This window comes from Antedon mediterranea, chromosome 3 (assembly GCF_964355755.1).
Source record: "Antedon mediterranea chromosome 3, ecAntMedi1.1, whole genome shotgun sequence".
NCBI classification, from domain to species: domain Eukaryota; kingdom Metazoa; phylum Echinodermata; class Crinoidea; order Comatulida; family Antedonidae; genus Antedon; species Antedon mediterranea.
Genome location: NC_092672.1, coordinates 22,346,558 through 22,399,660, shown reverse-complemented (window position 1 = coordinate 22,399,660; position 53,103 = coordinate 22,346,558). Strand labels below are relative to the sequence as shown.

Below are 53,103 nucleotides of genomic sequence, written 5' to 3'. Positions count from 1 at the left end.
TCCTAAAACAGTGCCAAGCTACAGTACCTACCTCAATGCAGTTGAAGGTGCATATAGCAACAAGTTCTTTAATGTATTATTCAAAACAGTGCCAAGCTACAATACCTACCTCAATGCCATTGAAGGTGCATATAGCAACAAGTTCTTTAATGTATTATTCAAAACAGTGCCAAGCTACCTACCTCAATGCCATTGAAGGTGCATATAGCAACAAGTTCTTTAATGTATTATTCAAAACAGTGTAAAGGTAACAGTACCTACCTCAATGCCATTGAAGGTGCATATAGCAACAAGTTCTTTAATGTATTATCCTAAAACAGTGTAAAGGTAACAGTACCTACCTCAATGCCATTGAAGGTGCATATAGCAACAAGTTCTTTTTTCAGTTGATCCATTGTACTGCAATTGATTTACAAAAAACAAAGCAAAAAAGGGTTAACAATGTAATAACATAAAAAAAGACAATTTCTCAATTTAAATAAAGGTTTGTAGAGTTTATAGAGTAAACATGATAGTGCATTAATAAATACATAAATACTACAAGTGCTAAACATGTTGGAATACAGTACATATACAATCCAATTTCTACTCTATCAACAATTTCTTTAAATAATGCTTCCTCTATCAAATAAAATTATAACATTATTTAGACCTACAAGTGCTATGTACGCTTACAGTGGTAATGCTAACATAAAAGAAATCCAAAAAATCTAATGCAACGTTTCCTCTTCAAAAGTTGAATGCAAGTGGTTGTTGTACAGAAGACCAAACACTTTTATATCATTATTTATATAGTGATAACAAGTACAATTCAATGGATTCTATACCAATTACAACATAGCATGACAATAGTGTTTCCTTTGTTTTTATCATTTAGTTGAACGACAAACCAACATGAATTACCATTTTAGGTAAAAAAGCAAACAAGGTTTGCAATATTATGTTCAAAATGACTTTATCAATGTAAAACTATACAATTTTATCAAAGAATTAAACAAACCATCTTATAATGCAAAATACTATTTTATCATTATTATACCGAATCTCAATTTTTTACTCGGGGTACCCGAGTCTAGGACTTACTCATTTTCTCCTCCTCCATCTGGACACTATTGAGTAAAAAGTGCGATTTTTAAAGTACTACTCCTCCATTATTAGTTGTAGTATTGAGCTGGGATTTGGCATGAATATACTACAGGGGGGACATGTCCTCAAAGCTATAGAGCCGGATTTTAAATTTTTTGTTAATTAATTTGTTTAATTAAGAAGCCAAAATGTGTGACACACACCACAGCGTTATGTAGTTATATGGTTATATGCGGCTTCTTGGCGTAGTGGTTATCACGTTTGCTTAACACGCAGAAGGTACCTGGTTCGAGCCCGGACGAAACCTTTTTTTTAAAACTTTATGGTGAAAAGTACTGTATACGCAATATGATAATTATACACAGTATATCTTATTTTTATTATTTTTTTTAATACTTATTTTGTGTAATCGGTAATTATCACTTTTACACATGTTTATTTTTCTTTGTGCTTATTACCATATTTATTTGTAATTTAAATGGATTAAAAAACTTTCTGTAACCCACATTTTTAGTGTAAGTGGGTTTCGTAGTGTAGTGATTGTCAAGTCTGCTTAACACGCAGAAGGTCCCGGTTAGAGCCCTGGTGAAACCTATTTTTCTTTAACTTTAACTGTATACGTCTGTATACAGCTTCTTTCTCTGTACCCCGAGTATTGCACATTCGTGCTTTTTTTTAATTAATTTGTTTAATTAGGAAGCCACAATGTGTGACACACACCACAGCGCTATGTAGTTATATGCGGCTTGTTGGCGTAGTGGTTAATCACGTTTACTTAAAAACACGCAGAAGGTACCTGGTTCGAGCCCGGGCGAAACCTTTTTTATTTAACTTTATGGTGAAAAGTAGTGTATAAGATAAGATAAGATAAGATAAGATAACTTTTATTGATCCTCAAAAAGGAAATTCATTGCTCATCATAATAACAAAGAACACACAATAAAAACAAATATAGCATAAAACCATTCTTATAAAAACATCTACAAAATTACAAGATAAAATTATCTTCTTGACTTCCTGTTGTACTAGATGATACCGGAGGGAATAAAGGATTTAGCAAATCGATTTGTTTTCACACTGAGGAGCCTCAATCTACCACTTGGATTAAGTTGGTCTATGATTACTTTGTGGAGAGGATGAGAGGCATCCAACTCAATGCATTCGAAATCTTTTTGGAGGTGTTCTAGGTGCACATCGGTAAAGGAAGGCAGTTCCAGACCAATCATTTTACCAGCCCGACGGATGAAAGTTTCAAGGCGTCCTTTACGCAATATGATAATTATACACAGTATATCTTATTTTTATTATTTTTTTAAATATTTATTTTGTGTAATCGGTAAATACTCCTCCCTTTCCTTGTAGTATTGAGCTCGGATTTAGCATGAATATACTACAGGGACATGTCCTCAAAGCTATAGAGCCGGATTTTTTAATTTCATACCGGATGCAGCCATATCACGTCTCGAAGATGGTACCGTATAGCCGTATTTGGTAGCGCGGTTATTGATGTGTATGTTACGTTACATCCGGTCTTATGACGTCATTACAGCTTCTTTTGCTGTACCCCGAGTATTGCACATTCGTGCTTGTTAATACTGAATATTAACTGAGTTAATCTTTATATCGTTTTAGCTCTGTAATATAAATTTTCTCTGTATACTTGTTTTATCATATTTAGATTTCAACACAATATCACAATATTTTCTATAATCTTTTAACCTCAGAATGTGTAATATAAATATCATATTGTTTATCATAATATGTGCAATAAAAGTGGGCTGCCCCACAAAAGAGAAAAAAAAAATTACTTTAGCATTGTAAAATTAATTAAATCTCGGTATCTTTTACATAGAATTGGTTGCCGTGCAAAAAAAAATTGTTTAATACAGTACAATGACTCATACTTTTCTGTCCATTTTTAGAATTTCTTTTCAGATTATAATTGGCTTATAATCTGTATGCATGGTGACTAGGTAAAACAACAATCAAGCCTAGAGATTGCCCAGAGTTTAGAGTTTCTGACATCCCTAATTAGGGGTGAAAGAACATGCCCCTCCCATACTCTTAACCCGCTTCCCACAATTGTGTAATTCTTACATTTACAAAAATTGTTTGCACTCTGATCCAAACAGTATTTCAGTGTTTATTTTCAAATCTACTCATTGCAGCCTTCAATACTAAACTGTAAACTAGAATTTAATTCGTCACTTTGACGAATTATAGGTGATCATTTTTATCATTTTAATGAAATTAATTTTTTTTTAAACATGTACGTACGTTAACATACGATAGGAAAATGTTGATGTATGCCATCCTATTATACGCTTATAGTGCTGAGTTATGCTTATTATATGCCATATACAATGTACAGTATATACTGTATATCTATATACAGTGTAGCATAGGTGAAATTATGGGACACACATCAAGTTCAAATTTTTTGGTATGATGGAATTATCAAAATAAACTCGAAGATGACAATTTCGAAAGATAATGAATTGAGCAAATAAATATAAGGATTGGAAGAGAATTTGACACGTAGAAGCGCAATGCGCGCTCTTTGAAATTTGTATAACTTCGACTAAAGAAATTTAAAAACTACTTTTTAACTTCAACTGGCCATATGATAACATCACAACATCCGATAGGCTTAATTTTGATATGAATTCATATCTACATTTCATCAGCTTTCATAATAAATTATAATCTTCAAGGTCACCTTTAATTCTGAGGAGCTATAAGATATTCAAATGTATGGTGTAGCTGAAATTACACGACCTAGGTTATTCAAGTTTTTACGCGTGATGACGTCATCACAATAAAAATGTTGACAACTCACAAGAAAGATAATTAATTGAGCAAGCACATACTAAAATATCTGCAAAAATCGGGCTCAAATAACGGAGATGCGCTCTATTGAATGTGATAACCCACACAAAAAGATAAAAATTACTAATTTTTAAATTCAAGTGGCCATTTCATGACGTCATACCATTTTGTACGTCTAATATGTATATATATTTATATCTACAACTTATTGGCTTCCATAATAAGTTAAAAAAATTGGGGGTCAACTGCCATTCTGAAGAGTTATATTCATTTTAAAAAGGCCTTATTTTTTACCATTTTTAGCACTTTTGTACAATTAATGTGCGCATTTTGTCATTTTTAACGTGCTCGTATAGCGTTATTTTAAGTCGGAATGGACTCAAAGTCGGAGAATGTACTAAGGATTGTGAGTAGAATATGATGTATACATCAAATTTTATTTTTTACCCTTTTCAAAAATCGCGTGCGCAAAAATGTGTTTTTGCGCAGTAATTTTTTGAAACACGCAAATGGCCTATTTCATGCTCTAAATTGATCAAAACTTAATTTTGAGCTTTTTAAAATTTTAATGCGCGATTTCACGCGCATGACCTTGAAACACGCAATTTTTTATTTGCTAATACTTTTACCTTTGACCTGAAGTTTACGTGTAGTGAATTTCATTAATATGTGATAATGAATTATGGAGATATGATTGACAATGTGATTTCACAAAATGGCGTATACGCGACGTCATGGATGAGTGATCACGCTGAAAAGCTTATTAGGACTAAGTTACAGTATTTGAAAGACATTGTAAAATTTTGGTAATCATTTACATTAAACTTTTTGAGATAATTGTTACACAAATTTGTACAGAGAGAAATAAATAATAAGAATAAGAAGAAGAATAAAGATTTCATACAATAACAATAGGTGATCATTTTATTCTAAATGATCACCTAATTACAAATTTGTAAATAAATTTATCTGATAATAGTTAGGGTAGTATTTCTTGCTTTAATATGAACTACAAACAATGCAAATTTACAAATTACAGACTCAACTTGAAATCTTGATAACTATACTGACTTTACCAATCAACTCAAAATTCAACCAATTTGTAGCACCAACTGCCTACCACTCCTTACAGTCTATTTTCATATTTAGTGTTCATTCACATAATATGCTTATTGACTTTAGCTATGATGTCACAACAACTTTTGCACGGTCTATGCGCTTTTTTCTGTTGATGTACAATTCACAATACTCTGTGGAATTTCCTTTAGAGTTATGTTATTAAATTTCTATAGAACCCCTAAAAAGTACTAGAGGGAAACAAGCTCAGCTCAGTTTTTATTAGCAAATAATTGCTATTTTAGCCAAAAATATTAAATAGTATTTTAATTTAATGTCTACACATATGAGGACAATTCTTAGTATGATAACTACAGGACTGAAAGTTAAGACAGAAAAAATAGTAAAACATTTAACACAACCTTAGATCTGATATACCAATAGATTTCTATAGGTCTGTCAGTCTTTTAAACATGTAACAGGTTAGATCTGATATACCAATTGATTCCTGTAGGTCTATTAGTCTTTTAAATATGTAACATGTTAGATCTGATATACCAATTGATTTCTGTAGGTATGTCAGTCTTTTAGACATTTAACAGGTTAGATCTGATATACCAATTGATTCCTGTAGGTCTATTAGTCTTTTAAACATGTAACATGTTAGATCTGATATACCAATTGATTTCTGTAGGTCTGTCAGTCTTTTAAACATGTAACAGGTTAGATCTGGTATACCAATTGATTTCTGTAGGTCTGTCAGTCTTTTAAACAGTTAGATCTGATATACCAATTGATTTCTGTAGGACTGTCAATCTTTTAAACATGTAACAGGTTAGATCTTATATACCAATTGATTCCTGTAGATCTGTCAGTCTTTTAAACAGGTAACAGGTTAGATCTGATATACCAATTTATTTCTGTAGGTCTGTCAGTCTTTTAGACATTTATCACATTAGATCTGATATACCAATTGATTCCTGTAGGTTGTACTGCTGTTGGTATACTAGATCTAACCTGTGACCTGTTTAAAAGACTGACAGACCTACAGGAATAAATTGGTATATAAGATCTAATGTGATAAATGTTTACAAGACTGAAAGACCTATAGAAATCAATTGATATATCAGATCTAATGTGATAAATGTTTACCAGACTGACAGACCTACAGGAATAAATTGGTATACTAGATCTAACCTGTAACATGTTTAAAAGACTGACAGACCTACAGAAATCAATTGGTATACTAGATCTAACCTGTTACCTGTTTAAAAGACTGACAGACCTACATAAATCAATTCAGTCAATAAATCAATAAAGAAGTCTACTAAACTTATCAGGCTATCAAACATGTTATGTTAAAGGAAATAGAGTTAAACTATATAAAAGTGTCCTCCTAAATCTACATACTGGTGACAAAAAAAATGACATATCCTGTTGTAATAACTCATTTAATTTTCTTCTCTTTTATCCAAACATTTCAATTCTCAACCAGCACGTTTTATTTTCAGTACAAACATTATACGTCTGTGTAGATTCAACAAAATCGACCTTTACTTTAATTTTGGCCATTCATAGCTAAAATGTATACAAAATCGTAAAATATGCATATTTTGATTTTTATCGATTTCAATATTATCAAAATACTACAATTTAGCGATAACAAACATTTCCTCTTATAATTATTTTTATTTGCATAAACTTGCCGTATAATTTGTTTTGTTTTATATTTTGATTTTAGTAACGCTGAGAAATTAATAAACAAAACCTTGTTTTATATAAATGTATACATCGACATTAACTAGTTTAATACAATGTATAATGAAACATAAATATATCAACTTACTTTAACGATAAACTATAATATTGATTGAATAATTGTTTCTTTTTTCTGTTTATTAGTTTGGATGATATGTTTTTATTTGTAGTTGAAAATGGCAATTCTTTTTTGTTTTCATTTATGATAATAAGATAAAAGCTAGCTGAGTGTTAAAAACTATTTTTATAAATGAATGTATTAATCCATGCATTTGTTGGCAGAGCTAGCTGCACTTCGATTATCATACACAAAACACTTTGGTGTAATTACCAGTAGTAGCGGCCCATTTCCACTCAGCTCTAAAGCTTAGTATTATTAGCTCCTAACCACCTTATACTCAGTAATAATATATTAGATTCAACAAAAAAGTTATAAAGTGATGGGCTTTATACAGCAGATAACAGCGTGTATTATTCGAGCGACATGGTAGCTGCCTATTGACTATTTTCACATAAGTCATAATATTTATGACATTATTAATTAGCAGTCATTAGGTCATAACATTTATGACAATTTAAAGGTACATGTTAAGTCTCGGAATACGCTAGTTATAGTGTATAGTACAGGAAGCACTAATTTCGGGGCTTCCTGGTACAGTATTGACTATTTTCACATAAGTCATAATATTTATGACATTAATTTAGCAGTCATTAGGTCATAAAATTTATGACAATTTAAAACTACATGTTATGTCTCGGAATACGCTGGTTATAGTACATGAGGCTGTGATTTCCGGGCTTCAAGGTATTGACTATTTTCACATAAGTCATAATATTTATGACATGATTGTGAAGCTGCCATTAGGTCATAAAATTTATGACTTCAGAAATACAAGAATTTCTCTGTAAAAATAATTAGTAGACAAAGTTTTAGTGTGCTATACAAGCTTTTTATTAATGACAAAACATGAATACACTCATAAGGTGTTTTTTCTCAGCCGTACATCAAAGAATTAAAGAACTGATAAATTTTAAAGATGCATTGTCCCTTGAAACACAAAAAAATGAAGGTCAAAATATTCTAAATTTAAATTGGCCATATCAAAGTAATATTAAAGTTATTCACTTTAAGTCGAAAATTCAAGCCAAAAGCAACAAGTTTACGTAATTAACAGGTAAATTAGTTTGATTACATTTGTCTAGAAAATCGTCGCGAGCGAAAGTAAACAAACATTTCAAACCACGAGTACGCATTATGCATGATGCTAATTAGGATTGTTTACAACTCGTCACGATTGAGAAGGTGTTTTCACACAGATCGCGAGGAAGTTTTATGATTATGCATACAGAGTAGCCAAACAAGCGCATTTCATTATGGGATATGTTTTGATCGAAAACTTTGACTGGAAGTCAAAGTTATTTTTTTAACAAAAAAACGTCTGTATTTCAGTTAAATTTTTTTTTTTTCGAAAAATGTTTGGTGATAGTTAATAATTATTATGATACTTCAAAATGACCCCCCTTTTTTCGAAATCTGTTATTTTTTATTTTTTTGGAATTAGTCAAAGGGACAATACATCTTTAACTATTTATTCACTAACACTGGTTATTAATTTAGAATGAATTAAACTCGGCTTCTAGTAAAATAAGTATTGTATGCATTACTAACTATTTATACGTGATTGTAGTAGAAAATATTTAAAAGATATATACATTTCACAGGCACAGAATAATTCTAAACCGCCCAGTGAAATTTAATTATTTAATTTTAAACGATAAAGATGAGGAAATCAGTGAGAATGCCCAATCCAAGGTCCGAACCCGGAACATTCTGCTTGATATGCAGATGACCATTAGACCACTGTCGTAGTACGGCGGAACAGTACTAGTCTCTCAATTGTATATACAGTATATATATAAACATCACAAGGCACAGAATAAATTTAATAAATTAATTTGAAAAGTTATATAAAATGTGACTGCAAGGCATGTGTCCAGTATCATGAATGCTATTTTCACCCCGGAAATGTGTAGTCGTCCTCCTCATTTGCCATCTCCGCATTATCTTCAACCTCCTCATCTGTACTGTCGTCCTCATCTGAAATGATGAATAAACCAAGGCCCTATTATTTAATAGACCTCTAAATAGTTGTATAATTTTTTTAGAAGCTCTGTGTAAACAAAATTTTAAAATAGAGAATCTCTTTTTTTAAATTTGTATTACTATATGTTTCAAATTGGGTCAGAAATTGATTATGGGTATTTTGAATATTGATTAAAAATTAAATGCATGGGCTGTGTTTATACAAGTTTACAATACAGATAGCATAGTATGCCGTCCAAGTTATGAGAATACAGCTTAATATGCCGTTTTAAAATTCCTGAACAAAAAGTAGCAGTATATTGCACTACAAACATCAAATCATCAGCATTGTATTGCGACTTGAATGTATACAATATCGCTTGTATATTGTTCTTCGTATTAGCATCCATGACAATAGATAAACAATAAAGTTAATTTAACTTAAACTTACCATCCGATTGGGCTCCATTTTCAAGCTGAATGCTGTTTTCAATTTCTTCTTTGAAACGAACTAATCTGGATCTTAATTCAGATTCCCCATCATTCTCGAGCAAGGTTATACAATTGCGCCGTTGCAAAATTATTTCCTTGAACACTGTAATTATAATAACAATAAAATAGATTTCAATTGAATATTAAAATATTTTGTTAGTTCATTAATGTCGTTTGTACAAACGACAATAGTAATGACTCAAAGAACAAGAATTTTTCCCATTTGATTGGATTTTAGCGACATGCCCAATTGTCACGCGGTATGTTTTTGGTTAACATCAATGAATGATTATTATGAGTTATGGTATAAATGTATTATTTACCATTCCATCCTAGGCAATTTACAACTAAGTGACCTTCTCTGCTATGCCTTGTCACTAGTTGCTTAATTAGCGGTTCTAGTGACTTAGCCTTAATGACGCCACCAATTCCATTCATCATGCGTTCGTGTTGAGGGCTTACTAATAACGTGCGAATGGTGTCTAAAAAAAATATGAATCATCATTAAACTGTAGGCCTACATACTTAAATTAACTTTCCTGTATATTTGAATATAATAATAATAATATCAATGGTACATTTCTTTTTTTTTTCTTTTATTAGAAACAAGAAGAAATAACCCCATTACCTCACCATCCACCTCATACCAAAAAGCAGTTAGTATTGCAAATTGGTGAACATTTTTTAGTAGACTGCCAATCAATGATTGACCTATATTTATAATTGAATAAAAATGACTGAACTATATTTGTAAATACAATAACAAACTGGGTATACCTTGTTCTTCGCAATACCAATACTGTACTTGCATGACTCTATCATTGTCTTTTAAAATAGTCATATTGTATAGCAGGTCCTCGTCATTGCAAACAACTACGATGACATCAGAAATCAGCATTTCTTTTTCACATTTCTACAAAAAAAAGCATAGAAAAAATAATATAATAAGAATAACAACAGTAACAAAACCAGTAACAAAACCAGTGCAGTCTCAATGTTACTGTGTTATGCAAAAATTGCATGTGTCAGGCTTCGGGGGGTCAGTTAGAATGGGTAGAATTATAAAATAATATATATAATCTCTAAAAACAGTTTGAATATTTGTTCTGTTGTTTATATAAATCTATTAAAATCTTTCTTAGTAAAGCCACATTGATAGGCCGTAAAAAAACAATTTAGTTTCAAATTTGAAAACCCCTCACTATAGAATGAATTACAAATATACAAAACAATATAAAATATTTAAAATATATCAAACCTCTGTCAGTACGAGCAGGCCACGATGTAACCCCATATTACTGGAATTGGCAATATCTGTCAATTTTCTGCCAATAAACGGCCCAGACATAACTTGACACTTTGATCTTGTTCCATCTTCTGTTAAAATATCAACTGTTGACGCTTGAGGCTTTGCCTTTGTTCCTCCCAAAACAGAGCATCTTGACAATGCATGAATAAACCTGGTGGAATTTCGCTTTTAGATAACTTCCCTTTCAAAAGAAATGTATTAAAATGTTTTTATTATTATTTATTCAATATTTTAATTTCTATAAGGGATAGTAGTTTTGTGTGAATAAAGTACCTTTGCATCGAACTGCATAATATTAAATTGTTTCAATTTTGTACGAATTTTTAAAATCTGACAGAGTGGGACTTGGTTTTAGAAATATAGCACAAATACAGCGACTGAATTCTATTAGTAACATAGTAACCTTACTTGTTGTTAAAAAAGGCCGAAGAGCAGAATCGGTCGTGTGCTCCGGAAATCTTTCGGTCGCTTCCTTCCATGTCAGTACTTTAATAGTTGTCAAAAATTTTCCTCTGATCACCTTTATCTGCTTAATCGACCGTGCTTTATTTTCAACCTCTTTAATGGACATTGTTCCGTCTGTTACAGATGACAGCAATTCAAACTTGTCTTCTTCCGACAGGCCTTGTAGTGTCATGAAGAACTATAGAATTGTAAAAAAATGTTTAGTCACAATACTGATAACAAATAATAAAGCGTTCCAATAAGGGTCCAAGAGGTTCAGTATAAACATTTCTCTCGTGTGGATAACAATTGAAGAAAACAAAACAATTGTTAATGCACGTCATATCATTTTTGAATAGGCCATTTTTTAGTTTTAACAAAGTTAATCACACTCCCCCCCCCCCCTTTAGAAAAAACAGGCCTATTTTAAAATGTTTTTTTTTATAATAAATTAGGCCTAATTTGAATACATTTTTATAGTTTGTTATGTTTAGATTTAACCTGTTAGTGGCGGTTTCATCGCTGTTGGTTGACAACTGTATAAAATAAATAAATTAATAAATAATAGATTGTTTTTTACAAAGTTATTAACCCTTTGAATGAAGACGCGTTGTTTCTACCGCAAGTGACTGAGACTAATAATTAACTGATTGTGTTTCTTGCTTGTTTGTTTTTGCCAAAAAAAAAGCATACACCAGTAATTGCTATTTATTGAGAGAATAAATGTGACAGAAAATAAATGTAAGAAACCTACCGACTGCTTCAATTGCTTTCCGGGTTTGGAATCCTTTACCGTTCCTGCATTATACTGGGCAAACAGCTTGGTAACCTTTGTGTAGCATCGGTCCGTATACAATGATACTTGGAACATCGGTTCCATGGACGATATTATCTGCAATACAACGTTATTATTTATTATTACTATCCTTATTTATTATTATCGTTATTATCTTTTTATTATTGTTAATATCCTTATTTATTATATATTATTATTAATTACAACATTATTATTAATTATATCACCATTACATTATTAATTACAACTTTATATATTAGAGTCCTAAATAACTTGTTTAAATAATATTAATAATACCTTTTTTTCGAACGATTGTTTGCCAATTGCCTCTGCACACTTTCTCCTCCATGTCGAAGTCGTTTTGGCATCTTTGTCATTGTAATCTTGCAAAAGGTTACGGCATACTGCAACGTTGTCTTCAAAAGTTGCTTGGTGAGTATTACCTGTGACGAAATTATGTCGAGATGCCACACGTAGTGATTCAGTTTTTGTTAGATCAAAATAGACTGCCACTTCTAATTGTTTAAATATATTCTCACTCATTGTTGATAGTGCTGTTCTTAAATGATTTCCGCCAAGTGAATAAAAAATACACTTCTCGTATTCTTGTTTGTTAAAGAAATCGTAATGTTCTTTATTAAGCAATACAGGTAGTATCGTGTTCACCAGACCGTCCTTTGTAAGCGTTTCTTGAATTTTTTTAACAAAATCTTGGTCGATCTTGCGAAGTAGTAAGTCCGATGGCAGCGCTACTATCGAACTTCTTGGCACAGCAACTAGACCTATAAAGGTAAAATGACAGTTTGTTAAATATTACATCTTATGATTATACAACAAGGAAGTATTCTCCCCAGGATTTAGATCAAGCATCGTAGTAATCTTATGTCCTGGCTAATCTGGGTGTCGGTGACTAATAATGTCAGCCTACTACTACAATTTAGTGAAATCATTTACCTGTATTTCACAATTCTAATATGAAACAACTTAATATAAATATGTCATTGTATTATTATTATGATAGGATTTTTATATTTAATAAACCAATTTTATTTTTTACTAAAATGGGGAATTCCACAGTAATTGCAAGTTGCGACATCAGTAAAAAACATTTTAAAAAATTGTTTTACATAAAAAGTTGGACATTTTCAGAAAAAGGATACATTATTAAATTATATGAATTACAAAAAATGATTGACATTATATTTTAATATTAGTTTTATTTTTTAAATAACAATATATATCCTAAAAATTTAACGTTGCCATACAGTATAGGCCATTTAGTCTAGGCCTAGGTAGTGTCAGGACATCATCACCCCCTGCTTGCTTAAGTGCATGGAGATCACCCTGCACATGTTATTTTTTATATTTTAGTTAATTTTGAATTTATATAGGTATTTTGCACAATATCTAGGAAGGTTAGGCCTAGTGTATGTTAGCATCCGGCCTAGGTCTGGGTTTGCAAGGCTAGTAGTAGTCATGTGAAAGAAAATTGTCCAATCGAATGACCGGAATCTATTTATGCGTTTTATAATAACTGTTTGAAACTTAAATAACAATAAAACAAATAGAAAATAGAGTAACTATAAGAAGTTAAAACCTGTGTTCAAAATATCTTTAGTTCGTTCATCTTCGAAAAATGTGTTCATCCGCTTTATATTTTAATAGGCCTAGTACGTATAATTACTTATCTAGCCAGATTATACTAATTTAACGTAACGAATTGTAGATACATTAAATCTAATCATGGTTAGGCCTATAGTTATTGTGAGTTATGTTTAAAATTACAGTTTTTGTTATCCAAGATCAAAGTGAATAACTATTATGTGACATATTCAACAAAACATTTGAAAAAATATAAAACAGTAACGTTTGTTTAATTGTAAACTACAGTAACAAAAGCAGATAATAATTATGCTTGTCCATGGGGCATGGTACAGTATGTAACTTCAATAACAAATGTTTCATATACTAACCAATGATCTTTTCTTTGATTGTTTCGTCGATTGTCTTTATGTTAATTCTTGTTCTCTTTGTGTTAAGTTTTCAGCATCTTGAGCTTTTCGCTTTCGTAATGTTTGCAATGTTTTGGTAAGGTCGTCAATTGTCTTGCATTTGCAAAATGGGCAATTTTCGTCCGGTTTGAATTTGCTCCACAATACTTTGGTTGCAGCAAGCGTACTACTACAGTCGCTTTCTTCTGTAACAATCTATAGTATTGCAAATTTGTTTTTAATTAAATAAATAACTAAACATAAAAATTTATATAGTTGGTAAGTCTACACACTACACCCTAATATTCAGTGTTGGTGCTCTTGATGAAAATGCATTTTTTAAATCATATATAAAACTTTCATGTTAAAAAAATGGTCAACAAAATTAGTATCAATGGTCCTATAGTAAAGATATATTACAATTTAGTTTTAGGCCTGAAACAACATTTCAATGAATTAGATGAAATAAATAATCGAATAAATCATAATATATATTATAATCAGAAAGCCTATAAAATCCAAATATAATAGGCCTATTAAACAGCTGAAGATTGTGCCCCTGGGAAAATACTAATAAAACTAATAATTGCGTGGCTTGAAACACTTTTTAAAACTGCAAAATGGAAAATAAAACATCTGTATAAAGTAATAAGACTGGTGAAGAATGGTTCCCTAAAAACATTAAAAGAAAATTATATTATTTAGAAGAACACAACAATCTTACCTTAAGCCAGTTTTTGCCTTTAGTTGTTTTGGTAAATTTTATAACCTTGCCTAACTGTTCACCATCAGAATGCTTTATTGCCCTAGTGTTATTAATTATTAGATAAGCAATGTTGTCTTCCTCTACACAAAACCTCCAGTCCATTTTTATCAAATGCGATAACGAAGTGATCACAAACAATGTTGGGCGACGAGTGACGCACTTTCACACTGTTACGATCTTTTATTTGGGCCAGGGAGTTATTAGTCAACTCCCTGTTTGGGCATTGTTCACATTGTTTATACTAAAGCTACAGATCAGCAGGAAGAAAAACTCAAGTGCAAATCGTATTTCATATCGATAACGAGTATTATTTGCACGATAGAGATCGATAAAATCTGCCAGTAATATATAATCATTTTCATAGATTAATTTATATATTTTAATCTACTTATACTGTAGTAAAATAATTTTTACCATTTCAAACTAATTCATATTGGGCTCCCGTAATTTCACCTATGCTACACTGCATAATATATATATATATATATATATCAACTATGTAAATACTTTATTTGCACATAACATAATAACATGATATAAAAAACATATGACCAAAAAATAAATAAATCATATATTCAAAAGTTTAGCGCCTCTAAAGGAAACATCAAATTGAAGTAAGAAATCCTGATATTTTAACTAAATTAAAATTCTTGAATTAAATTCCTTTTTTATAAGCAGTTGTATATTGTTTTGTATAATTGTAAATTTATATTATATTTATAAGACATTTCGGTTGCAAATATGCTTTTTTTTAAATACAGTATTACAGGGATCTTTTATTATTTGAAGTTTAGGTTGTTGGTGGGGTAGCCAATGAACATAAAATTATTGTATTTTGACTATTTCCATTTTGATTGGTCAATTTTGTCGTTAAAAACACGTCCGTATAAATTGTGCGTCTCTTTTGAATAACCTACTGTGTAATATTGAAGCTGTTTATAATTGTTTACCATGAATCATTAAAATATAAACATACGCCTATTTAAAATGAACTTAGAATAGTTATTAAATACATAAAAACAAGCTAGTGATCAATACTTTATTTTCTTGTAAAAAAATATGAATATATCGCGTATTATAAGATAAAAGCATTGATAGTATTCCAGATATCAACTTGAAAAATATAGCACAAAAAAAAAAACAATTTTAAGCATTCATTGATCTAAACCAAAATTGTCCACTTTTTATGTACAAAAAAACAAAGTCATATCGGATAGACCATCATCAAATGTTCACGTATCTCTGAAATATTGTGTCGAACGAAAAGATTATTTCAATTTCAAAGTTGGCCTGTCAAACTAGGCGTTAGAAAAATAAATTAAACTAATATATAAAATTATATTAGACAAATAAATGATATGCACATTTAATAATACAATTTTGTTTTTGCATGCACATGATATTATTATATAATGAATTTTTCAATTGTGTAGCCAAGTCACACCTGTGATACATTGGGTTAACTTTCACAATTCTTATTTGTTTTTTTTTTCTTTTTTTCCATAATAGTGTAAGGTTATAGTAGGTCACCCCATGAATAAAGGTGCAATAGTATGATATATAACATTGTTTTATCAAAGTGCCGTTAAAATGAATAATTATAAAATATTATTATAATATATAAAAGTAAAGCCACATTAAATCGTATTTAATTATAGGATAATATATGGATGCACCTTCCATTTGGTCGAGTGCCACTGTTGTAAAAGTGTAATCTCCAAATAAATTATTATTATTATTATTATGGGCAACACTAGCCCTATATCAGTGGAAGTGCTTTTACAAAATTGAGAATATGAATATTTTACATCCATTTCAAAAGCTTCATTATTATTGCGATCTTTTAGACATTATGTGAGTTAAAAAACAGAAAATTAAAAAAACATTAAATATAGATCCACTAGTCCTTTATAAGTGAAAGAACAAAATTGAGAATATGAAGCAAACAAGCACTGCCTGAGTGGACTGGAATAAAGAAATAAAAACAAAGGATCAAGGCACAAGCTGAAAACAATGAAGATAGCTTGGTAGATATAAACAATTAGGAATGTATCTAAAAAAAAACAACTCAAATGGTGGTTAATATTGAACCTTAAACTTAGGTAGTCGATGGAATAATTTTACCGATCTGGGAGTATGTTAATGTTAAGATCAAACAGTTTTGTGGCTTTAAGTAGTAATTCCAAGTTTTTTTTGTCTTTTGACAACCTAATATGTTCGTGTCATTGATATAAGATATTACACGAATGCGACATGTCTTTTGAATGCAATACATTGAACGTTCTTTGCGGTTTCTGCAAGTATCAGTATTATTCATTTAGGCCTATATCATTCAGATTAGATATAATATTCAGAACCGGCGCAACGTTTTTGAAATTTAGTGGTAATTTAAGGTTGTGTATATTTGGAAGTCCAAACCCACGTCAGCTCGACTATGATTGGGACTAATGTTTAGAGCATTTTTAGGAATTCGGAGTTCTGTGCTGTTTCTGCGATTATCCCTTTATATCACATTAATTAAAAAAAAAATCCAATGATATGTTATTGATATAAGGGTTTAGGCCTATCTCTGTCACGGAAATTAGGCATTAATAACGTCAAGGACATTACAATTTTGTCGCAATAATTGCCAACCCCAAAAACAACTATCACTCAAATCATGCTTAAAAAGGCACAACTTTATACACCCTTTATACTATAAAGTACTACTAATACTATAAAAAATGTACTACAATGATAGTTTTCAGTAATTACTTCTTATATGCATCATGCACACTAATTAATCAGTTTTGTCTTCTACATATAAATTTTGATAATGAAATTGTTTGCAACATCAATATAAACACTTCCAAAAGTGGCATACAGGGTCGGAGCCCCATGCCATTAGCTACCCATGATCATCATGTAGGCGTAGTGCCGTTAAAATGAATTATTATAAAATATTATTATTAAGCAAAGGTATAAATGTGTAATTTTATGAAAGCATTTTGTGTCTCACAGTGTAGATATATCGCTTAATTATGGATTATTTAACCCTTTTAACCCTGGTGTGTTTATTTCTTTCTAATAAAAAGTCTATCCTGAAGTTTAAATCAATGAATAAAGAGTAACAGTGACCGTACCACGCATATAGGCTCAATAGAATTATAAATTTCAAAGAGTTTTGTTAAATTCGTTTATAATATATCAAAGTATAGCCACATTAAATCTTTAAAACAAGTTAAATCTAAACTTTAAATTCTATCTTCAAACAATTTCCTGTATGATCAAATCATCTTTTATGTATATAATTTTCAGAAATGAATACTGTACCTTGTAATAATAATATAATAATATTTATTTGGAGCAACACATATTTAACAGTGGCACACATACAACATTTAAGCATATCAAAATATGTTTATACCTCCATGATTTAAGCAACACAATTACTTTAAAAAAAAAATATACAAAAACAATAGAAAATAAAAACTGAAACTACCTGTACAACTTGTCATATTTAATTAATAGGATAATATACTATATCAGTGGAAGTGCTTTTACAAAATTGAGAATATGAATATTTTACATCCATTTCAAAAGCTTCATTATTATTGCGATCTTTTAGACATTATGTGAATTAAAACAACAGAAATTTAAAAAAACATTAAATATAAATCCACTAGCCCTTTATAAGTGAAAGGACAAAATTGAGAATATGAAGCAAACAAGCACTGCCTGAGTGGACTGGAATAAAGAAATAAAAACAAAGGATCAAGGCACAAGCTGAAAACAATGAAGATAGCTTGGTAGATATAAACAATTAGGATTGTATCTTAAAAAAAGCAACTCAAATGGTGGTTAATATTGAACCTTAAACTTAGGTAGTCGATGGAATAATTTTACTGATCTGGGAGTATGTTAATGTTAAGATCAAACAGTTTTGTGGCTTTAAGTAGTAATTCCAAGTGTTTTTTTGTCTTTGCGAGTTTTGTCGCTCCATTTGACAACCTAATATGTTCGTGTCATTGATATAAGATATTAAACGATTGCGACATGACTTTTGAAAGCAACAGGACTACATTAAAAGTCCTGTGCGATTTCTGCAAGTAGGTTGAATTAACATTTCGGTTACAGAAAAACTTTAATGTTTTTTATAGCTGATCTCTGTGTCATTCTCATACGGAGAGTGTTTTGGTTTCTACCACTCACTACAAATATTACAGTGTATGAGATAAATGACATTTTTGGTTAGACAATTAATTGGTTATGGTTTTCTATGAAGCAACAATCAAAGCCAATTTAAGCACGTATTGGAAAAGTGTTGGCATTAAAATATAGGCTAATATAATAATTTGTTTTACACGTGCATGATTAATTATACTGTACTTTTTAATTCGAGTCTTTGTTATTAATTTCATTAAACCAATCACTTTATAATATAGGCCCACTAAATTTTGTAATAATAATTCGTTTAGGCCTTAAAACATTCTCAACTAAATTTGGGACAAATAAGTCACCTCTGTGATTGAAGTTCGCTTTTTGATAGCTCGGTTATGTCAGGTAGGCCTACTAATAGCTTAATGCGATATCTAGAAGCAAAACGAAGACAGCCGACCTGATACCGCTAAGATACGATTAGCCAGTTTTATAAAGATGTTGTCCGAGAGAGAGAATCAACATACGAGTTCATCATAATAAATTTGTTCGACCGACATAAAAGTCATTCGAGATTTTTGACTCCGAAAGCTAAGACAAATGTGACGATTTTTTTTTAAACAGATGCAAAGCACACAACGAGACACATTTAAAAGATGAACCTATAAAAACACGGTGCTCTATATTCTTAGCTTAATTGACTATTTAAAATACATGGAAAGTACTTAGTAAAGTATACAAAAAAACACTTCGAAGTTTGCATGGCGAAATTATTAATTATGTTGAATGATGAAGTACGGGCTTGTATTTAATAGGTAACATACATACAATATTGCCTTTAGTGACTGTATCTTAGTCCTACAGAAGAACTTTTAACTTCGATAGGGAATAGGCAATAACTTGTATTGTCATTATTCGAGTGATTTATATTAATATATACACTAGGCCTACAGTATATAATTACGAAATTATTTTGGTGCTAGATTGCCTGGTTTCCATCTAAGGGACAACACACAATAAGTTTTGATGCCTAAATAGGAGATGCAAATTAAAAGTTTTAAAAGTATTTTAATTTTCTAACGGATTAGGTCTATAAGAAACGTATGGTATATGGTTGCCATTTAAAAGAGCTTTATTTACAATCACCAGCATCACTTTTAATGTATGATACTTTGATGAAAATTCATGTCGCAATCGTGTAATATCAATGACACGAATATAGGTATTTACGATCAAATTAAAATAGTTTAAAGCGTGTAGACTAGATGGGATTCAAACAACTTCTAAAGTGTATTGTTCGTTACATTTTTCATAACTGTAATTCTATCCTATAGCACTCAACCCGAACAATTATTTACTTCTTGATTTTTAGCAATATATCCTAATATTACGTAATATATGATACGAATTCAATTAGATAAACAATCTCAGTATAACCAGACTATGTTCAGAAGGTTCAAAAGTACGGAAAGTAAAAAGGGATGTGTTCGTTAATATAGATAAATACTGCCAGTGTTAATATAAAACGTATTTATAGAATCGGACACAGCATCATAAAATCGAGAGACGACAAAACTTTTTTCAGGAATATAGACCAGGCAATGCACTCTTACTTTTAGCTAACATTATTTTTGAGAGGATTAAAAATCCGGAATGTCTGAATAAAAGTATAGGTATAGGTAAAATTAAGATTATCGAAGAAACGGTACATTAGACTACTTTACATCTTGTCTATAGTTTTCACTTTTATTTGCACCCCTAAACAAATAATATTGCTAAATTTAGTTTTCCTTGGCATTTAATGTATGAACTAAAAATTATTGTAAATGAAAAGATTTTTAAACGGAAACAAATCCAATACGTTTTTGGGATGGATTCCTATAGTTTTACCTAGTTTTACTCTAGAGGGCATGTCCAGTCCTATCTATTTATTGCTTGAAACTATAATCAGCGGTTTTTTAAAACTTTAAACTTATCTGTGATATTATCAAGAGTTAATAGTGGAATTGCTAGCAATCTAAGCTATGTCCCTATTTCTAAAAAATGCTCTAACCAACCCCATGGTCGGGCTGAGGTGGTATTAGACTAAAGTATCTGAACATTATATTAGTAATTTGAACGTTATTATTATTATTATTTTCCGTCCAAATGGGGTAGCTAATTACATTATAGTGACTCCGACCCTGCCAATTCGGAAGTAGACTTTTGTTTTATATTCAGATGAATATAAGGAATAATTGATAATTATAGGCCTAGAAACATTTTAATACAAATCAGGTAGGCCCCTATTTACAATCACATTAATTTAAAAAAAGTTCAAGCGTTAATTAAAATGTTTCATAGACTCATATTTCATAGTTTATATTTAACTTTGGTTATACTGTATATGATTTTTAGCAATAAATCCTAATATCACGTAAGAACAAGATATGAAAGTCACAGTCCAATTCAGTGGCAACAGGCATTGATATCGTCGTCCAAAACTCCGTTTAAAAGATGTTAGTAAGCGTGATCGGCTTTCTTTTAATATTCCCACTGGTTCTTGGGAAATGTAAACATTATACAGTAACGGATACATGATTCCACCCTGTCGCACTCCGTTTCTTACATAGAACCATCGGGAGATAGATCTTCCCCATTTAATACAAAACTGTTGCTGTGAGTACCAACACGATAACAATTTTACAATTGCGGTTGGCATCTTTCTGTTTAACAATTTTTAAAAAAGAGTTATTTAATCTGTCATATGCCTTAGAGGCATCAAGAAAGCAAGCATATACAGGGCTATTTTGCCGACTGTAAAATGCAACAACTTGTTTTAAGACTAATATACATGTATCTGTGGAGTGACCCGATTTAAACGCAAACTGATGGTCAGATGACTTAAGGCTATCTCCGGACAATTTAATTAATACAAATTCTAGTACCTTAGATACCACACTAGCTAAAGCTATAGGCCTAATTGCTTTTACTCGTAATATCACCTGATTTAGATTTTAAAATCGGAACAATTTATCACTAGATAAATCTTTAATAATGCCCGCTACCTGTTGGACATTTACCTCACAACCACAATCATCATTACAATTAACAAGTATACTGTGAACATAATCCTTATTACTATCATTATGAACACAATTAAACAGCTCCTCAAAATGAGCTGCCCAGTGGTTACTTATAATTATCATATTCACCATTAACATTATCCAAAGATTCTGTAAGTATTTCTTAAATTTCCAAGAAAGAAGAAGTAAGAACAGGAGTACATGATTTAGACTTATAAACCTTTTCCACAAATCAGCATAATCATTTTTTAATAAAGACTTAACCATAGAATCAGCCCTATGCTGTTCTTCTTCTGATTTACACTAGCATTTAAAACGCATCGCCTCAAATAATGAACCAGATTTAGGCTTTCCATTATTAACCCATAGAAGGAATGATTCTCTAGCCACATTATGGCATTCTGCGACATTTTCATTCCACCCTGGAATGTGGGTCCCATTTTTTATTTTCTTATTTTTAAAACACATTTTGGAGGCACTAGATAGAGCACAAACAATATCATTATACAAATCATCCATACCTTTCCTGATTTACTAACGTGCTGTACTTGCATCCTATAGCACTCATAAACCCTCGCGTGACTATACTTTTGCTAATTTTAGTTCTCCTTGGCATTTAAAAATTAAAGAACGAAAAATGTCATGAATCTCGAATGACTTTTATGTCGGCCCGAAAAAAACCCTTTATACATAATTTTCATTACAAAAGGGAACGTTAATAAGACATCGGTCCAAAAACCCATTATGATTGCGTCCAAATGATGCGGGTGCGCTTCGGTTGGCTCCCTTCGTTTAAAGTTATCGATAACATTGCAAAGTGAAAAAGCAAAGTGAGCGCACATAGGTGACTTAATTGTGTTTCGTTTAAATGAAAGTAATAAGGAAGACTCGCATAAAAAAAGATGTTTAATATTAACCATGCATTGTGCAAAACAAATTATTATTAGCCTACATTTCTGCCCCGTCATGAAATAACCTCTCAACTGCATACTGCATAATTTTCAGATAATCAACCAAACGTGTTTTTGTTATCATCCGGAATGAACAATAATTGCAAGTAATTGAAAATCCGAATGCACCACAAGGTGTATCATTCCCTAAATTGCCCAAAAAGCTTTTTTAAAATGTGTCAATTGAGACGTTCTTTCACGACAGGGCAGACCATGAAAACCACTTGGAATTACTACTTAAAACCACGAAATATTTTGACTTAACATTAGGAACGTATTCCCAGATCGGTAAAATTATTCCATCGACTACCTAAATTTAATGTTTCAATATTAACCACCATTTGAGTTGATTTTTAATTCAATTTCTAAATTGTTTATATATACCAAGCTATCTTTATTGTTTTCTAATCTCACTCTTTTCACCAGCATTATGCCTCTTTTGTTTTATTTCTTTTATTCCAGTCCACTCAGGCAGCGCTTGATTTCTACACACTGATGAAGGGCTAGTTTTGCCCGAAAGCTCTGCTAATTTTGTCAAGTTGTTTAAATTGTATCGTTTAGATTTAGCTTTTTGTTTATATTATTTTGTATCTTTATTAAGATCAAGCCACTGATACCCACAGCCACACTGATACCCACAACATTGTCTTTTTTTTAGTAATTTGGATTTATATTGAAAATGATCCATTTTTTTCAACCCACAAAGGCTGTCTCTCTCTCTCTCTAATTCTGTTAATATTATATATAAATGAACTTACAAAAGATTTCAAAGAGAAAGAGATTAATATTTTTTATTGATAAAAAGACTCATTCTTGGCCGACGATATAATTCTCATTGGAAATAGTGAAAATGATCTACAATCATTATTGAAAGCATCAATTTACAACAAAATTTAAAATGTTATAATTTTGAAAAATAATATGCAGGCCTGATTGTAACCAACCACCAACGCATTAACAATCAAAGGAAATAGCCAATCGGTAACAAATTCATAGACGAAGCCAACATGTATAGCATGCACACAGAAATTACAAAACACAAGCCATATAGATGAAGGAAAAGGATCGAACAGAATTATTTTATTAAATTTTCATGCAGTCAAACAACGCAACAAAGCAACCTGGGGATTTCCTTTCTTGAGTGCTAAGCACTATCGAATTGGTTATCTATACTGCATTTCAATCATAAAACTTAGTAAAACAATAAAAATACATAAGATATAATAAATTGTGTGAACAATCATTTAAATATACAGATAACATGGTTCGTGTGTACAGACAATTAAAGATGATATATGATAAAATTAGGAATATCTTGCCATACATGGGGACAATTTTTATACAAGGAATAATTAAAAGAATTGGTTCTTTAATATTATTAATTATTCTTTAACAATTGTGTTCTGTTTATGTAGTTATCTGTATGAAAAAAAGCGCCATCTATAGCGGACGTATAAGTAGCGATAATTTTGACCAATCAAATTGGGATTCTTTCAAACTCATTGTTTCCTAAAAAAATCCCAAGCTCTGAACTTACCACTCATCGTATTACTATAAGGATATTCATTTCTGAAAAATAGGCCAAGTTTACATGAAAGATGATTTGATCATAATAGGGGAAGTGTTTTGATGATAGAATCTAAAGTTTATATAAACTTTTTTTTCAAGATTTAATGTGGCGTACAGTTAATTATGTTATGAATTTTTTTGTATCTCTTTATCAGAGGCACAGTCTCAATGAGGGAGATGTGCAACAAGAGTAAATAAACATAATTATATTTTTAAAAAAATATACATAAAAACCATTAAAAAACATATTTAAAAAGTATAATTTGTCATGACAAACCACTGACAAATTTGATATCTTCAAATATAAAACAAAACGTAAAAAAACAAAGCATTATTAAAAGTAAACTGAGAAAGATTAAAAACTAGAAATGTTACTGTTACTCTATATTCATGTACTACGCATATTTTAGTTTACATTTCTATGGCTTTAGGTTAAATCAGTAAATCAGTTTCAGTAATGGAAAAGTGGACAATTTCAGTTTGTTTTAAAATGAATAAAGTACAGTATTGTAATTGCATTGGACGTTGACGACGTCCCATGAAATATAACGTTGATCAGCAGCCAATCAAATTCGTTCGCGCTTTTTCCAAAGATTAGATGCGAATGACGGTTAAATGAACATAAAACCGTATATTGTTCATTTCTTTTATCAATTTGTTAAATCATGAACATGATAAGCGACTCTGAGCTAATGCTTCAATACTCAAGCGAAGACGATGCATATTTCTACGATAATAACATTATGAATATCACATTTTCTGATGATGGCACGACAGAACACCCTGTTCCATTCCAACTGCTGAGCGTATGCTATACTATTCTTCAAGTGAAGACGATGAAGAAGGCCTAGGCCTAGGCCTAGTCCTAGGAGTAGATGATACAGAAGGGTCGCCTACTGGGATTTCGACTACCGAAGTTCTTCCGACTACCGAAGTTCTTCCAGCAGCAAAGAGAAAAGCATGGGAGGTTTCTTCAACATATTTCGATACTTCTGATGATGACATACAGACTTGAGACAGAGTCAGCAGCAGCAGGTGAGTATAACAATACAATAGGCCTAGCCTACAACAATGAATGTTCATACCTAGGTAGGCCTAGGCCTAGAGGCCTAGTTATTTACTACTACTAGGCCTAGTACTAGGCCCTAGGCCTGGGCCTAGTAAATATTACTTATTACTAAGCCTAGCTAGAGATAGGCTCTAGCCTAGGCCTATTCATATGGGAATTTTAGTATGTAGTACTGTACTGTGTTTGGGATAGAAAAAACTTAATAGGGGTAATCAACCATTTTCCAGGTAGGCCTACACTCAAAATGTGTGCCGGCCCCCTTAATAGGCCTATATCCACTTGTTTGTGGGAAAGGGTGTCCCAAAGAAGAGATCAAACATACACATTTTCAATTTAAATATTTTACGATGTGTGGCATATAATTAATTATTTAAAATAACGATAGTGAGGCATTTGATGAATAGGCGTCACGCTTGCCATATGATTGTTTGTTGCCTACATTCCTTGTTGTTTTATCATGCTAATTACTTCCTCATTTACATACAACCTGTCCTATTGGTATATAAGTACTCTAAGCCTAGGCGTTGTTTTCTGTTCTGGTGGAAGATGAGAATAGTTTCTCAAAACATGTCAATTTTTAGGCAGTTTGCCTATTCATATGCTTCACTATCGTTATTTTAACTCAAAATTTCGGTGGAATCATTCTTGATTTAATATCTAATTAATTATGTATGATAATAATTTAATCAAATTGCAAATTTTCTGATTACGATACAGAATCTGTTTGTCAAGTAACAACAACACACAGCACTGCTTATCCAACTGAGCGTATGCTTTACTATTCTTCAAGTGAAGATGATGAAGTAGGCCTAATTGTACGTGGGAACGGTTCAATTCAATCAATCAATAATGGATGTTCTGCTGTTGATGATACAGAAGGGTCACCTACTGGGATTTCGACTACCGAAGTTCCTCCAGCAGCAAAGAGAAAAGCATGGGAGGTTTCTACAACAGATGTCGATACTTCTGATGATGACATACCGACAGAGTCAGCAGGTCAGTAACTTTAACAATACAATGACATGTTATGTAGTTATTTACTAGGTTAGAGTAGAGGCCGCCTCTAGGCCTATCCCTATGTTTTTATGGGCCCGATCTGGGAGGTAGCAATGTCGTATTCGATTGGGACATTTATCGTTGAGTATAGTTTTTTTTTTGTTGATTTACCTTTCCGTACTTATAACACAATTGTGTGCGTTGAGATTGTTCTTAACAAAGAAGTTTGCATTGTTAACGTTTTCTATTTCACTGGACCACCTCTAGTTACGTTCAGTATAACCCCTATTAAGGCTTCAGGAACAAAATAATGTCCCCTTGGCAAGGGTTTTTTACTGGAAAAAAAAGAAATTATTTTGATATGTAAAATAAATAATTGATCTGGAATCATAAAATAAAAAATTGAAATTAGCAGTCCCTTTTAAACAATAAATGTATTTCTATGATAATAGTTTAAATTGCACATTTTCTGATTACAACATAGACTCTGTTTGTCTAGTAACAACTACCAAAGTTCCTCCAGCAGCAGAGAGAAAAGCATGGGAGGTTTCTACAACAGATGTCGATACTTCCGATGTCGATACTTCCGATGATGACATATCAGCAGGTCAGTAGCAATAACATTAACCATGAGCTTTTGCTAACCTTTCTTAGTAGGGCTCCTACCAACTTTATACAAAACTTCATCTAGGCTTGGGTAGGGAATTACCTTTTAAGCAGCCAGCCTAATAATACTACTACTACTACTACTACTACTACTACTACTACTACTACTAGCCAGTAGATATTAGTATCCTCTATAGAGGCTAGTTTATTTATTTAGATTTACTTCCCTACTACACCTTTAAATCATTAGCATACTTAATAATTACAAAGGTGCATTCTTCAGAAATAACAAAATACAACAAAAACCTCATTATTAATAACGATGAGAATAATGGTGAAAAAAAAAGGATAAATGGTAATAACCTCCCATAAAGCCTATAGCTCCTGGATCAAAATATTATCTTCCACTATCCAAAATTTGAAAATGTCTGCTATCAATCACCAGTTACCCCAAATGAAGAATTACTGTACATGTATGTTGCATAGGCTGCTATAAATATTAAACTACTATATTTTTATTTAGCCTGCAAGAGAAATACAGGAGGCCTAGAGACTGTAGAAACTAATTACCTTAATTCATCTGGATCAAGTGATGATGAGATTAAAATCTCTAATCACACAAGTAAGCGTAGTGGTAGGTTTGATATGTCATTAATTTTTAAAACTACTTTTATTAAATAGTGCTTGATGTTGATGGTTGTGCTGTACCTAAAAGATATGGAAATTGCTGGTTGTTTCCATTTGTGTCTGATTCTATGGTCAGGTTCTAATGTTATGTCTGTATGGTATGTAAATAGGTAGGACTGTCCAATGAACAAGGCACCTGCACAACCTGTAATTGAACACTCGAAAATTGAAATTGAATTATCTGAACCGAAAAAAAAATTGTTTGTCAAAGAATTAAAAGTATCTATATATTAATGCGAATTAGTCACCTAGTTTTACGTAACCTCCAAAACTTCTGAAACCGTATTGACTGATCACATTTTCCGCAATTGGTACCATATAATTGTTATTTTGTTTGTTTGTTTTTTTTGCCAATGGATAATGTAAGTTTATTCTTTCTGTAGAAAAAAGGAAAAGGAATCACCTACAGCCAATACACAACTTGTATTTGACCTGCTGTTGTGCATTAATGTGCATTGGTATGCTAAATTTTAGAGAAATAAAACAGACAAGGGAAGCATTTCAAGCAATGACCGAATATGAACAACGCTGTTGGATCCTTAAATATTTCAATGAACATCTCAGCACATCCGGAGGTGCCACCAAAATCTGTCTACTAGTTGGTGCTAACAAAGTTTGTGCAAAAGCATGGATGTTAGTAAATGGTATTGGCCGGTCAACTTTTTACAAAATAAGGAAGCAAGCTATTGGTAATTAATTGTTTAGTTTTACAGTACATTTTACATTATTTAATTTTACATGCTGTTAATATTACTTTTAATGTATGTGTTTTAATGTTGCTGAAACGGAAAGATTACTGTGACTGTGTGAAGATTACTTTCCATTATACTTATAGTCGTATTATACAGGGACATAGGCAGGATCTGACGAGGAGTGGAGAATAACTTTTTTTTAAATGAATAGATAGAATGCATTTGATTATTGTTTAATTATTTTTACACAATAAAATTAATATGCTTAACACTATGTTAGAAAGATAATGCAAAATGATCATAAGTCATTAATCAATGGATTAAACCAAACAATAATAAAATAGTACAGTATTTGAAATTCCTAATATTTGAAATTTACATTTTATTTCTTTTCAGAAGGATGCTGTTATCTTTTACCACCCAACTTCACCAGAAAGATGGTATATAGCAATTCAACTCAACAGTGTCGGGCTTGGTTTATTAAATTTTGTAATGAATACGGTGATCAAATGCCAACTAACGGACAAATCCATCTACCATCAACGCTTACCAAACATGATGTGTACATGCATATGAAAGATGAGTTTGAGCTAAGAAATGAAGATGTGTGTGCATTAGCGACATTCTACAAGTTTTGGTGTGTTGAATTCAAGCATATTGTAATACCTGAGGTATGTTTACGTTTTTACACTTATTATGGTTTGTACCAATGGACAAAATCCATGTCATCTTCATTGACTGAAGTATTTTTTAACGTATTTTTATAAATTCACTTCAATGTTATGCAGAAAGTCCTGTAGGTTCAATTTTCATTCATAATAAAATACTGGAAAAACATACTGTACAATCCAGATGCATGTATGATGGGCCTCACAACTCCTTCGAAGATGTGGAAACTAGCCACACATGTAACTGGTGTTCTGGTACATGGGCGACATGGGCACTGCTTCATTGACCTAAAGCAGTTTCCACATGACTCAAACCTAACCTGCAACATTATACTGACGGTGCTGTCAGAGATACAACCTCTACCACCAGTCTTATATCTGCAGTTGGACAATAGCGGAAAGGATAATAAAAACAGATTTGTTTTTGCCCTATGTGCTCTTCTTGTAGAGTTAAAGATTTTTCGAAAGGTAAATGACTATACATTTATAAATGGTATATAAATAATAAAACAGTATACACAGTGCACTTTAAAGAACCCAGTTCATCATTCATTTACCCTGTTCTCGTTCACCACAAAATATCCCCTGTGTTGGGTGATTTCCACCAGCCTAATAGGACAGTAATTAATTTACTATTGGTAATTATCTAAAGACATAAAATATTCAATAACATTCTAGTCTAACTAGATGAGGAAAAAATGGAAATATACTAAAAATGTATTTTTTTTTATTTTGCTTTGAAAAGTTTTAATTTTAAATCATTACTTCTTTTACTCTTTCAGATAAAGATTGGGTTTTTAATGGTGGGTCACACTCCCGAGGATATTGACCCAATTATTTTCATGTGTGGCCAAATACCTGAACAAATATAGAGCATCTACACTTGATCATCTTCGAAGTGCTGTTGAAAACTCGTACAAAAAGTTGCCGATTACATCAAGTATCATTTCCTATCTGCATGACATTAAGAACTGGTTAGTACCATACATGCAAGACATACGTTACCACAGCAAACCACACCAGTTTAAGTTTGTTTTGGCTCAAACCGGAAAATGCATCATGTCCTATAAGAACTGGTCAACGGATTGTACTTGGTGTGAATGTGCAAGAGAAATGGACACACTTCCATATTTGCTCAAGGAAAGCCCTGCTGATATACCAGTGTTGTGTACTCCTGATTTTAGTAATGCAGATATACCAAAGTTAAAAAAAAGTCTGGCGTCTGTTGCAAATTTTTTGCGAATAGAAGAACGTGACTGGTGGGAGGAATTTTTAAATAATATAGAAGAGATCACAGAAGGTATGTACTGTACTACATTGCATGTGTGATGTTTCACCATTTTACACATATATTTTTTGGTTAACAAGAGAAATTTGATTTTAGTATAGATTCAGCAGCTATAACAAAATTCAACTATTTACTCCACACAACTATGTTGGGTCACATTCACCAATGCATGCTTCCACTGATCATTTTATGTGAGAACCTAAAATTATCAAATAACATGACTGATATCTAGTGGAGTACACTGGAGAAACATGCCTCCTGATTAATTCATAAGATAAAATCAATCAATCCGCATCTGATTAGCATGGTGCGCAATGTATTGGCCCAGCTTTTATGCAACAAACACCTCAGCATAAATATATCATGATATTTTGTATGAATGTATATTATTTACTTTTTAAAACTAATACGTACTCTTTTTTTTTAGGAAATGAACAGCGATTTTTGCTCCATGACATCATTTTTAATGACAACAATGCAAGCCCTATGAGGGAGGAATCTGATGGAAACGAGACAGACATTAGTGACTCAGATAATGAAAATGAAATAAGACCGGTATGATAAAGATATTATAGATTTTCAAAATTTAATGTAATGCAACATAGTTTAAAGCAGTGCTTATATTTGGGATATGATCTCATAATCGCATCAAGCAAATGCATCAACGAAAATTCTATATTTTTAGGGTTGTAAGAAAAATGATTATGACTTTTCTATGCTTTCTCCCACACTACTAGGTACACATTGGTAAATTTTCGAAGCGTAAGCCACCACAGCAACTCGATGTTGGTGCTATGGTAGCAACAGCTTTAAGGAGATATCCCACAGAATGGCCTCAGATAGGCAAAATATTCAGCATAAATAACAATAAGGTAGAAGTAGTGTGGTACACTGGAACGTATACTTCCCGGTTTGTTCTGTGTGAAAAAGATGGACAAGAATGGCGAGAAATAATATCGAAGGAGGAGGTGATAAGTATATTTAATTTAACACCAACTAGTAGATTGCCTACCAATGTTATTGTTAAATTAAAAGAATTAAGAGATGACTTTTTAAATGAAAGTTAATGCAGGGAGTTTTACAACTCACTGGTTGTCACAATAGGGTGCACATTAATGGAATTTTACATGTATAATGAATCTAAAAAAAATTATTTAATTTTCAACCAATTTCATAATTGTATATAACAGTAGCTCAACCATATACTGTAGTCAAGTTTATGACCATGTAGTTTATATAACAATAGCTCAACCATATACTGTAGTCATAAAGTTTATGACCATCTAGTTTGTATAACAGTAGCTCAACAATATACTGTAGTCATAAAGTTTATGACCATGTAGTTTATATAACAATAGCTCAACCATATACTGTAGTCATAAAGTTTATGACCATGTAGTTTATATAACAATAGCTCAACCATATACTGTAGTCATAATGTTTATGACCATGTAGTTTGTATAACAATAGCTCAACCATATACTGTAGTCATAAAGTTTATGACCATGTAGTTTATATAACAATAGCTCAACAATATACTGTAGTCATAAAGTTTATGACCATGTAGTTTATATAACAATAGCTCAACCATATACTGTAGTCATAATGTTTATGACCGTGTAGTTTTTATAACAGTAGCTCAACCATATACTGTAGTCAAGTTTATGACCATGTAGTTTTTATAACAATAGCTCAACCATATACTGTAGTCATAATGTTTATGACCATGTAGATGAACTTTATAGTAAAGTTGTATTAAAACAATGAATGATTAAAAATTAAAAATATTCTGCAGTTATTAAAATTTGTTTTCTTTGCTTTGTGTGTACTTCGCGAAAAAAATGGACATTATAAAGATTTTTTTGGCCCATACCATTTATTTTTTTATTAAATAAAGCAGTTTCTGCACATTAAACCTAGTTTAAATAAGAAGCTCATAATCCGAACAAAACTCATTGTGTAATGTCTATTGTTGTTTTGGAAAACGGACAGTATATTTTAACCTAAAAAAGCTAGTATGTTTTTTTCTATAATTATAAAAATGATAGCGAATTATAAATTTATAGAATAAACAAGGATTTGCATATTGTCGATCTATTTTATTGATCTTTTTCTATCTCTAAAATATTTACCATAATGTACATTATGGCTGACATTATCAAACTGTATGCTTTCTCAATAATTAAACAAATCTTACAACCACATCTGTTTTTTCAAATAATATTTTTAATTCTAATGATAGCTTTTTTTTAGGAAAATTCTATAAATAATGCGGATTGTAGAAATCCGTTATGGCACAAAATCGTGTTGGTTATCACGTTTGCTTAACACGCAGAAGGTACCTGGTTCGAGCCCGGACGAAACCTTTTTTTTTTAACTTTATGGTGAAAAGTACTGTATACGCAATATGATAATTATACACAGTATATCTTATTTTTATTATTTTTTTAAATACTTATTTTGTGTAATCGGTAATTATCACTTTTACACATGTTTATTTTTCTTTGTGCTTATTACCATATTTATTTGTAATTTAAATGGATTAAAAAACTTTCTGTAACCCACATTTTTAGTGTAAGTGGGTTTCGTAGTGTAGTGATTGTCAAGTCTGCTTAACACGCAGAAGGTCCCGGTTAGAGCCCTGGTGAAACCTATTTTTCTTTAACTTTAACTGTATACGTCTGTATACAGCTTCTTTCTCTGTACCCCGAGTATTGCACATTCGTGCTTTTTTTTAATTAATTTGTTTAATTAGGAAGCCACAATGTGTGACACACACCACAGCGCTATGTAGTTATATGCGGCTTGTTGGCGTAGTGGTTATCACGTTTACTTAAAAACACGCAGAAGGTACCTGGTTCGAGCCCGGGCGAAACCTTTTTTATTTAACTTTATGGTGAAAAGTAGTGTATAAGATAAGATAAGATAAGATAAGATAACTTTTATTGATCCTCAAAAAGGAAATTCATTGCTCATCATAATAACAAAGAACACACAATAAAAACAAATATAGCATAAAACCATTCTTATAAAAACATCTACAAAATTACAAGATAAAATTATCTTCTTGACTTCCTGTTGTACTAGATGATACCGGAGGGAATAAAGGATTTAGCAAATCGATTTGTTTTCACACTGAGGAGCCTCAATCTACCACTTGGATTAAGTTGGTCTATGATTACTTTGTGGAGAGGATGAGAGGCATCCGACTCAATGCGTTCAAAATCTTTTTGGAGGTGTTCTAGGTGCACATCGGTAAAGGAAGGCAGTTCCAGACCAATCATTTTACCAGCCCGACGGATGAAAGTTTCAAGGCGTCCTTTACGCAATATGATAATTATACACAGTATATCTTATTTTTATTATTTTTTTAAATATTTATTTTGTGTAATCGGTAAATACTCCTCCCTTTCCTTGTAGTATTGAGCTCGGATTTAGCATGAATATACTACAGGGACATGTCCTCAAAGCTATAGAGCCGGATTTTTTAATTTCATACCGGATGCAGCCATATCACGTCTCGAAGATGGTACCGTATAGCCGTATTTGGTAGCGCGGTTATTGATGTGTATGTTACGTTACATCCGGTCTTATGACGTCATTACAGCTTCTTTTGCTGTACCCCGAGTATTGCACATTCGTGCTTGTTAATACTGAATATTAACTGAGTTAATCTTTATATCGTTTTAGCTCTGTAATATAAATTTTCTCTGTATACTTGTTTTATCATATTTAGATTTCAACACAATATCACAATATTTTCTATAATCTTTTAACCTCAGAATGTGTAATATAAATATCATATTGTTTATCATAATATGTGCAATAAAAGTGGGCTGCCCCACAAAAGAGAAAAAAAAAATTACTTTAGCATTGTAAAATTAATTAAATCTCGGTATCTTTTACATAGAATTGGTTGCCGTGCAAAAAATTGTTTAATACAGTACAATGACTCATACTTTTCTGTCCATTTTTAGAATTTCTTTTCAGATTATAATTGGCTTATAATCTGTATGCATGGTGACTAGGTAAAACAACAATCAAGCCTAGAGATTGCCCAGAGTTTAGAGTTTCTGACATCCCTAATTAGGGGTGAAAGAACATGCCCCTTCCATACTCTTAACCCGCTTCCCACAATTGTGTAATTCTTACATTTACAAAAATTGTTTGCACTCTGATCCAAACAGTATTTCAGTGTTTATTTTCAAATCTACTCATTGCAGCCTTCAATACTAAACTGTAAATTACAAATTTGTAAATAAATTTATCTGATAATAGTTAGGGTAGTATTTCTTGCTTTAATATGAACTACAAACAATGCAAACTTACAAATTACAGACTCAACTTGAAATCTTGATAACTATACTGACTTTACCAATCAACTCAAAATTCAACCAATTTACAGTCTATTTTCATATTTAGTGTTCATTCACATAATATGCTTATTGACTTTAGCTATGATGTCACAACAACTTTTGCACGGTCTATGCGCTTTTTTCTGTTGATGTACAATTCACAATACTCTGTGGAATTTCCTTTAGAGTTATGTTATTAAATTTCTATAGAACCCCTAAAAAGTACTAGAGGGAAACAAGCTCAATTGATTCCTGTAGGTCTATTAGTCTTTTAAACATGTAACATGTTAGATCTGATATACCAATTGATTTCTGTAGGTATGTCAGTCTTTTAGACATTTAACAGGTTAGATCTGATATACCAATTGATTTCTGTAGGTCTGTCAGTCTTTTAGACATTTAACAGGTTAGATCTGATATACCAATTGATTCCTGTAGGTCTATTAGTCTTTTAAACATGTAACATGTTAGATCTGATATACCAATTGATTTCTGTAGGTCTGTCAGTCTTTTAAACATGTAACAGGTTAGATCTGGTATACCAATTGATTTCTGTAGGTCTGTAAGTCTTTTAAACAGTTAGATCTGATATACCAATTGATTTCTGTAGGACTGTCAATCTTTTAAACATGTAACAGGTTAGATCTTATATACCAATTGATTCCTGTAGATCTGTCAGTCTTTTAAACAGGTAACAGGTTAGATCTGATATACCAATTTATTTCTGTAGGTCTGTCAGTCTTTTAGACATTTATCACATTAGATCTGATATACCAATTGATTCCTGTAGGTTTTACTGCTGTTGGTATACTAGATCTAACCTGTGACCTGTTTAAAAGACTGACAGACCTACAGGAATAAATTGGTATATAAGATCTAATGTGATAAATGTTTACAAGACTGAAAGACCTATAGAAATCAATTGATATATCAGATCTAATGTGATAAATGTTTACCAGACTGACAGACCTACAGGAATAAATTGGTATACTAGATCTAGCTTGTAACATGTTTAAAAGACTGACAGACCTACAGAAATCAATTGGTATACTAGATCTAACCTGTTACCTGTTTAAAAGACTGACAGACCTACATAAATCAATTCAGTCAATAAATCAATAAAGAAGTCTACTAAACTTATCAGGCTATCAAACATGTTATGTTAAAGGAAATAGAGTTAAACTATATAAAAGTGTCCTCCTAAATCTACATACTGGTGACAAAAAAAATGACATATCCTGTTGTAATAACTCATTTAATTTTCTTCTCTTTTATCCAAACATTTCAATTCTCAACCAGCTTATTTCAGCTTCCTTCTATTATAAAATAATATTTATCGAATTTATAAAATTGATCTAAAAAACCAGCAATATACTGTATTTCTTACTTTACTTACATAACGTCTACATTGCAAACTTACATATTATTGGCTAAACTGGAATAATCTGGTAATTCATAATAACTGGACTGACTTTCTAGTTGTCTGAATTCAATCAATTCATAGCACCAACTGTCTAACTCTTTAGAGTATATTTCTATTATAGTATTCACAATGAATAGTACCTAACTTTGATATCACAAAAACGTGTCCACGGTCTGTGCACTTATTAAATATAGAAGCACAATACACAAGTATTCTATTGAATTTCACTTTAAAATTCTATACAATTCATTTACAAAACTCCTACACATGATTTACAAAACACAAAAAGCTGTTAAGTGTAGTATATGGAAACTTAATACTAATAGACATAACATCAATCATACACATCTCATTAAAACAAGTTTCAATAGAAAATCATTGCTATACTGTAGGCCTATAGCAAAAACATACCGTATTATGTTGTCTGATATTTCCTGGCTGCAGCAATTTTATGAGCAGTCTTCTTCAAAGCTTTGCTATTTCTGCCTTTGTGGCAAGGTAACAACCACAAGAGGCACTGCTGCCCAGTTATGAACCTGCAAAATAAAATAGTTTACAGTATTGGCAGCTGTCTATGGAAATTAATGTTATTATGGCTTGGCACTTGGCATTAGTATGCAAATAATGAATGATTGAGTTGTGGTGAGAAAATGTCATGAATTGAAAGATTGACTATTGTTAAAAGAAGGTTGAACTGAGTTAAATAGAACAGCAAGTATTTCAACATGTTTTTTTAATCTTGAAAAACCATGAGGGCAAATGCAGGATCAAAAGAGGGGGATACAGGGACAATGGCCTTCCCTACTTCAGCCAAAAAGGAGAAAGACTATCTAGAACTATATAATTAATGGTTATTCTGAAAATTACACTTATTCTGCAGTGTGTGTCTGATAGATGTGTATGTGTTACATCACAGTGGATATATTCATACTTTTACATTTCTAATTTACAATATCCCTGTAGTTTTTCATAATTAATTATGATAGAAGTTACTAATTTATTATCTTATTAATCTTTACCTTAAATGAAAAAAGAGGCAAATGGTAAGACTTAGTACTCGTCTAGGCTGACTACGCTCATAGATTTTATGTGTCAGTCGTTTGTTAAATGGTGTGTGTTTGGCTTGGAACAGTTTGGTAACGTAGAGAATGTGTTCATGATACAAATACCTTCAAGAAACAAATGTAAAGAATGATGCTCTGCTAAAGGTATTAAACCAAGCTTTACAAAATTAAGATGACTGGAAAAATTGTGGAATTAAAAAAATTAGAGAAAAAAATATTTACAAAACCATGTAATCTTGTCGTATAGTGGGTCATACCAAAATACAAAATCTACAAAAATCTGATCAACATGGACTGAAGACTTTAATTAAGTCAGAGGTAACTGTAATACTTTTAGTAATCTTTTTAGTTAATATAAATGACGTCATGGTGTAGTGGTATTTTCACTGGTCCTCATTTTGCAAAACCATTTTATGAATACTGTTGCATCTTTACCACCACTCAAGGAGTATACAATAAAATCATGGGGGAAGTCTGTCTAAAGTCCCATTCCCTACGTGTTTTAGATTTAATTTAAGAAGGTCACAAATTACATTCATCTTATCCTATTGCGATAACTTGTTTTGGCTTTAAATGGTTAAAAATGTGAAAAATAATCGATTCTAATAAATTTAGTAGTGCATTGGTTTTTTTTTCTTTTATCATATTACCATAAAACGTACATTTAAGACACGGAATGACCTGGTTTCATGTTTTAAAATTTTTAACATAAAAAACATAGGCGACTTAAAGGATGGGATACCTTCCATCAGTGGTTAATTACTTCAAAACAATTTCGGCACACACTGTATAGTAACTAATGTATCATTTTTGCTACCAAGTTATTAAACAGATTTATTGCTTAAGTTGTAGGCATTCAATCTTAAAATTATCAAGTCTTGCATACCTCGCCAGTCGGAAAAGCTGTGATAGACTGCTGTTACAGTAAGAAAGACAGGTACCTAAATCTCAGCTAGCTAGGCCATAGTGAGGCCGGATCGGGGGCTTAACTTTAGCCTACATACAGTACTTACTACACAGCTTACTATAGTAGCCTAAGGCTAAAATCATTCTTGTCTTATTAGCTTAATAATTATTAGTAGGCTTAGGCACCTGTATTGTTGGAATGGCCTATTGTTATCCTTTACAAAAGTCACTGATAGCTTAACTTTACCATAAAATATGTAAAATATTACCGGGAACTAAAGTTCAAAATATGTCAACACTAACAGTCATGATTCCTGAAAACTTTTTTGTGCCACCACATGTAGGAATACCGTCGTGTTCGGCCGCCAACGAGTTCGGCCGGCGTAATTTTTTTTTCCAGGACGAACGTGGGCAGAAGTCATGAATAATTCATGATTAATTATGACATAATAGAGAACATTATAGAGGGCGCTGTATAAGAATGCAGAGAGATTAAATAATTAGTGTAAACAACGTTTGCCAACCGAAATGTTTGGTCTAGTGGTAAAGGCTTTAACCTATTACGCTGAAGCCCTCGGTTCGAGGTCTTTCATGAACATGTTTTTTTTTAATAGTTGAGAGAGATTATTTAGAGGGTTAGGTTTGCTTGCATTGTTTATATTAAATGCATTGTTTAGATTGGCGATCTCCGTGGCTTATTCCATTAAAAAAATAGGGGTGCATTGCTTTACCGATTTTTCTCTACATTTGTATTATTGTATATAATATTACGATTTCTTTTCAGATACAGTTAGATTCATCACAGATAGAGAAAAATGAAAATTATTCTATTATATACAATCTTAACACATTTATTATCAATTCCTCTATTTTTATTTAGACATGTTATAAGTTTGAGAATTTACGAACGAATTAACTTAACTACCATATTTTATAAATAAACATATAATATAACATTTATATTTATAATTGTTTTTTTCATATATGACCACTAGCATGCATTAAAATTGACTTTATTACTAGTAATAACATGTTATATTACAAAACTACTTAACTAATAAGTAATATAGTTTGCAAATAGTTTAAAATTATATTTAATGTTTATTACTAACATAAGATTTTTTACTAATTTTTTAACTAATTTAACTAACATACATACATTAGCACTATTCAACGCGAGCATCGCGAGTAATAAGTTTACTCGCGGCAAGCATTTGAGAACGTACACTGCGTTGGCCCTCGCGGTACTCGTCCCAAAATGTTTCAACTCCATTCTTCTCCAACACTGTTGCTTTGCACGTCACATTCTTGTTTCTGAGAAAACATCTCCATGTTGTATTTGCCCGTCTTTTATCAATCTTCTCTGTATATTGGTACACATGACTGTCTACAAGCGAGTCCTGAAACAACAGAAGGTTAAGTTGGTTTTCACAAGAAATGCGATAATAAAGAAAAAAATTACAAAGAATAGATTATAAATATTTTAAGAACTTACATTCCCACGTTTTGTTGTTCCTGCTAATCGCCGATAAGTAACGATGTCATCATCAACAGCAGGCATCACTGGTATTGGTTGTGGTTCAGAGTAAAGATTCAGTACCTCTTCTTCTATGAACTATTGGTTCCAAAAAGTCGCCAAGGTCGGCTGCAAAAATCTCCAGTTGCGGCACCGCTTGGACGTTGTTTTCTGGAGCACATTCTCTACAAGTAGAAGTAGTCCTACTTCAGACAGAAAATGACCTTGAGGTATTTCCTGATTACGTAATATCCGCCAGGTGTTTCTAATGTGAGGATACTGTTGTTGTTCCAGGCAGTGATATAGATGATCGTTACACGGATAGTCAGTCGTGGTTATAACAATGGTTAACAATGGGGATAGTATAAGACAATAGAGTATATCATTTCACTAGAATTGTTATATAGATTTGTTATATATTAATATACATTATAATATAAAATTAATAAATATTAAATAAAAATGATATGGTAATTTAGTTGCTTGTGATGAGAACAAAATGGTTTACAATGGTTGAAGTCAATAGGTGTTATGTTTCGGATTATAATACAATGGTTAACATAGGGTAAGGAAGTGAGACAATATAGTTTTTGTAAGATTTGAATTAGTCATAGATGCACCTGGTTAATTAAAACTAGTTAATTGAGGTTTTTGCTTGATGTATGCCGACATAATCCAAAGACATAAGTTATTTGATCCGGATATTATAACAATGACTAAAACAAAAAGATAAGAATGAATGAAGTTAAATAATAAGTATGTCTTGATTGAACTATACCGACAGGTAATTAACCATCTTCCGGATTTGTTAACAAAGGGGATAAATCGAAAGCAGTGACACGGGGTGTTTGACATACTAAAGTTTAATGTGTAACGTTATGATGTTAGTTTCACTATTTTTCATGATTTTTGTTTTCCAATGTTTAGTTTTATTTTCATTTAAATTGGTTACGTTTACGAAAAGATTTCTTTGTTTCCTTTTAAAATAAAACAAAAAGTGGGTAAAGAGGGACGCTACTGACATCATGCATACATTATTTTAGTGTGTATAAATATATGGGTAAATTTATAGTGAACTCATCAGTACCAGCTTACAACGCACTAAACTCACTTCCACATTCTTGATTAAGAGAATTTTAGTACAGTTTTCATCAGTATGAACTTCTACAAACCAACAGCTGATTACGCCGATTCTAAATTAGCTGATAAGAAACAGAGAGTAGAAGATGAACCAAATACAAGCGCTTCTTTTCAACAAGATTGTCGACCTGTGGTAAAGAATCACTTTTTTAAGAATGATAGTCGAATTACAGTTACAGCTACTAAACGTATTAAACTTAATGAAACGAGGCACGTCGTTGCTCAACGTTGGGGTGATGATATGTACGTATGTATCCGAGAATACTATCAATCAGAACCAGATGGTAAATTTAAACCTGGGAAGAAAGGTATTAATTTAACAATGATGCAGTGGAGAGATCTAATGGAACAAAAGGACATGGTCGATGAAATGTTTTTAGAATTGGATGGATTTGACGATTGTGGAACCGGTGTAGACATGAATGACAATGGAATGCCAGAAACACAAATGACCAAAAAAAGCTACAAGAATGACAATTACGATTGGTTAAAACAGTTCCCGTAATTACAATGTAATCTTTTGGAAAACGGAACGGATTGATGGTCTTGAATTGAACAATTTTTTAAATGCGAGTACCCACTTTGAATGGGCATTTAAACATTTTAACCTGTGTGTTATTTTTGGTGTGGTTTTTTCAGTACTAAATAACTTGCTAGTGTATTTGTAAAAGAAATTAAAAAAAAAAATTTAATTTATCATTTGTATTTCTTCATTTCTATTTAAAAGTTATTTAAAAATAAATTTAATGTTTTTGAGATTAATGTATTTTGTTTTTTCTGACTAAATAATACGTTAGTGTATATATAAAAGTATTTTTTTTTCTATTTAATTGTTATTGTGTAATTTTGATTTATTTTTTGTAAAGTGTATTGCAATAGAATGTGTATTGAAATAAATTTTGTTTTTAACAACAACAACGAAAATGAAATTTGATCTTTGCGTGTTATTTAAGTATTTGAATTATTTTTACAATTTTCATTTGGATGATTGAGGGTAATGAGTATGGATGAGTACTTAAGAAAAGTATATTACGATCCTAAACATCCCGGTAGTTTTGGTGGTGTGGACCGACTTCATCAAAATGTAAAAGACGAATTAAATATTACCAAGAAACAAGTTCAGGAATGGCTGAGCAATCAAGATACATATACATTACATAAACCAATTCAACGAAAATTCAAGAGGAACCGTGTACAAGTAAACGCTATCGATGAACAATGGGAAATGGATTTGGTTGACTTGACTTCATTAAAACGTTACAATAAGCAAAATACATTTCTTATAACATGCATAGATGTCTTATCTAAATATGCGTCGGTTATACCGATAAAGAACAAGTCTTCAGATACCATATTAAAAGCTATGAAAAAACTGTTATCAGGTAAAAGAAAACCGATTAAAATTCATACAGATAAAGGTACAGAATTTATAAATAAAAAAGTACAATCGTATCTGAAATCTAAAGATATACATTTCTTTACGACAAACAACGAAACGAAGGCAAGCATAGTTGAGCGATTCAATAGAACTTTAAAAACGAGAATGTGGAAATTATTTACAGCAAACGGTAATAAAAAATATATCGACGCACTTCCTAAATTAGTTTCCAGTTACAATAATTCAAAACATAGATCTATAGGAACTGCACCGATTCTCGTTACAAGCGACAACGAGCACGAAGTGTGGCAGAAATTGTATGGTGAAAGAAAGCATCCGGTAAAACGTTTTAAGTTTAAAGTCGGTGATCAAGTGCGTATCAGTAGATATAAAATGATTTTTGAAAAAGGTTATTTAGCAAACTGGACAGAAGAGATATTCACTGTATTTAAACGTAAAGGAACATCAATGCCAACGTATCAAGTAAAGGACTGGAACAATGATATAATCGAAGGAAATGTCTACGAAAAAAAATTACAAAAAGTTTCAAAATCTGATAAAGATGTATATCGCGTCGAAAAAGTAATTAAAAGGCGAAAGCGTGATGGAAAGACAGAATATTTCGTTAAGTGGTTAGGGTACCCTGCTAAATTCAACAGTTGGGTTCAGAATCTAGTCAGATAAACACGAGCATCATGTCATCTCAGTTTCACGTCTCACTACCGAGCAATAGTTCATTGAATTATTTTCCGGAAAATACACTTACAAGTTACATTACAAAATTAGCCGAGTCGATACGATTAAAAGGCGAGTGGGAAGTTGGTTTAACTGAAATACAATACCCACATACGTGGTACAATGTAGACGATACAAACAATAAAATTTGGATACGATTAAACGTTTCTCAAATAGAAACAGCAACGATGGAATACAAAATCGAAATTACAAGCGGATATTATAGTTCAGGTTCGAAACTGATTGATACGATAAACTCTGCTTTAAGAAAAAAGAAGTTGGATGATAACATAAGGTTTAAATTCAATTCTGTATCGGAAAAAGTTAATATTTCAACCGATATTCTGACATCTATAACGTCGTTAGGAGGTATGCAAACGTTATTGGGATTCGACATATCTTCGATTCTATTAAATTCAAATGTTACAGGTAATCATCCGATTAATCTTCATCATCGTGTACCTGGTTTATACGTTTATACAGACGTAATCGAACATCAACGAGTTGGAGATGTAAGCGTTCGTTTATTGAGAATTGTACAAACCAAGGAGAGTCAAATGAGAAACGTTACTTCTCACGAATACATGATGCCTCACTACAAGCGTTTAATCAAAAAAGAAATTGATACCATTTCGATAGATATAAGGAGTGACACTGGTGAGAAAGTATCATTTCAACGTGGGAAGGTTTTAGTGAAGCTTCATTTTCGACAGAGTAGATCATCGCATCTCATTTAATCATGCCTAACGCGTATGAGGATTACTACGTAGGTCAAGCTGGCGGTTTAAGCCTACCTGTATTTCATGGATCATCTAATCAGAGAGGGTACGGATTAGGTGGAATGTTGTCTGGTTTGTTCAAAAAAGCTGTACCGCTTTTAAAAAAGGGTGCCAAAACTCTAGGAAAACAAGCGTTACGAACCGGAGCCGAAATAATGGAGGATGCTATAAGTGGACAAAATATCAAACAAGCTGCAAAACGTAGAATCACGCAAGCCGGTAAACGAATTGTTTCTCAGAATGGTAGCGGAAAAGTGAATAAAAAGAGAAAGCGAAAAAGCAATGAAGTCAGTCGAAGAAGAACTAAGAGAGCGAGAAGATCCTCCGATATATTTGATTAATAATATAATTACTATGGCGTACGTACACAAACAATCTTGCGAATGTTTAAAGTCAGAATTGGATTTGTTTTCTGTTCCACCGACTCAAACAAGTATAACAAAGGGACAATGGGTTCAGTATCATCCTTTCAATAGTATTACCGATACAGGACCGGTTCAATTTAACATTCAAGGTTCCACCGAAGAATACGTAGATTTATCACAGACTATGCTACGCGTTAAAGTTAAAATTACAAGAGGCGATGGAACAGATTTGCATGCTGACGATCCTGTTGGACCAACTAATTTACTACTACAGTCCTTATTCAATGAAGTTGACGTTTCTTTGAATGAGAGATTAATTACTCCATCGAATAACACTTATTCGTACAGAGCGATGATTGAAACCTTGTTAACGTACGGTGCTGACGCGAAGGAAAATCACCTTAGAGGTGGATTGTTTTATAAAGATACAGCGGGTAGAATGGATGTAGCAAATCCAACTTTAGACGATGCTGCTGCGAATCAAGGACTTAAAAAACGATCTCAGTACATACGAGGAAGTCGATTGGTTGATTTGATAGGACCTATTCATTGCGCAGGCCCGTATCCAGGGGGGGTGCGTTGGGTGCAGACGCACCCCCCCAAGTCCCAAAAGGTCCACTATTTCCTCGGTTGGTATTTTTTCTTGTCTTGTTTAACTAAAGACAATATCATTATATAAATACAAAATTTACATTATCAATGGTATACAAACAAAAATATGCTAATATAAAATGAAAAAATACCGGTAATTAAATTACGGAATCTGAACTGACTACAAACTCGATGTAAAACATGCGCAGTCGATCATGTGACGACAAGCAATAGCTTAGCGCTTCATGTACGCGGTACGCGGTAAAGTGTTTGCTGGAGAAATACAGACAACTTAACCGGCGGTAAAGACGTGTCTGGAAATACAGACACTATCGAATACGGCGCCTAAACAAGGGAAGGCCAACCCCCCGTCGGGGAACACGGGTACTTTTTGTCGGGGAATATAATATACAGTAAAAAACGTTCGCGTTCACTTCATATAGCTTCAGCGCCTAGAAAACCACGACGTTCCATTGACCGTGAGAGTACGTCAGAGGGCTAATATGCACTTTTATGCATTCATTATTGCCAGCGATCTAACTTACTACTAAACATTAGCTAGGTACGCACTTGTCTGGCGGTATCCCTTGTACGAATCGTTCAACGTTGGGTCGAGACGCCTGATATCAAGTTTCATCCAGGGACCAAATTATAATATACAGTAAAAAGCGTTCGCGTTCACTTCGTAGCTATTCAGCGCCTAGAAAACCGCGACGTTTCATTGACCGTGAGAGTACGTCAGAGTGATATTATGCACTTTATATGCATTCATTATTGCCAGCGATCTAACTTACTACTAAACAATAGCTAGGTACGCACTTGTCTGGCGGTATCCCTTTGTACGAATCGTTCAACGTTGGGTCGAGACGCGTGATATCAAGTTTCATCCAGGGACCAAAATGTGTAATGTGTTATTTTCCAGGCGAAGTTTACCGACGGTTACGTCGTGTACTGCGTCGACGTACGCTACACTACAGCAAAAACGAATTATGTTAATTGTTCGTTTGTTCACCAATTTTTTAATTTACAAGTAACCTTCGGTACCGTGGGGCACCTAAAATAAATTTTTCATCCATTACTAAACAAAAAAACATGCCATTTTCGCTTAGCCAATAGTTATTACATTTTCAATATCCTGTATGTCATGAATTTCTCACCACTCGGAAGTCCAGATGGTACGCATGCATACACCTGGGAGGAATAAACTTTTTTCCCCGACTGAAAAAGGTCTACGCTTGCGTTTTTTAAGCCTCTAGGCCTGATGTTTCCAAAGTATAAAATGCAATTTTTTGAAGACCTGCAGCTCTAGTTTTAAACATTTTCTTAGCTCAGCCCCAACAATAAAGCTGGTCATATTTCGAAGAACAAGAAGTACATTTTCCGGGACCTAACATCTCTATTTTTCAAACATTTCTTAGCTCAGTCACAACCCATGATAGGGACTTATATATTTTTTTTCATGTTTTGAAGTATAATAAGTCCAATTTCCGGGACCTCCAACTCTATTTTTCTAAATTTTCTTTGAACTTTTATTTTTTAAATTGAAAAATATGGATTGAAACAGTCATCGCGCATCGTTTTTTTGCACGCAGTATTTTATTTATGCATTATAAAAAATGGAAAAATGGCTACCCTAAATCTGATTAAAAAGACCTCAAATGACGCTAGAACGCGTTGCTTCCGGGGGGGCTTCGCCCCCTGGACCCCACCGGGGGCCTTTGGCGGCCCCTGGCCCTCAGCCTAGTGATGCTCGCTTCGCTCGCATAGCCCCCTCGTCGGGGAATGTAGCCCCCGCGTCGGGAAGATCCTGGCGCCACCCCTGCTGAGTTGGCCTCATCATGAAAGCGTTAAGTTCTGGTGTCCATCGTTCAACTAGCCCAAGCCACAACAGAGAGTCTTACATCAGTCTTTAGAACGTCAAATAACGCAAATTTTTCCAGGGCCTTCGGCCCCTGGACCCTGACCGGGGGCCCTTGGCGGCCCCCTGGCTCCCAGCCATTGTTGCTTGCTTCGCTCGCACCCCCCCATTATAAATGCTGCATACGGGCCTGTTGCGATATATTCTTTCAAGATCGTATGATGCTGAATGGAGTTGACATTAAATTAAAACTGCATCGAAGTAAAAACGCATTCTGTTTGATGTCATCCGGTGCACAAGCTGGTTATAAGTTACAGTTAGAAGCTGCATCTATTTACGTACGAAAAGTGAAACTAAATCCATCTATAGCGTTGGCTCATGCAAAAGCGCTGGAGCGCGGGTCAGCTAAATACCCTCTTCGGCGGGTCGCGGTTAAAACGCTGTCGATACCGCGGGGGAACCTTTCCTTTACCCGAGAGTCGCTGTACAACGGGAATCTACCGAAACGCTTAGTGGTAGGATTAGTAGGAACCGACGCTTTCAACGGTGATTATAGCAAAAATCCATTTAATTTTCAACACTTTAACACAAATTTTATATCCTTATATTTGGACGGTGAGCAAATACCTTGGAAACCATTAAAGCCTAATTTTGAAGCAAACGGTGAAGGAAGTTATATTTTAGCCTATCAAAGTTTATTCTCCGGATTAAATACATTATTCGACGACACGGGAAATCAAATATCCAGAGAAGACTACGCCAGAGGATACACGTTGTTTGCATTCGACCTTACACCCGATTTATCAAGCAGTGGACATTTCAATTTAATTAAACACGGCAATATACGTCTTGAAATTCAATTTGCTACAGCTTTAGTCGAAACAATTAACGTAATAGTTTATTCAGAATTTGATTCATTAATAGAAATCGATAAGTCTCGTAACGTAATTTTAGACTTTAAAAAAAAAATCATGGATACTGTGCAACTTTTAAAACTAGTTAAATCTGATCCATTAACTCAAAGATATTTTCGAGGTGTATATCCTTCAGATTTGTTACCTAAAAGAATAAAAAGTTACCCTAGTGCTTACATAGCGAATGTTGATGATAGTAGTCAAAACGGTTCGCATTGGGTCGCTTTTTTTCTAAACAATATTAACGAGGGTGAATTTTTTGATTCATTCGGACATTCGCCTCAATATTACAGTAATCATTTTGTAAATTTTCTAAATCGTACGGTAAACACGTGGACTTTTAATGATACGGGTTTACAGGCTCATAAATGTAGAGGTATTGACACCTCAAATATAGTTAATATGTTCACTAAAGATAAGAATACTAACGATGCACATGTTAATGATTTTGTAGAACGTAGATACGATGTTAACCTACCGGTGTATGATAAGGAGTATATAAAAATACAATTTGTCAAAATGTTAACTAACATATTTTAATTAAGTGTTGTCTTTTTCATATTGGTATTAAAATTTAAATGTTGAAAAAAAAAAAAAAATATGTGTATGTATCTTTATTACGCGTTGGTTAGTAAATAATGAAAGAAAGAAAACAACAAACAACGAAATAAATTTGAATAATGAATACATTTAATAACTGAAAAAAACATTTTATAACATTGATTAGAATCCAAGCCTTTTCGGTTTAGTTTTAGTACGTTTCTTTTTAGTAATAGTATATTTTTTATCTTCATCGTCATCGTCGTCATCAAATCTTTCAAGTCGTTTAGATTTTGTAGATGTGGTTTTTGAAAGAGGGCTTATTTCACCAGATTTTAGACGTTGCAACATGTTGCGTCGTGTAGCATTTCCAATCAAACTTTCTGGCGTGTTCAACTTAGCCAACAACGATATAAATTCTTTCCACCCCACTGGTTCAAATCCTCGCCTTTCTTGTATCATATCTTTGGTTAAATCAAATAAATTACTACCCTTTAGCAATTCTCCTTCGATGATCATTTCACCGTATTTTGTCCAATCTAAAATACCCATATTTCTGTATCGGTCTATTCGATCTAAAAATGTCTTAGTTTTTTATTTTAACGATATAGGCATGCTTTGCAATACTTCTTTTGTCATCGAATCATCCTTAATTGCTTCTGTCGATTCATCATTCTTGTCTTCGTCATTAAGAGGTCCATGCATATTTATGTTCATAGGTGAAGGGTTGTTAACGGGCTTCTCTTTATTTAAAAAACGCTGAAGTACTTGATTGTACATTGTGATTTTATCGTGATCGCTAATATCCTGTCTATTAAGAATAGTCTGCATAGAGTCGTCTAATCCGTTAGTTATTGATTTGTGCTTTTGTTCATAGTGCTTGCTATGTAGCAATGTATTTGCCAATTCTTGAGGAACTACAATCAATTTTTTTGTGTGCTCCATTTTATTCCAAAAGTAATCCGCCCAGAGTCTGTAATATAGGTTTCAAAATAAGACCAAGAAATCCCCCCTTTTGAAGTAGTATACGCTTACGTCGAAGCGTAGGTATAGCTTTATTGGAAATATCACGCAAGTGTTTCCTATGCTTCGTCAACTTCTTCTTATGAGCACTAGACACCGGTACACTACCTTTTAAGATGTTCTTTGCACACTCACAGATTGCTGTTACTAATTGACTGTCGGCATTCTCAAGCAGGGCCTTTCTTTGTTTAGGCGTACATTTAGCTAAAAACTTTAAAGTCTCTGCGTTCTTTTTGATACGTTTTGACATGTTGTGAGTTTGTATTGGAATGAATAGAATAATTTCAAATCACATGTGTTATACTTTTGGTACGTAAGCATAATGTTTATCTACTGAAAAGATATTTGTTCGTATTCTCATTTCTTCCGACGTATATGGTTTGAGATCAATGAATAGGTATCCGTACGATTCACGCGTAGCGTCATTAAATGCCTCTTGTAAGAACCGCCCTTTGCCAGGATACATTTGTTTCGATAAATTCAATATTTGCGTTTTATCCCGTGGATTTTTAAAAAGTACGATATAATGAGTATTCAAAGTAATGGTACGGATTTCTTTGGAACCGTAGAAGAAATTTTGCATTATAAATATCACTGAAATGTTTCTATGATGAGATCCTTTGGAGTGGAGCTGTGGCTTGGTGGTTATGATGCTTGGCTACCAATCTAAGGGTCCTGGGTTCAAGTCCTGTCATATGTCAGGGTTTTTTTCTCATGACAATTTACAACTCCACTCCCAAAGACTTAATAATAAGTCTTTGTTTATGTAGAGCATCTTGTGTATATGTTTGTCTTGTGAAATTTTAAATAGTTTATCCATCCTGTAATTGGCGGGTTACTGTTGGATGAGTATGAAATAAAAAAAAAAAAAAAACAAAAAAAAAAAAACAAATTAACGACTCTTTTATCGCTACTGCATTCTGTCATCAAATCATCTATAATTACTAAATGATTTTTACTCGAATCAAACGCATCTAATGTTTCGATAGGTATACCTTCCATAAAACTTATATTTGATACAGCTGTACTTAATTCCGAAAATAAATTCTGATATTCACCATAGCACCATGTAATATCGTCAAAGGGTTTATTGAAATAATTATTTTCAATCAATTTCCTTACAAAGACGGATTTACCCGAAGATGTCGGACCGCTAATAACTGCGGTGAAAGGTGTTATCAAAGGACTCGCCATTACAATTATGACGGTAATTTAGTTAAATAATTGCGTTTTATAACATCTTATTTGACACGAATTAAACAATAAAACTGAATCAATGTTTAAAACGTAAATCTAAATCTTTATTCATATTAACACTAATGCGTATTTGTTTTTTACATTATGTACAGTAAATTAATCAAAGAAATTATTATTGTACAATTAATATAAAATAGATATTTAGAAAGTTATTGCACAAACCGATTACATAAAATTTACAAAATTATTTGAATTTAAATTTAAAAAAATATATATATAAATATAAAACAAAGAATAAACTAATTACTTAAAACCGAGTACTAATAGATAAGTTCAACGTTCAAGTGATCATCTTACTTAAAAAAAATATAAATAAAAATAATGATAACTTAAACACAAAAAGGAGAAACGGTATCGACATAAGAAAATCAAGCGGAAAAATATTTAAAAATATATTTACTTAACCCGCAAAAATTCGACTTTAAAAAAACGGGTATAAAAATTATTTATATTAAAACAAATATAAAAATATTTACATTAAAACTACAAATATATTTTGTTCAAACTATAAAAAGAGAGAGAGTACGGTAAAGAATGTATAAAGAGTAACAAATAATTATCTATAACAAAGTATGTTTACATTTTTAAAAAGAAATTTATGGCCGTGATTCACCAAACATACCCGTAAGGAACTGTACGATAATTTTCGATAATAATTCTTTTGTCGTACACGATTCGATAGTCTTTAGTCGATGTTTCGTTGACTATCTTTCGTGTTTTTGGCTTGCGCGTTATGCGATTCTTCTCAACCGTCTTAATTGTATCGGGGCCAACACCCCTTACCATATTGGAGACGGTGTCAAAATTAATTTTCTGAGCGTTTGTAAAGTTAAGGGTAAAACCCTTAACTTTACAAACGGTCTTCCCCGTATCCAATTTATAGGCGTAGTTCTTAGGCCCCCCAGAAACGAAGGACTCGATGAATTTACCATCTTTAGGATCGACCTCGGTCGTTAACTGACCCAAATAGTCGCCCAGGGGAGGGTCCCAATCCCCGGGTTTTGATACGAAGATTACGCTGTCGGTATCGTAATACAGGACGCGCTCCTGTAATTGCTCCAACAGCTCGTACAATTTTAAACGCGCTAACGCTGTGGTAAATGCGGCAATGACAACGTTAACCTTTCGGTTAACTTCTACAAATTGTTCCTCGTCCTCGTATTTTACCTCCGCCAAATCATCATTAACAAAATTTATGTCATGAACGGTTATCCCAGGGTTCGATAAAATATCGTAAACCTCGTTAGGATCTTGCGTATATTTAATTCTCGTGAGATTTTCACGCTGGCCAAATTTACCCCAAAAACTATTTAGCATTAATTTGGCCAGAGATCGAAGCCCAGGATTGTACGCAATGTCGTCATGATTCAAGTCGATACCTTCTACGGTTCGATAGTCCGAAATGTATTTTTGTTTATCTTCGGGCGTTTTACACCATTCAGGCCAACCCGAAGCTTCTTGTTTCAATTTTAAAAAGGTGTTAATGTAAGAGGCAAATAGGCCGGACGAGGGAGAATCTGCAGAGTACGCGCTTTTATTTTTAAAGTGCCATACTACGTGAACTTTACGTATCTCGTACCCAACTTCCACGGCTTTAGCGACTTCGATCGTTGCCCAAGAACCCGTAAATTCTCTATCTGTACCGGAATGATTGCAAGCGGTTTGTTGTTGGGAATCGGCGCATGTTCTACAGAGAGCAAACATTAATTTACCGTTTGATCTATAAGGTAAGACCGGATGGAATAATTTTTTAGGCGCTTCGATTGTACACTTTATCAAGCCGAAATAATCGTTGATATCCGTGGACATGTCGTTGCGATCATTGATTTCAGGATGCCCTACGGGGTAGGTACCGTATTTATTTACATAAGGGTACAATGAAGTATAATCTATGTAATTAATTTCTTCACCCGGTTTTACCTTATAGAACAAACAACTGGCATTAGTCCTCCCACCGAAAAACGCGTCTCTTGGATTCAAAGTTTGCCTAATTAAAGGAACTTTGGAGACGATAGATTTAATGTTTGGGGCCAACGATTGTTTGATCCGTTTCCATTCGTGCTCTCCCAAATTTCGACGTACTCGAAATCCGGAAATTGTTCCTTCAGAAACCGTGTTTTCTTGCTTGTCTTGACAAAGCATTCCAACATGGTCTCGTTATTGAAGGGATTAATGGAATCGGGTCTATAACAATCTTGGCACCCGTGGAAAAAACAACCCATAAATTCGAAAATTATTTTGTTTTCTAAACATGCGCCGTCGACGGAGTAAGGCCCAAACATTTTTTCCCCTCCATTTCTGGCATGATGGATAAAGACCCCCCTTTTATGCGACTCGTAGCACAGCCATTCCATGCTAGAGTGAGAATGGTTAACGGTTGTTAGATACCCTGATGATGGAAATAGAGCGATGGTGGATGGTTTTAAAAAATTTCTAGAAAATACGTGGTTACACGCTGAGGCAATTGTCATTAAATTATTTGAAAAGGGGTCAACACCGCCGAGTAGAGGGTTTTTCGGCGATATAGTTACTTTAAAAAAAAGATGTCTAAAAGTAAGACAACACTTTCTGAGAATATCTACATCGCTGATACAATACTCGACGAGTTCTTTTTTAAGATCAAATACTTGATTACTTTCAATTTTCTGGTTGTACCATTTAAAGAAAGATTCTCGACCTGAAGTAGTTATTTTATCGGGGGAATAATTTGAAGAATCGGGGTAAGGACCTACGTAATTTTGGTTTTCTAAAGAATTAAAATAATGAGGAAAGTAACCCTTTTTAAGTTCGGAGATGCCAAAAGTTTTGGGCAATTTGGATAGAGGCATGGGCAGAAATGAAAGGGAATCGATGAATCGAATGCTCGTTTCTTTAGTCCTAATCGAAATAAGTTTACCACCGCGAGCAATTACATCCGGTACA

General features: G+C 32.6%; 5 protein-coding genes across 6 annotated transcripts; 3 read left to right on the top strand and 2 right to left on the bottom strand.

Moving 5' to 3' along the window:
* Positions 1–7,734: 7,734 nt before the first annotated feature.
* LOC140043715 (uncharacterized) lies at positions 7,735–14,095 on the bottom strand. Of its 2 annotated transcripts, XM_072088211.1 has the most exons (9): positions 13,827–14,095; positions 12,151–12,635; positions 11,812–11,949; positions 11,022–11,256; positions 10,563–10,794; positions 10,082–10,217; positions 9,628–9,786; positions 9,264–9,407; positions 7,735–8,827 (listed from the first exon to the last, which is right to left on the bottom strand). In XM_072088211.1, exons 5-9 carry the CDS (start codon positions 10,650–10,652, stop codon positions 8,745–8,747), a joined length of 612 nt encoding a protein of 203 aa, XP_071944312.1. In that variant the 5' UTR covers positions 10,653–10,794; positions 11,022–11,256; positions 11,812–11,949; positions 12,151–12,635; positions 13,827–14,095; the 3' UTR covers positions 7,735–8,744. The 2 variants fall into 2 exon arrangements, with proteins under 2 accessions (XP_071944312.1, XP_071944311.1); XM_072088210.1 differs by lacking the exons at positions 7,735–8,827; positions 9,264–9,407; positions 9,628–9,786; positions 10,082–10,217 and having other exon boundaries at positions 10,657–10,794.
* Positions 14,096–25,791: 11,696 nt separating this feature from the next.
* LOC140043714 (uncharacterized) lies at positions 25,792–29,211 on the top strand. Its single transcript, XM_072088209.1, has 5 exons — positions 25,792–26,396; positions 26,881–27,003; positions 27,526–27,636; positions 28,073–28,378; positions 28,778–29,211. Exons 1-5 carry the CDS (start codon positions 26,171–26,173, stop codon positions 29,146–29,148), a joined length of 1,137 nt encoding a protein of 378 aa, XP_071944310.1. The 5' UTR covers positions 25,792–26,170; the 3' UTR covers positions 29,149–29,211.
* Positions 29,212–29,728: 517 nt separating this feature from the next.
* Positions 29,729–32,124, top strand: LOC140043713 (uncharacterized). Its single transcript, XM_072088207.1, has 3 exons — positions 29,729–30,349; positions 30,765–30,892; positions 31,075–32,124. The coding sequence occupies exons 1-3, from the start codon at positions 30,037–30,039 to the stop codon at positions 31,402–31,404; spliced, it is 771 nt and encodes a 256-aa protein (XP_071944308.1). The 5' UTR covers positions 29,729–30,036; the 3' UTR covers positions 31,405–32,124.
* Positions 32,125–43,987: 11,863 nt separating this feature from the next.
* On the top strand, positions 43,988–47,863 carry LOC140044147 (uncharacterized protein F54H12.2-like). Its single transcript, XM_072088625.1, has 3 exons — positions 43,988–44,555; positions 46,661–47,391; positions 47,816–47,863. Exons 1-3 carry the CDS (start codon positions 43,988–43,990, stop codon positions 47,861–47,863), a joined length of 1,347 nt encoding a protein of 448 aa, XP_071944726.1.
* Positions 47,864–50,790: 2,927 nt separating this feature from the next.
* Positions 50,791–52,323, bottom strand: LOC140044145 (uncharacterized). Its single transcript, XM_072088624.1, has one exon. The coding sequence runs from the start codon at positions 52,321–52,323 to the stop codon at positions 50,791–50,793; it is 1,533 nt and encodes a 510-aa protein (XP_071944725.1).
* Between the last annotated feature and the right edge of the window lie 780 nt (positions 52,324–53,103).

What these genes read in the sequence shown, in the direction of transcription:
- LOC140043715 (XM_072088210.1), bottom strand. Translation starts at nt 12,396, where the DNA reads ATGAGTGAGAATATATTTAAACAATTAGAAGTGGCAGTCTATTTTGAT. An exon ending in AACAATCGTTCGAAAAAAAG is followed by an intron (nt 11,950 to 12,150) that starts GTATTATTAATA and finishes GTTGTATTGCAG; the next exon opens with ATAATATCGTCCATGGAACC. An exon ending in GAAAGCAATTGAAGCAGTCG is followed by an intron (nt 11,257 to 11,811) that starts GTAGGTTTCTTA and finishes ACAATTCTATAG; the next exon opens with TTCTTCATGACACTACAAGG.
- LOC140043714 (XM_072088209.1), top strand. Translation starts at nt 26,171, where the DNA reads ATGCTTTACTATTCTTCAAGTGAAGATGATGAAGTAGGCCTAATTGTA. An exon ending in CATACCGACAGAGTCAGCAG is followed by an intron (nt 26,397 to 26,880) that starts GTCAGTAACTTT and finishes ATTACAACATAG; the next exon opens with ACTCTGTTTGTCTAGTAACA. An exon ending in AATAAGGAAGCAAGCTATTG is followed by an intron (nt 28,379 to 28,777) that starts GTAATTAATTGT and finishes ATTTCTTTTCAG; the next exon opens with AAGGATGCTGTTATCTTTTA.
- LOC140043713 (XM_072088207.1), top strand. Translation starts at nt 30,037, where the DNA reads ATGCAAGACATACGTTACCACAGCAAACCACACCAGTTTAAGTTTGTT. An exon ending in TATAGAAGAGATCACAGAAG is followed by an intron (nt 30,350 to 30,764) that starts GTATGTACTGTA and finishes CTTTTTTTTTAG; the next exon opens with GAAATGAACAGCGATTTTTG. An exon ending in ATGAAAATGAAATAAGACCG is followed by an intron (nt 30,893 to 31,074) that starts GTATGATAAAGA and finishes CCACACTACTAG; the next exon opens with GTACACATTGGTAAATTTTC.
- LOC140044147 (XM_072088625.1), top strand. Translation starts at nt 43,988, where the DNA reads ATGGCGTACGTACACAAACAATCTTGCGAATGTTTAAAGTCAGAATTG. An exon ending in AGGACCTATTCATTGCGCAG is followed by an intron (nt 44,556 to 46,660) that starts GCCCGTATCCAG and finishes TATTCTTTCAAG; the next exon opens with ATCGTATGATGCTGAATGGA. An exon ending in AAATCGATAAGTCTCGTAAC is followed by an intron (nt 47,392 to 47,815) that starts GTAATTTTAGAC and finishes ATGATTTTGTAG; the next exon opens with AACGTAGATACGATGTTAAC.
- LOC140044145 (XM_072088624.1), bottom strand. Translation starts at nt 52,323, where the DNA reads ATGCTTTGTCAAGACAAGCAAGAAAACACGGTTTCTGAAGGAACAATT.